Source organism: Eptatretus burgeri, chromosome 15, assembly GCF_056783735.1.
Source record: "Eptatretus burgeri isolate ZD-2024b chromosome 15, Ebu_testis_v1, whole genome shotgun sequence".
Lineage (NCBI taxonomy): Eukaryota > Metazoa > Chordata > Myxini > Myxiniformes > Myxinidae > Eptatretus > Eptatretus burgeri.
The window spans coordinates 13,051,313-13,123,401 of record NC_140975.1 but is presented as its reverse complement, the minus strand read 5'-3'; the positions used below and the strand labels follow the sequence as shown (position 1 = coordinate 13,123,401).

Below are 72,089 nucleotides of genomic sequence, written 5' to 3'. Positions count from 1 at the left end.
ACTCGCGCGTTTCCCCCCACCCGACACTCGCGCGTTTCCCCCCGACACTCGCGCGCGTTTCCCCCCACCCCGACACTCGCGCGTTTCCCCCCCACCCGACACTCGCGCGCGTTTCCCCCCACCCGACACTCGCGCGTTTCCCCCCCACCCGACACTCGCGCGTTTCCCCCCACCCGACACTCGCGCGCGTTTCCCCCCCCGACACTCGCGCGTTTCCCCCCACCCGACACTCGCGCGCGTTTCCCCCCCACCCGACACTCGCGCGTTTCCCCCCCGACACTCGCGCGTTTCCCCCGACACTCGCGCGCGTTTCCCCCCCGACACTCGCGCGCGTTTCCCCCGACACTCGCGCGCGTTTCCCCCCGACACTCGCGCGCGTTTCCCCCCGACACTCGCGCGCGTTTCCCCCCGACACTCGCGCGCGTTTCCCCCCCGACACTCGCGCGCGTTTCCCCCCGACACTCGCGCGCGTTTCCCCCCGACACTCGCGCGCGTTTCCCCCCCCGACACTCGCGCGTTTCCCCCCACCCGACACTCGCGCGTTTCCCCCACCCGACACTCGCGCGTTTCCCCCCACCCGACACTCGCGCGTTTCCCCCCCACCCGACACTCGCGCGTTTCCCCCCCCCACCCGACACTCGCGCGTTTCCCCCCCACCCGACACTCGCGCGTTTCCCCCCACCCGACACTCGCGCGTTTCCCCCCCACCCGACACTCGCGCGTTTCCCCCCACCCGACACTCGCGCGTTTCCCCCCACCCGACACTCGCGCGTTTCCCCCCCACCCGACACTCGCGCGTTTCCCCCCCCACCCGACACTCGCGCGTTTCCCCCCACCCGACACTCGCGCGTTTCCCCCACCCGACACTCGCGCGCGTTTCCCCCCCACCCGACACTCGCGCGTTTCCCCCCCACCCGACACTCGCGCGTTTCCCCCCACCCGACACTCGCGCGTTTCCCCCCCCACCCGACACTCGCGCGTTTCCCCCCCACCCGACACTCGCGCGTTTCCCCCCCCACCCGACACTCGCGCGTTTCCCCCACCCGACACTCGCGCGCGTTTCCCCCCGACACTCGCGCGTTTCCCCCACCCGACACTCGCGCGTTTCCCCCCACCCGACACTCGCGCGTTTCCCCCCACCCGACACTCGCGCGTTTCCCCCCACCCGACACTCGCGCGCGTTTCCCCCCCGACACTCGCGCGCGTTTCCCCCGACACTCGCGCGCGTTTCCCCCCGACACTCGCGCGCGTTTCCCCCCGACACTCGCGCGTTTCCCCCCGACACTCGCGCGCGTTTCCCCCGACACTCGCGCGCGTTTCCCCCGACACTCGCGCGTTTCCCCCCCGCCACTCGCGCGCGTTTCCCCCCCCGACACTCGCGCGCGTTTCCCCCCCCGACACTCGCGCGCGTTTCCCCCCACCCGACACTCGCGCGTTTCCCCCCACCCGACACTCGCGCGTTTCCCCCCACCCGACACTCGCGCGTTTCCCCCCACCCGACACTCGCGCGTTTCCCCCCCACCCGACACTCGCGCGTTTCCCCCCCACCCGACACTCGCGCGTTTCCCCCCCCACCCGACACTCGCGCGCGTTTCCCCCCCCACCCGACACTCGCGCGTTTCCCCCCCACCCGACACTCGCGCGTTTCCCCCCCACCCGACACTCGCGCGCGTTTCCCCCCGACACTCGCGCGCGTTTCCCCCCGACACTCGCGCGTTTCCCCCCACCCGACACTCGCGCGTTTCCCCCCACCCGACACTCGCGCGTTTCCCCCCACCCGACACTCGCGCGTTTCCCCCCCACCCGACACTCGCGCGTTTCCCCCCACCCGACACTCGCGCGTTTCCCCCCACCCGACACTCGCGCGTTTCCCCCCACCCGACACTCGCGCGTTTCCCCCCCCACCCGACACTCGCGCGTTTCCCCCCCCCACCCGACACTCGCGCGTTTCCCCCACCCGACACTCGCGCGTTTCCCCCGACACTCGCGCGCGTTTCCCCCGACACTCGCGCGTTTCCCCCCGACACTCGCGCGCGTTTCCCCCCACCCGACACTCGCGCGTTTCCCCCCCGACACTCGCGCGTTTCCCCCCCACCCGACACTCGCGCGTTTCCCCCCCCCACCCGACACTCGCGCGTTTCCCCCCCACCCGACACTCGCGCGTTTCCCCCACCCGACACTCGCGCGTTTCCCCCCGACACTCGCGCGCGTTTCCCCCCCCTCGTTCCCCCCGACACTCGCGCGTTTCCCCCCACCCGACACTCGCGCGTTTCCCCCCACCCGACACTCGCGCGTTTCCCCCCACCCGACACTCGCGCGTTTCCCCCCACCCGACACTCGCGCGTTTCCCCCCCACCCGACACTCGCGCGCGTTTCCCCCCCGACACTCGCGCGCGTTTCCCCCCGACACTCGCGCGTTTCCCCCGACACTCGCGCGTTTCCCCCCGACACTCGCGCGTTTCCCCCCACCCGACACTCGCGCGTTTCCCCCCCCACCCGACACTCGCGCGTTTCCCCCCCACCCGACACTCGCGCGTTTCCCCCCCACCCGACACTCGCGCGTTTCCCCCCGACACTCGCGCGCGTTTCCCCCCGACACTCGCGCGTTTCCCCCCCGACACTCGCGCGCGTTTCCCCCCCCCGACACTCGCGCGCGTTTCCCCCCACCCGACACTCGCGCGCGTTTCCCCCCCCACCCGACACTCGCGCGTTTCCCCCCGACACTCGCGCGTTTCCCCCACCCGACACTCGCGCGTTTCCCCCCACCCGACACTCGCGCGTTTCCCCCCCCACCCGACACTCGCGCGTTTCCCCCCCACCCCGACACTCGCGCGTTTCCCCCGACACTCGCGCGCGTTTCCCCCCGACACTCGCGCGTTTTCCCCCCCACCCGACACTCGCGCGTTTCCCCCACCCGACACTCGCGCGTTTCCCCCCACCCGACACTCGCGCGTTTCCCCCCACCCGACACTCGCGCGTTTCCCCCCACCCGACACTCGCGCGTTTCCCCCACCCGACACTCGCGCGTTTCCCCCCCACCCGACACTCGCGCGTTTCCCCCCCACCCGACACTCGCGCGTTTCCCCCCACCCGACACTCGCGCGTTTCCCCCCCCACCCGACACTCGCGCGTTTCCCCCCCACCCGACACTCGCGCGCGTTTCCCCCCCGACACTCGCGCGCGTTTCCCCCCGACACTCGCGCGCGTTTCCCCCGACACTCGCGCGCGTTTCCCCCCGACACTCGCGCGCGTTTCCCCCCGACACTCGCGCGTTTCCCCCCCACCCGACACTCGCGCGTTTCCCCCCCCCCCGACACTCGCGCGCGTTTCCCCCCACCCGACACTCGCGCGTTTCCCCCCCACCCGACACTCGCGCGTTTCCCCCCCACCCGACACTCGCGCGTTTCCCCCCACCCGACACTCGCGCGTTTCCCCCCCACCCGACACTCGCGCGTTTCCCCCCACCCGACACTCGCGCGTTTCCCCCCCACCCGACACTCGCGCGTTTCCCCCACCCGACACTCGCGCGTTTCCCCCCGACACTCGCGCGTTTCCCCCCACCCGACACTCGCGCGTTTCCCCCCCACCCGACACTCGCGCGTTTCCCCCCCACCCGACACTCGCGCGTTTCCCCCCACCCGACACTCGCGCGTTTTCCCCCCACCCGACACTCGCGCGTTTCCCCCCACCCGACACTCGCGCGTTTCCCCCCACCCGACACTCGCGCGTTTCCCCCCCCACCCGACACTCGCGCGTTTCCCCCCCCACCCGACACTCGCGCGTTTCCCCCCGACACTCGCGCGCGTTTCCCCCGACACTCGCGCGTTTTCCCCCCCACCCGACACTCGCGCGTTTCCCCCCCCCCGACACTCGCGCGTTTCCCCCCACCCGACACTCGCGCGTTTTCCCCCCCACCCGACACTCGCGCGTTTCCCCCACCCGACACTCGCGCGTTTCCCCCCCGACACTCGCGCGTTTCCCCCCCACCCGACACTCGCGCGTTTCCCCCACCCGACACTCGCGCGCGTTTCCCCCCGACACTCGCGCGTTTCCCCCCCACCCGACACTCGCGCGTTTCCCCCCACCCGACACTCGCGCGTTTCCCCCACCCGACACTCGCGCGCGTTTCCCCCCGACCCGACACTCGCGCGCGTTTCCCCCCCGACACTCGCGCGTTTCCCCCCGACACTCGCGCGTTTCCCCCCACCCGACACTCGCGCGCGTTTCCCCCCCACCCGACACTCGCGCGCGTTTCCCCCCACCCGACACTCGCGCGTTTCCCCCCCCCTTTCCCCCGACACTCGCGCGTTTCCCCCCCACCCGACACTCGCGCGCGTTTCCCCCCACCCGACACTCGCGCGTTTCCCCCCACCCGACACTCGCGCGCGTTTCCCCCCACCCGACACTCGCGCGCGTTTCCCCCCACCCGACACTCGCGCGTTTCCCCCACCCGACACTCGCGCGCGTTTCCCCCCCACCCGACACTCGCGCGTTTCCCCCCACCGACACTCGCGCGTTTCCCCCCCACCCGACACTCGCGCGTTTCCCCCCCACCCGACACTCGCGCGTTTCCCCCCCACCCGACACTCGCGCGTTTCCCCCCACCCGACACTCGCGCGTTTCCCCCCACCCGACACTCGCGCGTTTCCCCCCACCCGACACTCGCGCGTTTCCCCCCACCCGACACTCGCGCGTTTCCCCCCCACCCGACACTCGCGCGTTTCCCCCCACCCGACACTCGCGCGCGTTTCCCCCCACCCGACACTCGCGCGTTTCCCCCCCCACCCGACACTCGCGCGTTTCCCCCCCCGACACTCGCGCGTTTCCCCCCCACCCGACACTCGCGCGTTTCCCCCCCACCCGACACTCGCGCGTTTCCCCCCCACCCGACACTCGCGCGTTTCCCCCCACCCGACACTCGCGCGTTTCCCCCCACCCGACACTCGCGCGTTTCCCCCCCACCCGACACTCGCGCGTTTCCCCCCACCCGACACTCGCGCGTTTCCCCCCCCCCCCCCGACACTCGCGCGTTTCCCCCCCACCCGACACTCGCGCGTTTCCCCCCCACCCGACACTCGCGCGTTTCCCCCCACCCGACACTCGCGCGTTTCCCCCCCACCCGACACTCGCGCGTTTCCCCCCACCCGACACTCGCGCGTTTCCCCCCCCCACCCGACACTCGCGCGTTTCCCCCCCCACCCGACACTCGCGCGTTTCCCCCCCACCCGACACTCGCGCGTTTCCCCCCCCCCGACACTCGCGCGTTTCCCCCCCCCCCCGACACTCGCGCGTTTCCCCCCACCCGACACTCGCGCGTTTCCCCCCACCCGACACTCGCGCGTTTCCCCCCCACCCGACACTCGCGCGTTTCCCCCCACACCCGACACTCGCGCGTTTCCCCCCCCCACACTCGCGCGTTCCCCCCCACACTCGCGCGTTTCCCCCCCCCCGACACTCGCGCGTTTCCCCCCACCCGACACTCGCGCGTTTCCCCCACCCGACACTCGCGCGTTTCCCCCCCCACCCGACACTCGCGCGTTTCCCCCCACCCGACACTCGCGCGTTTCCCCCACCCGACACTCGCGCGTTTCCCCCCCACCCGACACTCGCGCGTTTCCCCCACCCGACACTCGCGCGTTTCCCCCCACCCGACACTCGCGCGTTTCCCCCCACCCGACACTCGCGCGTTTCCCCCACCCGACACTCGCGCGTTTCCCCCCACCCGACACTCGCGCGTTTCCCCCCACCCGACACTCGCGCGTTTCCCCCCCACCCGACACTCGCGCGTTTCCCCCCACCCGACACTCGCGCGTTTCCCCCACCCGACACTCGCGCGTTTCCCCCCACCCGACACTCGCGCGTTTCCCCCCACCCGACACTCGCGCGTTTCCCCCCCACCCGACACTCGCGCGTTTCCCCCCACCCGACACTCGCGCGTTTCCCCCCACCCGACACTCGCGCGTTTCCCCCCCACCCGACACTCGCGCGTTTCCCCCCCACCCGACACTCGCGCGTTTCCCCCCCACCCGACACTCGCGCGTTTCCCCCCACCCGACACTCGCGCGTTTCCCCCCACCCGACACTCGCGCGTTTCCCCCCACCCGACACTCGCGCGTTTCCCCCCCCACCCGACACTCGCGCGTTTCCCCCCCCCACCCGACACTCGCGCGTTTCCCCCCCACCCGACACTCGCGCGTTTCCCCCCCACCCGACACTCGCGCGTTTCCCCCCACCCGACACTCGCGCGTTTCCCCCCCCCACCCGACACTCGCGCGTTTTTCGCAGGTTGGGAAATCCCTGGAACCTATTTCCCATTGAAACAATGCCCCCACATTCGCTGTTTCAACATTCGCAGGATTTTCCCGGAACATATCAACCATAAATGTCGGGGTCTTGGTGTATTTCATTAATCAAAGGGAGCTCACATTGAAAAGAAGGTTGGTGACCCCTGCTATATGTAGTTTTTGGCCCCATCTCTCAATGGTAAAGAACCACTTGAAATTTTTTTGAAAATCTCGTATTTGGATCTTTACTAAACCCAAATCAATTCGTCCTTGTTACACCCCCAACTTGCCCACCAAGTTTTGTCTGAGTCTGACTTTTTGAGATGTCTTGTTCACAAATCCGGGTGAAAACATAACCTCCATCCACTTTTGGTGGCGGAGGGAAAAATATATTTTATAACTTTGTTGTTGCTGTCGTGATCCTCCCCTCCCCCTCCCCCCCAACTCAATTGATAACTTGCTCTCCAACCAAGTAATTGGATTATTGGCCTTCCAACCTTACTATTTGCATTATTCTACAACAGCAGGAACCCTTTTGAGTTTAGAATATAGCGTGACGGACACATACACGGACGGCCGCTTCTCCTTTGAGTAATAGATACATGGCTTACAAAGGTATAAATTGTCTGGTAGTGGTTTTATGTATTTATTTATTTATTTATTTATTGCTTTTCCATAATACCCACAGAGGCGTTTATTGGAGGGGGGTGTTTATTTTCTTTAAAACCCCTCCAAAGGAGGGAGGAAACACTTGTTGGAGGAAGTGGAGTATGCTTGGATGCAAACAGCTTGGAATTTTAACTTCTCCATCAGAGCACAGCCTCAGTTTCTCCCTGCAGGCTTCTTTTAACATGTGCTGTGGAATTAAGTACCTGTTTGTTTTTTGCAGCTTGAGGGAATTAAGCAGTAGATGATCTGTACAATAATCTCACACAACACTTTGTTGAGGGTTTTCTATCCAAAATGTCCTGGAAAGTATGATATGTTTTCAAAGTTATTTCATGTGCCGTTTACTTTGGAAGGCACAATCCAATGAATGTGGTGTTACTCTGCGATAATTTTATTTTATTCATTTTATGTTTATCGGGCCGTGCATCTTAGTGGCTCCACCGGATATCGAGAGATTCGTGTTCCTACAAGTGAAGGACAGACAGGAGCGAGTCCTGATAGAAGAAGCAACAGATGACCAAGAGTAAGGACTTGGCTTTACTTCTTGCTCATCCCCCACTGTTCTTGGCTTTACCCTAATCAAAGGACCCTCTGCGTTTATCTTTTATTTTCTGTTAAAATTTTTGTTTAATTTTCTCGTTGAACATACCCACCCACAGTTCTGTACTTTCTACCACCTTACTGACATGTTTTTGTTTTTGTTTTTGTGTTCCTTATTAAACTAGTTTTGTTTAAAAAATATCTAACTACACTTGGAATTGTGAATTGAACAAATTGTCCTGGAGTACAGATTGACATCACAATTCTCCCCACAGGGAGTACGTTATCGACCTGGAGGAAAACTCGAAGCACCTGATGCGGTACAAGGCAATTGCACCGCTCGTCTCCAATGGAGCAGTTCAACTTATTTGATTGTTTCACAGAGGCCTTGAATTTGTTCAAGAGTTTGAGGTTTAGTGTCCTGTTATTCTTGTGAGTGATATTTATTTTATTCACAGGCAAATTCTCCCACCCTCCCTCTGATTGATGCCGTATTGTGAAGAACCCACAGGACTTTGCCGAGGCTTTGAAATCTGCGGTTTTTCAAAATTATTATTATTATTCATGCCACATGAGTGGCTCTTTTACTTCTCTCCTTCAGATGTTTGTGGTGTCACCATGTGTTCCACCCACTGTAATCAAGTGAAAAGACCTGAGCAGGACAATGCATGGTCGAAATCTTTTGTGGGCTTTCTAAATGGACTAAACTTGTTCTTTTCAACAGACTTGGGACTAAGGTTGTAAAGTTGACAACAAGCATCACGTGGCCTCAATAGACTGTTGTTGAAAATTGAGGTGAAACGGTCTGTAAAGCCATTTCGGGATATCTTGGTGGAGTCGATCAATTAAAAGATGTTTGATACTGCAGCTGTTGAGAGCATACTTTTGTTGTGATGATGGCTGTGAATGTTTGACATCTCTTGTTCGTTTATAGAAATCAGGAAGACGACAATTGAGTTTAAAATATATTCTAACTGTACCAAATCACTCAAGTTGCCATTTAAAGTGCAAATTGTTTCCATCTATGTTTGCGTTCACTTGTGGAGACAATTGAACAAATCCTCAAGTCTACTATTTTGGCACGATTCCCTCGACTGCCATTAGTTTCCTTTTGCTTTAAATGCAGTAAGAGCACATTTAAAACGAAGATAAGTCTTCAAAAGCCAAAAATCTGATAAGATGAGATGGAAGCTGAAATCAAATCAAACAATTTTCAAAGGAAGCTCTTCCCGTTGATGCACGATGCTCAACCGTCGAGATGCATCGGAGAGTCTGACCTCCAATGACGAAGACTGGTTATTAAAATGTCAACTTTTACCTAATGGATGCACCTGTAAACACTATACTCAACTTACAGGCAGTATATACCAGCAGATACTGCATGTTTAGATAGAATAAGGTTCCAGATTCTAACAAAAACGTGCTCAAAACAAGAGATCCTGAAAACCTCTCCAAACGAAATCCACAAATAATTGTACACAAATGTGGAACTTAATGAGGTACTGTATTGCAAGGTAGGGGGTGATGGACAGGGAGGCTTGAACTAAATCAGCTCTTTGGATCATACGAATGAACATCAAAGCAATGTTTCCTTCTGAATGTTTTGAATAACAAATATAGTCAATGAAAAGGTAAAATAATTGCATATTTTCAACCTGGGAATGCTGGAAAAATACTGGTTACACTAAAAATTAAAGCACAAGTGCCTGCCACTGAACTCATCCCTCAGTTTTGGGGCTTGCCACGCCAAACTTTCTGGGAGAATTTTTTTGGGGTCTCAGCAGGTCTCCTAAGGTGGGTGGGAGGTTCCATAAATTTCTTAATCATGATTTTGAGTTTCCACCCGTACGAAACTGCTCTGTCTCTGTCTCTCTCCGTTTGTAAACTCATTGATGGTTTCGGCATTTGCAGCATGTGGAATCATTCGCGAGTTCTGTAATATCTCAATACATTGACTTCCGGTTCTGGGTTTGGAGCATAGGCCAGTCTCCTTGGGGGCTCCCTGCTGACGATCTCAAAGTTAAGTTTCCAGTCGTTATCTGTCCCGTTTTAACTGTTTATTTTCTCACCAACTTGTTACTGTGTGTTCCTAGTTCGGTTTTGTTTAAAAAATCGTGCTATTTTGGAAGATTTCGTCAAACTTATCTAACTGGGTGCTTGAGGCCTATCCTTGAGGCTTCAGGCCTCCCCTTTGTTCACCTCGGTGTACGATCGTGTTGATTTGTTTTTTCTCCCCATTATCTTCAATTTCTATCTTTCCCACTTTCTTAACATCCCCCATCCCAACTAATCACTATTTCTTCTGTAAAAAAAAAAACCGCTACCTTTCTCCAATTCTTCTTCTTCTTCTTCTTCTTCATCTCCTCTTCTTCCTCCTTCTTCCTCGATTTTTTTTTTTTCTACAACACTTCCATGACCCAATCTGTTAACTCTCAGACATTAATAATAACAAAAACGATCTCTTATACTTCCTCTTCCTCCTTCACACGTGTGGTACTCAGCATCTTCTTCTTCTTCTTCTTTCGGCTGCTCCCGTTAGGGGTCGCCACAGCGGATCATCCGTATGATCCGCATCGTGATTTGGCACATGTTTTACGCCGCATGCCCTTCCTGACGCAACCCTGGTCGCCTCTAACGACACAGAGATATGGTACACCTATTTTAACCGGGGTATACACCGGCCCAGTACACTGGTACTCATTTCGCCGACCTCGGAAGGATGACAGGCTGAGTCAACCCCCTGGTGTATTAATTCAGTGGCCCAACGGGGCTTGAACTCAGGACCTTTTGGATCCCAAGCCGCTGCCCTTACCACTGCGCCAACACCAGGCATAACGTGTGGTACTCAGAATCACAATCAGAATTTACTGTATCAGAATGCACTACTCTCCTGCTATTTAAACAGACTGCTCTCAATTCGACCTTTCCTTCATACCTTGCCAAAAAAATCCAACTGTTACAGCGTTTCTTCTCTCCATTCTCTGAATTCGCCTTTATTGCATTGCTCAAGAAATGTGTTGAATCGCATAACTGACCTAAAACTTTTTAAAACCCCAGTTTGCTATGAATGTTCGCTTTTCATCAACCATTCTTTTTTTCCAACTTCAGTGCCAACTGACTCCTCTCACCCCTCACACTCAAAGCAACCATCCCACTCTTCTCCCTCCAAGCCTCCCTCTCACCTCTCTCAAAAACTCCCCCTCACCTTTCTCCCACCATTCATCCCCCTCACTCATCCTTCCCAAACTTGCCCCCCTCCCATCCACAAAGCTGCCTCCTTCCACTGCCCTCTCACCTCCATCTCTTCACTCCACCTCCTCAAATCCTCAACTGCCTTCTTCCCCCTCTCTTGTCCCCCTCTCCCCCAGAACCACAGAGCCTTTTCTCCTCCTCATTCGGCCCCCTCCCTAGCTAGTCTGCAATCCCCCACGCTCTTTCAACAACACTCCTTACCTCCCCCCCCCTTGTCCCTTGTCCGACCCTCCCCCCCCCCCCCCCTGCACCCAAAGCCTCCTCCCCGACCTCTTAATTAAAAGTATGAACCTCAAATATCTGGGGCCTTCGCTCAAACCTTTCAGATCTTTACATACAGGTTGCCACTGACAAACCAGACATAATCTGCCAAACAGAAACTTTCCTCCCCCAAGACGTTTCTGACTCCCAAGTATCTCTCCCTGGTTACTCCCTACTCCAGTTTGACAGACCTGAGCCTCGCCCTGGTGGAGGAGTTGCTCTCTTCATCAAAGACTCTATTCCTCACTCTCCATGCACTGCCCTCACTCCCCCACACCCCCAGGAATACCTCTGGCTACGGCTTCCCCTCCACTCCCACCTCATGTTTATATGTGTACTGTACCGTCCACCTAACAGTGATGACTCCATCTACACCTCACTATCGGAAAACATGGACCAACTTTTATCTTCTCATCCGAACTCTCTCTTCCTCATATGTGGCGACTTCAATTGTCATCATGCCAGTTGGCTAGGTGTGGGTACCTCTCTCACCTGTCATGGCACCTCAGCAAAAGCTTTCTGTGACTCATTGAGACTGACTCAATCGGTCAACTTCCCTACCCAGATCTCAACCAATGGTACTCCATCTCTTCTGGATCTGATTTTGACAAATTTCCCTGACAATATCTGCTACTCTTCCTCCGCTCCATTGGGTTCTTCCGACCACGTCCTTGTCAAAGTGGGCATCTCTCTGGCTATTATCAGAGAACCACCTCACCGCAGTCGAGTCTGGCATTTCACTCAAGCCGACTGGCAGGATCTCCCAGCAGCCCTCAAACTTATAGACTGGTCTCCTATCTCTACTTTCTCCAACATCAACTCATCCTGGGAATTATTTCAAAGAAACTTGCTCTCCCTCATGCACAGATTTATCCCTTCTCGTCTTCAGTTGTCCTACCCTTCCTCCCGCCCTTGGTTCACTGAAGCCTGTGGTGAGGCAGTTGTCATGAAACAACTTGCCTTTGCCTCATGGAAAGCAAACCTAACTGAGGGCAATCTCAGTTCCTTCCATAAAGCTTGGAACAAGTGTGTATCTACCCTCAGGAGAGCCAGAAAACAACATCTTTCTCATCTCAAGTTTGAACTCTCAAACCTCTCTCCCTCCTCAAAATACTGGTGGCGTCTAATCAAATCTGTTTCTGGTGTATGTTCCCCCTCCATCCCCTCCCTTACCTCAAATGGCCGCTCTGTTGATACCGCTCGTGAAAACGCTGAATGCCAAAACTCGGTGTTTGCAGCTAAATCTTGTGTCCAAAACCCATCACTTTCTCTACCCACTTTACCCAGTCGCACCCAACTGTCCCTGGACTCTGTGTCCTTTTCTCCTGACAAGGTGGAGAGCTTGCTGTCAAACCTCGACTCAGATTCTGCAACAGGTCCAGACGGCATCAACCCATGTGTCCTCAAAGCCTGCTCTTCTGCTCTTGCTCACCCTCTCTCTGTTCTATTCACCCTCTCATTTGCTCAAGGCCATCTGCCATCTGCTTGGAAATCAGCAAACATCACTGCCCTGCACAAAAAAGGTGCAAAAACAGATCCCTGCAACTACAGACCAATCACCCTTCTCCCAATCATCAGCAAGGTTATGGAATCCATCATCACTTCAGACATCAAATCCTTCCTCTTCTCCAATGGCTTTATTTCTGATCATCAATTTGGTTTCAGATCAGGTCACTCGACCCTGGATAAGCTGCTTCTGCTCTCCCAACAATGGATGGAAGCCCTCAATGCCAGACAGGAAATCCGAGCTGAATCCCTGGATATATCACGTGCTTTTGACACAGTCTGGCACCCTGCCCTGCTCACCAAACTCTCTTCCTATGGTATCCAAGGCCATCTCCACTCATGGCTCGCAGACTTCCTCTCCTGTCGCAGTCAACGTGTGGCCTGAAATGGAGTTCTTTCATCCCCCCCCCCCCTTCCTGTCCAGGCTGGAGTTCCTCAAGGTAGCGTTCTGGGCCCTGTTCTTTTTCTGGTTTTCATCAATGATCTCTCCGACTCTCTGGAAAATCCTCTATCTCTTTGTTGATGACTCCACCCTCTGCCGTACCATCGGTCATCCCTCAGACCGGCAAGCAGCAGCTTCTTCGCTCACTGCTGATCTGGATAAAATCACAAACTGGTCCAACACGTGGAACATGTCTTTCAATCCGGATAAATCTCACACTCTCACTCTGTCTCTTCGAAAGGACCGTTTCGAAAAACCCCCCATCCACTTTCTCCACAATCCTCTGGAAGAAGTCCTTTCTTTCAAGCTTCTGGGTCTCACTATCTGCCATGACCTTTCCTGGGAAAGCCATATTTCAAACCTCGCCTCCAAAGCCAGTCGCCGACTGGGAATCCTCTGCCGTGCAAGGTCCTTCCTAGGCCTACCTGAGCTCCTGACCACTTACAAAGCTTTTGTCTGCAGCCTGATTGAGTACTGCTCCCCCCTCTGGGCTGGTGCTCCTGCCTCCCACCTTTCTCGGCTTCGCGCTGTAGAAACCAAGGCATTTCGGATCATTGGCATCTCCCGCAATGAGGCTGAGTCTTTGGGCCTCTCACTCAATCACCGCAGGTTGGTCGGTGGTCTTTGTCTTCTACCGTCTCCTCTCCAACCTCGCCCCCTGCTCTCTCTGCAATTTGTCCCCACCACATTTCCGCAGGGCGCTCAAGGTCCGCCAACAACCCCCTGGTAAAACTCCCAAAATCACGAATCACTGCTCACCTTCACTCTTTCATTCCTCTTTTTTTTCCTGCCTTTGGAATAAACTCCCTCACTCTATTCATTCCCATTCTTCCCTCCAAGCCTTCAAAACAGCTGTTTCACCACCACCTCTTATCATCCCCCATCCAAATCCTCGATCTTTTCTACCCCCGATAATCCACCCAAGCCCACCTCCTTCAAATTCCCTGCTTTCCTTCCTGAAAGTCCCTGTAATGTCCATCTTCTATTCCCCATGTTCTCCGTCTCATCCCTCTCCCTTCCACAGATCTCCTAATGTCTCTGTTCCCCACTGTTTTGTACTTCCCAGTTCTGCCCCTCTTGTCTCATGCCTCCCTTGCTGTGCGTTGTGTGTTAGCTCTCATACGAGCCTCGCCAAGGCATACAAAAAAAAATAAAAATTGTGGTTTGGAATTTCCACCTGAATGACACTGCCCTTTTCTCAATCTTTTGGTGAGAGGTTTCATAAATTTCTCAATACAATTATGAGATTGACTTTCCTCCTGTACGAAGCTGCTTTCTTTCCACCTGGAAAACATTTGCTGGTTTGGTAAACCATCATCATTGCAGCTTCATCATCATCATCATCATTCAAGGTGCATTGATTTTACACAGTACCACTCCTACAGTTTTGGGGCCAGTCCCACCATATTCCCTGTGTACTTTTGGGGTCCCTGCATGTCACACCTGGATTAAAAACGATGCCCTCGGAGCACAGGCCAGGGGCTCTTCATCTTGGAGGTCGCTCACACTTTAGCTTTATTTTCCTTTTTCCTTTTATTCATCATTTATCAGCTAACTGCCAAGCCTGGTGTTGGCTTTGTGGTTAGGGGGGCGGCTTGGGATCCTCGGGTCCCGAGTTCAAGCCCCGTTTTCCGCTGAATTAATATACACCAGGAGGTTGACTCAGCCTGTCATCCTTCCGAGGTCGGCAAAATGAGTACCAGTGTACTGGTAAGGGGGACACTGAATCAGCGACATAGCCGCATCCCAACCAATGATGCAACCGGCAGCCACAGGCTGCACTCGAAAAAGAGAGAGAGAGAGAGAGAGAGATAGAGAGAGAGAGAGAGAGAGAGAGAGAGAGAGAGAGAGAGAGAGAGAGAGAGAGAGAGAGAGAGATAGAGATAGAGATAGAGATAGAGATAGAGATAGAGATAGAGATAGAGATAGAGATAGAGATAGAGATAGAGATAGATATATATATATTACTGCCATGCTGGAAGTACTTTACCAACTTTAAGCTGGTGGCATTTCTGCCACAGTTGTGTACGTGATAATTGGATGGCCTCTGAACATGCAATGCATTCGGTAAATGTATTGTTGGGGACTCGGGGTTCGAGGCTTGCCACGAGGGGAAGCGCTCGCGTCCCTCTCGAACGACTGGTCCTGAGGCCAGCGGGCACAGAAAACTCCGCGCACCGGTAGGTTGCTAAACAACCAGGAATGCTGATTGGCTTGGCCAATCCGGACAGGGTTACACTACTTCGCACGATACCTTACCTGTGGATAGCTGCGTCAATTAGGGTCACGTTTCCTCAACACATACTCAGATTACTGACGAGCGATAGATACAGTGAGTGTGTGCTGGTTAATGAGAGCAAATTTGTTAGGGTATAATTACCCGGCTAAACTAATGTGCGGACCATGCTGGACCAATGAAGGAAAAGACAAAACGAGTTGGGTCCATTTATAACAAGCATGTTTATTTATTATTTATAAAGCGAGGGCAAGGAAGGGAATGTGGAACAATAAGTAAAGGTTTTAATACACAGCACTATGTACAGCAGGGGAAAGCAAGGATTCATGGGGTGTGGCAAAAGAAATGCAAGAGCTCTCTTTCATAATCCCCCAGTGGGTGCGATGCTTGAGAGCGGAACATGCAGAGCGATGGGTGTTCTATAGCACCCCCATTGGCACACGGATGCTTACCATGGCCTTGGCCCCACCCAGGCGAGGATTGGGCACCGGAAATGGCTTCAGTCGCTCTGCACGTTGGCATGCAATATAGCTCCGAGAATAACATGGGATGAAGTACTCGATCACGTGCCCCGACCATGAGCGTGCCTCCTCATCCCCGCTAGTCCCAAAAGGTGGCGGTGGTCTTTATTGGTCGTGTCAGCAGAGTGGTGAGCTTTTGGTGTGGTGGTGGTGGTGGTGGTCTTCAAGGTTGTGGTATCAATGGTGATTAGGCAAGGTTGGGTTGTGATCCGATGCTGGGGATTTTTAGGAAGGCGTGGTGGTTAGTAAAATGCTGTCATGTTGTGGTCCGAGTCTAGTGAAGGTTGAAGTGAAGTGTCCGTTTGATAATGGCGCGTGGTTTGAATGGGAAATGGCGTGCGTATGAAAATGAGCTACTCTATTGCTCTGGTGCATGCATGAAGGGAAGGCTCCTGTATGTTGCAAAGTAAACTAGAAGGGCACTCGGGAGAGCGCATACCTCCACCACGTAATGCCTGATCCACGAGAACATATCGGGCCCAATACATTTTTTGGAATATAATGCTTTCCAGAACGATATCGTTTTTGGCCCAATAAATGGTGAAGAATCACTTTATAAATTAAATAATTCCCGTATCCAGATCCGGATTCGGATCTTCACCAAAATCGGATCAATTCGTCCTTGCCACACACCCAGCCTGTCCACCAAGTTTCATCTGAATCCGTCCCAAACTTTTTTGAGTTATCATGCTCTCTATAGTTTTTGGTCCTATCTGTCAATGGTGAAGAATCACTTAAAAATCAGGTAACCCCGTGCCACACAGACACGGAGGACAGAACAACATAATGGCGTAACAACTTTTTTTTTCAACTTTTTCTTTCGTTTTCACGCTTATCCATCTCCTATTATTCTCGGTGTTATGTGTAACGAAAGTAGATGACAGTAACTGGCAACAAATACTGGGGAAGAGTACGTAAGCTTAAATAAAAATACTTAAATGGTCACTTAACATGTGGGAGGTCACAGAAATCATGCCCTCATAGTCAGGTATGCCTCGACCATCACCGGGTGGACTGCCCTCCGGTCTTGGGGATTATTCTGCCCCATGACAGTATTTATGCGAGCATTGTGATCACAATATGGTTCTAAGCATCCAAAATATAATCCTTGAAGTGTTTGGACTGCTAGCGCAAACGGTTGGAGCGTCTTGGTGTTCAGCCAGTTGGGACACCGTTGGATGATCCTCACAGGTGTCACGGATGGTCTCAATGGATTGGGAGCAATCAGGTCGATGGGTGTGAAGTTTCGGCGATGTACCAGAACCAGGATCTAGTACTTGGCTGATAGGGATTGGCAAGGATCCAGCACTGTTGGCGGGTGAAGACAACTCATAGGGGATGAATGGGGGATCTGGTGGTTTTGTTGCTGGTTGAAGGAAAATGTCGTCGGTATGCAATGAACCACCATGCACCTGATTGTGAGGGAGTGGAAGCGTATCCTTCCGGTAGTCTGGGACTTTGTAGCTTTCAGACTTTTTGACCCGATAATCTGCACTCCTCAATTGGGACCCCGCAAACTTACGTATGTTGTACCAGGGTCCATCTGTGGCAGAGACGAGGTAGCGGTTTCTTGCACATGACTTGTTGTGGTCGGAGTACAAATAGACCAAATCGCCGACTTCCACTGACACATTGGCTTCGAAAGACCCCAGGGATGCCTTAGACTTCTCACTATGGAGGTGGTTTATGGAGCGAAGGTGGTGTTGAGCTTGAATCATTTGTCGGTTCACACACACACACACACACACACACACACACACACACACACATACACACACACACACACACACACACACACACACACACACACACACACACAAGCATTTAAAGGCCATTTTCCCCGCTAAAGCAGGGGTTAGCCTTGCTGGCCCCATGACAATCTTCTCCACTTTACCCTGTTTTCTGCATCTCCCCTTCTTCATCCCCTTGCCCACATTTCCTCTTCCACCTCATTTAGCCAAGTTTTTCTCGGTCTTCCCCGTCCTCTACTTCCGACTACACTCATTTCCAACACTCCTCTCACCCAGTCACTTTCATCCTTCCTCAAAACATGACCCAACCATCTCAACCTGTTTCTCTTCACAAGAAGAAAGGTTCGAGAAAGGGATTTGCAGATTGGTGAACTGATCCCGCTGGCACCACATCTCTCGGGCTGAGAGGCCCCGTGCACGAATTTGTGAATTCATACTGGCGGTGGCCAGTGCGAGGGTTAGTGGGGTTACTGGTTCAGTGGTCCTTCCATCGGCTCCTGTCGTAGGAGTTCGTCTTCACATTAACGAACTGCCTTCTCGGCAATAGGATTTTTATTGGGATTTTTAATAAGACCAATTTCAACACATCCGATGGTGCTGAAGAAGCTCATCGTGGACCAGTTGTGTGAAGCTGGAGGCCGGATCGGTGCAGATGACAGCAGGAGGTCCATCCAATGGCCGGAGCTCTATGCATAAGTGGATCAAGTTATCGCGGAGAGTGATGTGTTGTTCGTTCTCCACAATACACGATGTAGTGTAGGAAGTGGTACATTCTCGCAATATAAGAATTAGCTGGTGATTGCGTTTGATGATATCTGCTGCAAAAGATACACCAACAGCACCGGGGGGGGGGTCTCCAGTGGACTGCTTGATAATGGTGTGGGGTGCGCTGCGCATTGCAGCACACAGGTGGCACCTCGAGGTTACTTGGTCAATTGCTCTGTCCAAGTCAAGAGCGTAAAAATAGCGGTGGATCACGGATCTGAGTTGATGGCGACTCAGATGATCCAGTTGAATGTGTAACGCTGTAAGTAAGCCATTGGCCACATGACGTGGGACAATGATGCACTCACATGCCGATGACAAGGTCTTGTCCCGACGGACTCCAACTAGACCATCATTGGAAACTGAAGAAAACCGGAGGTATCGCTTGACGTCCTTGATGTTGGTTGCTTTCTTTGATGGGCGTGTGCCCTGAACCAAGTGGGCATGAGTCCGCCTTAGGTCTGCGCACTCTGCCTGGACTGCCTTCCAAGCAGTTCTGTTGGTAAAGGGCAGTTTGGTACGGCCGGAAATGATGTCTTGGGCTGACACGTGCAGGACTACGGCCTCCTCCTCGCGTCTTATGAAGGTACAAATTTGACAGGAGGTATCGGTACAGTCTGGAGCATTGCGGCTGGCAAAATCAGATGGGGCGTTGGCAGATCCTGTGAGGTGCCGTACAGTCGCCTGATAATGGATGACGGTTGACAAGAATGTGGATATACGAGGGCTTGCTGAAAACTCACCACGACAGAGCTTCTCATAAGCTTGTACGCATGGCTTGCTATCGGTGACGATGGATGCATGATGTTTCGACTGAATAATGAAAGAACTGAAGTGTTTTACCGATGCAGTGATGGAAAGGGCCTCCACCTCACATGGCAACCAAGTAGGTTGGCGCCCGCGTAACTTTGCCCTAAAGAAACCCGCAAGGTGAGGTCTACCATTGCGCGTGATGTACAGAGTCCATCTGATACTGTGTTTTTTTACGGAACCATGTCACAATCCATAGCAGATCACGAGGACGAGGAAGAGCACCTTGGGCTCTCTGGAAGGCAGTAAGTAACTCATCAGTCCACACAACTCTGTCCAGTGATTGGCATCTGGCCACAACATCATCCAAGCGGGATAAGATAGTGGAGCAGTTGGGGATAACATGAGCGAGAACCTTATATGCCACGATAAAGGATCTCATCCCCCTGGTCTTCTCAGGAGCTGAACAAGTGGAGAGCATAGCCACAAGATGTGGGCTGGCCTGGATAGTACGAGACCAGATCCATCCGAAGATGGTGGTGCTCTTAGGACATATAACTGTTTTCGTAGCAGAGAGGCGGAGTCGGCATTTATACAGAGCATGGAAAACCATTCTCCAGTTTTGGAGGAGCTCGTCCACTGTGTCCCCACCGCAATAGAGGTTGTCAGCGAGTTTCGTGATGGTCCCCTTCTCTAAGAGATCACCAAGGACGCGGCACATGACTTCTTCGAGTGCTGTCTCTGATCCAGGCATTCCCATCGCAGATCTGGTATACACACGTATTCCACGGAAGGGTGTGGCTACACCGCAGTACTTCATGGACTGGCGGGATGATGGAATTTGGTAAAAGGCACTCGTAAGGTCAGTCGTAATTAAATACTTCCACTGAGAAATTTTGCGCAGGATGGAATGTACATTTAGCATAAGAGAGGGTTGGGGCTTACTGTACCGGCCCACATCAGCAAAGGCCGTGACTAAGCGAAACCCGCCACTGGGCTTCTTGATCAAGAATGAGGGATTCAGATATTCCACAGTAATCCCGATGTCCTCAGGGCGAGCAAAGACTCCAAGTTTTTCCAGGTCATCAAACTTGTATTGTAATTCACAAAGCTTGTCATGTACATATTGTGGTAGACGGCCTTTGCGTTGTGGAGACTGAACAGGGCCCATGTTAACAACAGCCTCAAAGGGGCCTGCAGCACCATTGTTGCCTTGGAACACTGGGTCAAACACTTCATCATACTCTTCAAGCAGGGCACAAAACTTTGATCGTTCGTCGGGAGCGAACATGTTGTCAGGGTCGAGGGTCACAGTCGTAGCATGTCCTGAGGGTGATGTGAGTGTGTGTTTTTCTTTGGGGGAGCTGGTCTCGGTATAACCACTTGGGTGTTCTTTGGTGTACTCGGGTATGTACACAGGGCGGATTTGGCAAAACTGCTCCTGACGTTTGAGAACTCGTGGTTCGTTGGTTAAATCGGGGATCTGAACCTTCTTGCTGATGCTACGGATGATACTGGGAGGAGGCCAGAACTCACTTGGTCGCAGTGACCTTGCACTTGGGGCATCTGTGCGAGGTTCGAGTGCGAACACTGAGTCACTACTCGATATGTCATTTGGGAGGACCATTTCGATAAACTCTCCGGGCCACAGAGTAGTTGTGTGGGGTGTGGCACGTAGTACATGAGCTCGGCGTACTGCATGGCGATCAAGGCTTCTTCCCTGAGACCCGTACACGTACGTGGTGCCATCACCCAGAATAACTTGGTGCTTCGCAGGGCGGATTGAGATGTCATGAGACTCCATGAAAGGTGTTCCCGCCAGTACCTCCACGACAAGATTTTTGATGACTAGGCCCTCAAACTGAAATTCTCTTCCATCAAATGTCAGTGTCAGTCTGGTCTCACCAACAATTTGAAGAGGGCACGATCCATCAGCCTGACGAGCGGACTGCGCACTCTTCTGAATCTTGGCTCCTAAATTTCTTAGTTGTCTCACGAATCGGGTTTCCCGTGGCACCGCTGTCAATGGTGACTCGGGTTGTGTGGTGGCCGTGGAAGGTGTCGAGATATGGAGAATGGTGAATCTGGACACGTAGGGTAGTGCCTGGTTCTGTAAAATCTGTTACTAACTACCTTGTCCCCATGGGCACATGTTATGCCTCCAGGCTCATCGTCTGACTCTTCAGTTATGTCAGCCACTTGGCGTGCTCTTGCAATGCAGCGACAATCTTGTTCAGGGAGGAAAGGACATTCACTGAGGAAATGACTGTAATCAGTACGACGTACTTGTTTGCAGAGGGGACAGGACTTCGTAAGGTTGTTGGAACGAGTCCCCAAAAGGACTTGATGGGGTTTTGACGATGGGAATGATGCTGGGCGGGAGGCTTGTAATGGAGACGTTACAGTACGCAATGACTTTACATCTTCAGCAGTGTGGAGCTCATCTAATAGTGAGTCAAGCTGAGGTGCGGGAGGCTAAGGTGCAGGACCTGAGCTCGGTTCCATAGCGTTGTTTGACGATTCCGGGGAGTCCACTGTGAATAAGACAAAGCTATGTGAGCACAACAAAGTTCTCCAGCGAGGAGGATAACTCCTCATCTTCAGTGATCACCTGGTTGTGGTGGGAGATTCCGCCATCTCGTCGAAGGAAGGTATCTTCTACAAACGCCATCAGACGTTGGTACAAGTCTTCATGGCGCTCCTCAGGGTTATGGCGTATCGCTGCAAAGTCAATGAAGTGTGCAACGGTCGACTGGAATCCAAAATGTCGAATCGACTGCCATATTATGTTGGCTACGGAAGTGGACTTTCGGACTATGGTGTTACGGGATATCACAGGGCAGTAGTTTGCAATCTGACCCAGCATAAGTTCCAGTACGGTAACTCTCTGTTGGGCAGTGCGACGCCGCTCAACGCGGACGCTCTCACCATCATCCAAAAGTCCACGAAGAGGGAACGCTCTGCTCTTCTTCTCCCAGGTGACTTCTCCCAGGCCCTCGGTGAGGAAGGGAGCAAAGTTGGGATCGAGCGATAAAATATAAAGGAGATTGTGTCTCCAACATTCAAATGAGTTTACCGTTTCACTCTTTCTGAGTGACCACTGCTTTGGTGCGCGGTGTGTGGTAGCCATTTTGGTGACGGGAACGTTGCACAGACGATGTTTATGACGTAGCAACAGAACGAGCTGGTTGGCCGCTCACCTTCTTGTGAGGTGCGATTGGGGTTCAAAGATGGCTCTCGAAACAGTGACGTTCTGCCGATCGCCAAATCTAGGATGAAGAGTGCGTGGAATCGTATGTCGACGCTGCCACCATGCCACAAAGGTTAACGGGATTCCCCAGCGGAGCACCACGACCAAAACACCAATCTTGATGAGGTTGAAATCAACTTTAATATCACTCATCACACAACGCGCCCGACTGGGCCATAGCCATACTCACCTGGAATGGCCCCTGCATGGTAACCCTGTGCCCACACAAACACGGAGGACAGAACCACACAATGGCGCAGGCCTGTGAGGAAAATTTTTTTTTAAAGTGACCTGTCAGCTGCCGCTCCAAGAGTCTGGACAAAAAGGTAAATATGATGAGAGGCCTCAGCGAGTGTGTTGGTTTGGATGGATACCCTCGAAGTAGCACAATGGCCTCCAAGCTGTCGAGCCTGGGTTCAAATCATGACCCAGCTACAAACTGTTACCCTGGTGTTTCACAGGCACATCATCTCTCCTTGCCTTCCTCCGCTGCTCTGTCTCATCAGCTCAAGCCTTAAGGGCGTCGAGGCCATATAAATACCACACCATGCTGCATGCATGTTCGTAGTTGTAGTAGTAGTGGTAGTAGTTGTTGTTAACTGCTTTGTAGCATACTTGCCTGCTGTGCTGCTTCAGCATTAACTTGCCTTTCACCAAGCCCAGGTCTGCTGTGTAGATTATACGCTCGGTATTATTATTATTGCTAAATTGTACGATTATTATGATTGGTGTTTATATCATCTATCTATAATTCCAGCAGTGTGTGTGTGTGTGTGTGTGTGTGTGTGTGTGTGTGTGTGTGTGTGTGTGTGTGTGTGTGTGTGTGTGTGTGTGTGTGTGTGTGTGTGTGTGTGTGTGTGTGTGTGTGTGTGTGTGTGTGTGTGTGTGTGTGTGTGTGTGTGTGTGTGTGTGTCCGCTGTTTCTCGACAACCACTGGCCCGATCTAATTGAAACTTGCCAAGTATGTTGCTGGGGCCCTGAGGATGTGCCTTTTCAAGGTTTGATATTAATCGGACAAGTGTTTCCCAAGTTATGGCCATTTATTTACCAAACCAATGACAGGACACGGTGATTTGACGTCACAATTTTTTCTTTTTTTTGCACGTATAGCCACGCACGTACGGGCACGCTCTAGTTAGTATTAATAAATGCTTTGTTGTGAGGGCATTGTTTTTGTATTTATTTTGTAATAAAACGTCATGCGATGGAAGGACCGATTTAGCTGTTCTATACACCTCAACATGACGTGCGTTTAGAAACACAGGAAGTCTTTCGGGTTCTTTGTAGTTAATTAGCTTCATCAACTCAAGAGATCATGACTAAATCTAAATATATTCTCATTTTTAACAGCTTCCAGGGCTCCCCTGCTGAGCCAGCTGGGGAAGCTTAGAGCTCTTCCATGCAGCCTTCCATTAGAAATCCCTGACTGTGCCGGAGCCTGTGGGGCGTTATTATTGACCTTTCGCCACAAGCGCCACAAACCCGAACTCCGCAACTGATTGCAATCGCTTCAGCCTTCATTGTGCTTGGCTGGTGGGAAAACAAAAAGTGAAGAAGAAGAAGAAGAAGAAGAAGAAGAAGAAGAAGAAGAAGAAGAAGAAGAACGTGACTTTCCTCTCCCAAGACGTGTCTGACTCCCAAGTATCTCTCCCTGGTTACTCCCTCTTACGGTATGACAGACCTGAGCCTCGTCCTGGTGGAGGTGTTGCTCTCTTCATCAAAGACTCTATTCCTCACTCTCCCTGCACTGCTCTCACTCCCCCACACCCCCAGGAATACCTCTGGCTTCGGCTTCCCCTCCACTCCCACCTCATGTTTATATGTGTACTGTACCGTCCACCGAACAGTGATGACTCCATCTACACCTCACTATCCGAAAACATGGACCATCTTCTATCTTCTCATCCAAACTCTCTCTTCCTCTTATGTGGCGACTTCAATTGTCATCACGCCAGTTGGCTAGGTGTGGGTACCTCTCTCACCTGCCATGGCACCTCAGCAAAAGCTTTCTGTGACTCATTGGGACTGACTCAATCGGTCAACTTCCCGACCCGGATCTCAACCAATGGTACTCCATCTCTTCTGGATCTGATTTTGACAAATTTCCCTGACAATATCTGCTGCTCTTCCTTCGCTCCAATTGGTTCTTCTGACCACGTCCTTGTTAAAGTGGACGTCTCTCTGGCTGTTATCAGAGAACGACCTCACTGCCGTCGAGTCTGGCATTTCACTCAAGCCGACTGGCAGGGTCTCCGAGCAGCCATCAAACTTACAGACTGGTCTCCTATCACTACTTTCTCAAACATCAACTCATCCTGGGAATTCTTTCAAAGAAACTTGCTCTCCCTCATGCACAGATTTATCCCCTCTCATGTTCAGTTGTCCTACCCTTCCTCCCGCCCTTGGTTTACTGAAGCTTGTGGCGAGGCAGTTGTCCTGAAACAACTTGCCTTTGCCTCATGGAAAGCAAACCCAACTGAGGGCAATCTCAGTTCTTTCCACAAAGCTTGGAACAAGTGTGTATCTACCCTCAGGAGAGCCAGAAAACAACATCTTTCTCATCTCAAGTCTGAACTCTCAAACCTCTCTCCCTCCTCAAAATCCTGGTGGCGTTTAATCAAATCTGTTTCTGGTGTATGTTCCCCCTCCATCCCCTCCCTTACCTCAAATGGCCGCACTGCTGATTCCACACGTGATAAAGCTGAATGTCTAAACTCGGTGTTTGCAGCTAAATCTTGTGTCCCAAACCCATCACTATCTCTACCCACTTTACCCAGTCGCACCCAACTGTCCCTGGACTCTGTATCCTTTTCTCCTGACAAGGTGGAGAGCTTGCTTTCAAACCTCGAGTCAGATTCTGCAACCGGTCCAGACGGCATCAGCCCACGTGTCCTCAAAGCCTGCTCTTCTGCTCTTGCTCACCCTCTCTCTGTTCTATTCACCCTCTCATTTTCCCAAGGTCATCTGCCATCTGCTTGGAAATCTGCTAACATCACTGCCCTGCATAAAAAAGGTGCAAAAACAGATCCCTATAACTACAGACCAATCAGCCTTCTCCCAATCATCAGCAAGGTTATGGAATCCATCATCGCTTCAGACATGAAATCCTTCCTCTTCTCCAATGGCTTGATTTCCAATCATCAATTTGGTTTCAGACCAGGTCACTCTACCCTAGATATGCTGCTACTGCTCTCCCATCAATGGATGGAGGTCCTCAATGCCAGACAGGAAATCCGAGCCGTATCCCTGGACATATCACGTGCTTTTGACACAGTCTGGCACCCTGCCCTACTCACCAAACTCTCTTCCCATGGTATTCAAGGCCATCTCCACTCATGGCTCGCAGACTTCCTCTCCTGTCGCAGTCAACGTGTGGCCCTAAATGGAGTTCTTTCATCCCCTCTTCCTGTGCAGGCTGGAGTTCCTCAAGGTAGCGTTCTGGGCCCTGTTCTTTTTCTGGTTTTCATCAATGATCTCTTGGACTCTCTGGAAAATCCTCTATTTCTCTTTGCCGATGACTCCACCCTCTGCCGTACCATCTGTCATCCCTCAGACCGGCAAGCAGCAGCTTCTTCGCTCACTGCAGATCTGGATAAAATCACAAACTGGTCCAACACGTGGAACATGTCTTTCAATCCAGACAAATCTCACACTCTCACTATGTCTCTTCGAAAGGACCGTTTACAAAACCCCCCATCCACTTTCTCAACAATCCTCTGGAAGAAGTCTTTTCTTTCAAGCTTCTGGGTCTCACTATCTGCCATGACCTTTCCTGGGAAAGTCACATTTCCAACCTTGCCTCAAAAGCCAGTCGCCGACTGGGAATCCTCCGTCGTGCAAAGTCCTTCCTCGGCCCTCTTGAGCTCCTGACCACTTACAAAGCTTTTGTCCGTAGCCTGATGGAGTACTGCTCTCCCCTCTGGGCTGGTGCTCCTGCCTCCCACCTTTCTCGACTTCACGCTGTCGAAACCAGGGCTTTTAAGATCATTGGCATCTCCCGCAATGAAGCTGAGTCTTTGGGCCTCTCACTCAATCACCGCAGGTTGGTCGGTGGTCTTTCTGTCTTCTACCGACTCCTCTCCAGCCTTGCCCCCCTGCTCTCTCTGTGATTTGTCCCAACCACATTTCCACAGGGCGCTCAAGGTCCGCCAACAACCCCCTTCTGGTAAAACTACCAAAATCACGAATCACTTCTCATCTTCACTCTTTCATTCCTCTTATTTCCCGCCTTTGGAATAAACTTCCTCACTCTATTCTTTACCATTCTTCCCTCCAGGCTTTCAAAACAGCTGTTCACCACCACCTCTTATCTTCCCCCATCCAAATCCTCGATCTTTTCTACCCCCGATAATCCACCCAAGCCCACTTCCTTCAATTCTCCTGCTTTCCTTCCTGAAAGTCCCTTTAATGTCCATCTTCCCCTCGCCATGTTCCCCGTCCCATCCCCATCCCTCTCCCTTCCACAGTTCACCTGTGTCTGTTCCCCAATGTTTTGTCCCTTCCACTCCCGCCCCTCTTGTCTCATGCCTCCTTGCTGTGAGTTGTGTGTTCGCTCTCATACGAGCCTCGACCAAGGTATACAAAAAAAAAAAAAAAAAAAAAAAAAAAAAAAAAGAAGAAGAAGAGGAGGAAGAGGAAGCAAAAAATGAGGAAGAAGAAGAACATTACGAAGAAGAAGAAGAAGAAGAAGAAGAAGAAGAAGAAGAAGAAGAAGAAGAAGAAGCATAATTTGTTGTTTTAAAGATCTGATTTATACTTTGCCGATCAATTGTGATGTCTTTATCGGCCTTGAAATTATGGTAAATTTGGCCATGTTTGGTAAATAAATTATGAAAACACTCAAGAACGAGAATAAAAGCTACTTTGTAAAGGCTCATGAACGCAGACGTTTCAAAGTATAATTTGTACCCATTTACCTCAGAAATGTATATCGATGCAATATCACAAATTTACCGCCAAGAAGAGGTTTCTCGCACCAAGTTCTCCTCAAGACTGCACGGGGTAAGTGTTCTCTGAATACCAAGCATGTAGTTATTTTAATATCTAGAACTTGAGATTTCATCATGAATTATGTCCATTTTATTGTGTAATTATTTCCCAGTTTGTTGTCATGACATCCCAGAGAGGTTGTTTTTAACTATGGATGGATCAGGATGTCTGTCCCATCCATAGAATGTAACACCTTCCTCGTATTAATTCCAACGGCAGAAGAAACCCAACTTCCCCTCAAATATCATCCAATAACATGTCTACCAACAACATACAAACTTCTGACAGGATTTATCACAGAAATGATGAACCACCACCTAATGTAATCGGTATTTCAATAGATTTGGCTTTTATTTGAAATTAGGAATTATTTTGTCAAGAGAAGGGGGGAATGGAGAAGGGGGGCCTTTACAGATGTAGTGTCCATGACCCTCGAGTGTCTAAATCCCGATAGCACGTTCCTCACGCGTCCCAAAATGGGTGGGCCTTTTCATAAAATTTCTCAAAACATTTTTTTTTCCCTGAGATTTCAAGCTCCCACCCATGTGTAGCACCGTTACCTCACTTGTCTATACGACCACCGAACACCGGAATTGAAAGGTCGTCACCCCGGATAACTCCGGAGTCGACGGATCACTTAAAGGACCGTGGTCACCAATATTTCGACGATGTGAGGTAGGGTCCACTTGTCTACTCCAATTTACCTAAGTACTCACGCCATCTAACTACTGGGGAAGCCAGACCCTAGGCCGGCTTTGTCCGAACCGAGTCGCTGTTACCGACTCGGGTCCGGCGTAACTGAGCGGAAATTACCAAAGCCGCGCCGGTCCAAATGACAATTTGCGGCACAAACGGCCTCACTTTTTCTCAAGCCCGCACCGTGCTGGGTCAATGATAGAAACGACAGGCAACGAGCTGGTACATTTAACACGGGGTTTTTTATTTATAATAGGGAGGGAGACACAGAGCAGAGTTATCACAAATATGTAGGTAATGTACAGTGAGCAAAAGCACTTATCAATTTCTACTTGTAGGATGGCGCCACCACAGACACATACACACAAAAAGAAAATGAACCCGGATAGTCTTTATTTCGACCCTCGCAGCCAAGGGGAAAGACAGGCTGGAGGTCAGAGTTCTGCTGGTACCTGGCCGCATCCGCACGGCTTGCCGACCTGCCCTTGTGGAGCTTGGGATTCTTGTGGAAGGGCTTGGGAAGATTGGACGCTCCAACCACCACGGTGGGACTCGAACCCACACGGACAACCTCGCACCAAGGAACCAAAACGAAGCGGAAGATGCCAGCCAGCACCAAGACGAAAAATGGCCAGCAGACCAGACCAGACGACACAGACGGATCGCACCGACCATTATTCAACCAATCCTGTGAGGTGGGAGGGATCCGTCCTGAGGTAACTCTGCCTCCCATTGGACGGGTGGCATGTCGGTGGCCCGCCCCCCGAAGAGGCTCTGTAGTTGTTTCTGGCCTTCTTGCTTCCCATTGGCTGGAGCGCCTCGGCTTTGCTCGCTCTTCGTCCATTGACTGGAGGAAACACTCCCTGCCCTTCTTCAGAGCGAAGCCTCGATCTGAGGCGATGGAGGCTCCGCCCACGCCTTCAGCCAAAAACACGTGGATAATGGAGTCGGTGCGTGAAGGTTTGGTTTGGTGGCAGAACGAAGCAGGATGTTGTTGGGGAATATAAAAACAACTAACTACAAAATAACTCGCAGAGCACACATGAAATTCCCGTGAGACACAGGGGATGGAAGTGTCTAACGGAAAGGATTCTAACTATACACATATACTTAACGAAATAACTAAACTTTGGGACTGCTGACTGTCTGTGTGCAAGAGGCTTCCAAATCCGTAACAGTACATCTTCCTGAAGGCACCATATTTATAGATCGGGGTCAAACTTAACCCATAAACGTCAACGGCACATTCACGAGCATTGAAATCCACTTCTAAGGTAACACTTTTACAATGCTTCTCCAGCCATTAATCGACAGGGTGTTTACAAAGTCCCGTTATCCGCTCCGCAGAACCTGACAAATTATAATATAATGAATACACAAACCTTTTATTGTCATAACAACCAAAATATTAACATTAGCATGAATACATACGAGGGCCAGTCAATAAGTAACCTTAAAATATTTTTCACAAATTGTTTATTGCATGTACGTGTGTTACAACTGTGTTATTTTTCAGCATAATCTCCATTGTGTTCAATGCATTTTTTTCCAGCACTTTATTAAGACCTGGATTCCTCCAGAAAAAAATATTTTGGCTGCTTGTGTAGGCAATCATGTACCACCTCTTGGACTTCTTTGACAGATCGAAAAGTGGTTCCACCAAGCGCCTCTTTAAGTGGCCCAAATATGTGGTAATCCGAAGGGGCGAGGTCTGGCAAGTAGGGTGGATAAGGAAGACACTCAAAATGCATGTCCTCGATTGTTGCAGCTGTAGCATGAGCAGTATGTGGCCGAGCATTGTCATGCTGCAGCAAAACAACGGTAGTGAGTCGACCACGACATTTTGACCTGATTGCTAGTTTCTGATGATTTTTATGGAGCTTTCAGTATGATGCACTTGAGACTGTGGTCTCTCTGGGCATGTAATGCTCTACAAGTGGGCCTTGGCTATCCCAGAAGAGCATCACTTTTCCAGCGGACGAGTGTGTGCGGAATTTTTTGGGCTTCGATGAAATTAAATGGCACCACTCTTTGCTTGCCCTCTTCGTTTCTGGCTGAAAGTAGTGGACCCAGCTTTCATCCCCAGTCACTGCGCGCTGTAAGAAAGCGTCACCTTCTGTTTTGTAACTTCGCAGAAGTTCTTCACATGCATCCACTCGCCGTTCTTTCAGTTTGGCTGTGAGTTGTCTCGGCACCCATCTTGCAGACAATTTGCGGAACCCAAGCACATTGTGAATGATATGGTGTACTGAACCATAGCTAATGTTCAATTTGGAGACCATTTCATCCAGCGTAATGCGATGGTTTTCCCTTAGCACGCGCTCAACTCTTGCACCTGGTGTTTTTCTGATGTGTCGGCTGTGTAGTCCGGCCCGAGCGAGCAGCGTCTGTCACACTGGACACTCCACTTTTAAACTTCCTTTCCCAGTTGTACACCTGCTGCAGTGATAAACATGCATCACCATACTGCATCTTCATTCTGCGATGGATTTCACTGGGATTCACACCCTCACTTCCCAAGAAACGGATGACAGAGCGTTGCTCCTCCCTGGTGCATGCTTCTAAAGGAGCCACCATCTTGTACTGCTCTACTGATGTCATACGCTCAAGGTTGCCAGATCAAAAATGGGCAAAACATCACTCTTACCCATTGATAGAACATATGTCATCTACAATGACACACATTACATTCTCGAATATATAATCACCATTTTATGGTTCCTTATTGACTGGCCCTCGTATATAGGAAATGCACCAGGGTAGATGATGATGGGGGGTGGGGGCAATTGGACTTTATAACCACCCTGTGCAGTACAGTGCTGTACATCTCTTTATGTGTGAAGTTAATTTATGATCTCTTGGTTTTCGTTCTCTTGGTCACTTGACTTGCGCAATTCCACGGGATTTCCGCAAACCTCACGGGATTGTGATTTGGAAGGGTGACCATGACAGGCCATTTTAAAATCGCTGTATCATGCCTAAGCCTTTGTAGCTGCACAAAAGAAAATATTAAATGATCCCCGATCACATTCCTTAGTGAGTATAGGGAAGTGTTTTAGTCCCCCACAAAAAATTGACCAGGTAACACTGGGCAATGCCGAATACCCCTGCTCGTATTAAGTAAGGGATTTAAAAATCCTCATTCGTGGCTCCCACCCATCCACCCAGATGTAAAACTTCAGTCATGTGATCCTCACCTCCCACCAAAGTGGATAAGTTCCGAGATAACTTGATTTCTCTGTGCTGCTTCTCCTGAAATCATAATTGTGCCAAAATGAACTCTCTTAACGACAGGCCAGTCCATCTTCTTCACATCATAAGCCAAGTAATGTAAGGGATCATTGCAGCAGATTTCTTTAATTAAACTTTACTCGAGATCTGATCTTTGATCATCACTTTTAGTTTCTGCCTGCATCATTCCAGCATAGACAAGTTACTTAGATTACCAAATCAACAACGGATTACCAAATCAGCAGGGCTGGCAGGATGGCCTAGAGATATGCACACTCGCCTCCAAGCTGTCTAAAGTCTGGGTTTGAATATTGACCCAGCTATAATCCCAGTGTTTCACAGGAAGGGTGATTCATCAATGTGTATGCCGCCTCTCGGATGGGCGTTAACTATCTCACAGTATCCTTCGCGGAGAGTAGACGAGCTATCTCTGGCACCATCAACAAATTCCTGCCCTAACCAGCAGAGGGGCATTACATCAGCAGCACAGCCACGCCCTCAGCCAATAATGCGTCCCCGCAGCCTTGTGCTGCACACGAACAGACGAACCAAATCAGTTTTTACTCATTAGGTTGAAGCCATCTCACTGAACATTTGATAGTCTAGCACTCTACCTTTCTTTCCAAGCTGTTTGTTATGTAGAATCGCTGTGCTCAGCCTTTGGAAAAGCTATGATCTCAGGAGCTCCTGGGTTTAACCATTTGCTTTGAATGTCTTGGATCATATCTCCAAGATGGCCACTAAAGTATGCCACCACCTATGAATTATTCATGGACAAAATCTTCATTCTTCACTTATGGTCACATGGAATATGGATCCCTTCTTGGAGCTGAGGCTGCCATTTCTCACCTTGATTTATTTTAGGCCATGCAGTCTAAAGCCCTCGATGTCAATGGCATCTCACAACAGGAGGCTGTCTCAAGGTTTGTTTGCTCACTGCAGGCGCATTGATGGCTTTGCGCTCTTTTACCATCTCTTTTGTTCCTTTTGCCCTGCTCACCTCTGCTTAATCCATGCACCCAGTGGTGACACATGTTCTACCAGAAATCCTTCCATTGTTGGACTGCTCAAGTCATAAGCTTAATACTCACCCTAATCAATTCTTCCCCTTCTTTTCACATTGGGAAATGCCTTCAGGAGTCTTGTCTCGTGAACTTTCCTCCAGGAGTTCACGTCAGCTACCTACCTCTGCCTCATGGCCTCTTACATTACTACCTCTGAGCTTTCTTCTGCACTGGCATAATGCTTTGAACCTCTTTTCATCTGCAACTCTTCTTGTGCTGTGTTACATCCATTTGTTCTTGTCCACATGTTTTTCCCTCAACACCTTTCATTCATTCATCCAGCAAGTCCTGATGTGATGTGACCGCAACAATGATCCTTTCCAAGTCACTCAGTCGAGCACCATTCTTCTCGTGTCTTCTTCGGACAGGCCTATGGGTTTTGAACAGCTGTCGGACAGGACAGCTGTTTGAAGGTTTCCTTCCAGCATATACATGGGTGCATGCTCTGGGACGCTTTCAGTCAGGTGGTGCGTGGGTGAAGAGGGTCGCAGCATCCTTTTCTGTTTGTTGATGGAGATGTCCATGTTATCACAGTTGGGTTCGAGCGATTAGAGTTTTGAGGCTTACGTGTTGTGGCTGGTAGTTCATCTCTGTCATGGTGATATGATCCTGCTGTGAAGGATTCATCGCAAGGCTTTCACATCAATGGCACTAATGCGGGTATTGATGGTTGCGGTCCAAGTCCACGTTTTTTTGGAACCATTGGCAAAGAGCCATGTTAGTGTGCTGTAGAGTCTATGCTTAAGGCATTTGTTGATTAGGACTTTCCAGACTGTGGAAAGTGATGCCAATGTGGATTGTGATGGCTGATTGTCTCTTAAATTCTCGTGTAGAGCTGCCTCATGACCAGATGCAAGAACCAAGATATTCAAATTGACTGTGTCCATAGAGAAATTGTCAATAATTGATAGGAGGAAGGCATCCTCTTCCTTGACATTACATCTTTGTCTTGGTCCAGCTGACTTATAGGTTGAGCATGGCTGAGTCCTTGTGGAAATGCTGGAGTGTAGAGACAAGGATATCAACTACCTCTACAAGATAACCAGAATATCTTGTCACCTCTTGTAAAAATTGTAACATTCCTTTTTATCATCTTGGCTGATAACACTGAAGGGTTCTACAAGTTACCCCAGATACATCTGCAGTACTCTTACTTTATTACAGATTTTACATAATATGACACAAGCCTTCAGTATCCAGTGGATAATGACTCCAGTGGATCCCCGTTTGTGCTTCATCTTTGTCATTGCAGAGAATCATTTTGCACCATGTTCTGTGGGACATTTTCCGGAGCATTTGTGGGATGATACGATTAAAAGCAAGTCTCACTGCCTGTTTAAGATCATCATTGGTTTTGTAGGGCTGCTGTGCAACAGTCTCTTTTATGAAGTCCCAAAGGTACTCTTGTTGGAATTGTTGCTGGAAGTTAACTTCCATTGTTGTTCCTTGTTTATAGACGATCGGAAGCAATCCGTTGTTTAACTCTGTTATTGCTTGTATCACCCATGGTGACATTCACTCGATCTGAAAAAAGGGAAAAAGGAAACAAATTAACACTCTGCACACAACGGCATTGTCACAATTTTTTTTTTTACAAGGGGTGACGAGACATTGTAGCCATCCTGTACGAACAGGACGACATGATCTGGTAAGTGGAGTTTGTGCTAAGATCTACTCCGCAGTCATGACAATCTTGTTGGAGGGCGTTGTTCATGACTTGGTTCTTTGCTGGAAAAGATAACAGTGGAGGAGAACATCTCCCTGGCAAACATCTCCATAAAACATGAATGTATCTGGCAGCTGTCCCCACATTGATAAGGGCTTACTTGTGCTTGGGTGAGGTTGATGTTGATTATTCCCACATAAGTACAACTTACTTGTGCTTGGTGAGGTTGGTTATCCACATGCTTCTTGAAAAAAACGGGCATGCTGGTACTGCGCGGTAGGTGCCGATCAACACAGGGACGCTAAATAAGTCGTTGTTCAAAATGTATGGCATCCACAAATACTATGCCTTGTAAAATTTACTGAGATTATCGATGGTGACATTCCTTATAATCTGAGATTAACCCGAAGGATGTAATTTTGATTGGCTGTCAGTATGATTTGAACCTGGTTGGATTACGAATTTTCGCAATGCCTGTGGGTAGATAGCACAAATCACTATTGTTCCTTGGTTCTTACAGTTTTTTTAATCGAACTAAGCTCTCTGACAGGATTACTCTGAGCCACAAATATGTCGTAAAAACGGTAATGTACAGTCTTTAATTTGATAATGGACCATTCGAGAGATTCACACGGTGATAGAACTAAAACCAATAATCTGTAGTGGCTCTCCATGAAATTCGGTGTTCCAAACTAATCAACGAGCGATGATGTACGCCACTATAATGAATATTTTATTCAATGAGAGGGGATGTAGACATGTAAGCAGGAAATTTAAAGTGCAATGCAAGAATGAAAAAGAGACAATGAATAATCAGAACATTTGAGCCAAATACATTGCATTTACCTTACGTAAGTTGGAGCCGTATCGGCATCTGATGAGTTTTACTGTAGTTGGTTTATAACGATATTAAGTCGCGATACAACATTCAAATTCATCATGAAACACAAAAAAACGATGCAACCCTTTCTTTCAAAAATATCGAAAAAATGTCTGTATAAGTATTTCAATTTAAGACAAACAAGAAAAAGAGCAATCAGAGATTGCAGACCCTCACCAGGGCTTCTTTTGTGTGGTGTATCTTGTATGGCGTTTGTGTACTAGTGTGTTTCATAATTAATGAGACATAATTAGAACTGCCACTTTATATCTGCTGGCAGTCATGACTGGGTACCAAGACGTCCCGCTTTGATGCAAACCCGCTTTGATCGGACACTTGACCCTGACCCATGACGTTTTCAAAAATTATTATTAATTATTCAATTGAATTCAGAATGGGATTAAAATAACTTCAATTCAAATCAAATGGAAGACCAAATAGGTACAGTCCTTCATTGGAGTTCTCAGAAGGAACCTGAACAAGCAAAAAGCAAAGATGAAGTCATCAGGAGGAACCTGGATAGGATTCGCATTTCAGCTGCAACTCCTCTACCCTCAAACCCATCCAGGCACAGCCAAGTGAGCCTTATTCAAAAAAAAAACCCATGTCAAAAACCTAAATAAATCTGGCTGCCAGATCATGCATCTGTTCAAGTTGAAATTTAAAACATGTATTCCCCATCACGACTGGATCATAAATCTGAAGTTTCACATCGATTCAGTAAGCGGTTCCAGGGAAAACATTATTTAATATTTTTGTTCAATCTAATATGGCTGCCAAACCATGTGACCTATCAACTATTCCTTAAACTTATGCACCCATGGCTTGGGGAACATTTGTTTGAAGTTTCCCCTCAATCTGTCCAGCCGTTCTGGAGAAGATTGTTTTTTTAATAGATTGTCGGGTAAATCCAATATGGCTGCCAAACCATGTGACCTATGACAGCATATATGTGAACTTTGTGTTCCTCATGCATAGGCAGTCGGTTATACGTGTAAAGTTTCAGCTCGATCTGTTCAACCACTTCAGAAAAGAAGATTTTTGAAGTTTTACAAAAAAAAAAAAAAAAACAATATGGCTGCCGAATCATGTGACTGATGATCTTCTTGTTGTTCTCCATTGACTTTTACCATTTAGCTGGGGTCGCCTCCATCCCAACGAGCAGCCTTCCTCCACATTAACTGATCCAGGGCCCATTCCTCCTTCATTCCACGGTGTTTCATGTCTTCTTTTACACAGTCCATCCATCTTTTCGCTTGTCTTCCCCTTTTCCTTTTCTCAGGTACATTCAATTCCATTGCTCTCCTTGATGGTTCCTCTTCCCTTTGCCGTTTCACATGTCCAAACCACCTCAACCTTGCCTCTCTCGCCTTTTCCTCGATCCCAACCACTCCTGCCATTTCCTTGATGCTCTTGTTCATTTTCTTTTCTCTTAGACTGATGCTCATAATCCACCTCAACATTCTCATCCCTGTTCTCATTAGTAGCCGCTCTTCCTTCTTCTTCAATGCCCATGTTTCAGCTCCATACAGGAGCACTGGTCTGATGACTGTCTTGTATTCCTTAATCCTCAGTTTCAATGGTAACTTCTTGACCTTCCCAGGTACACAAAGTCCTCAACTTGGCTCAAGGTTGCTCCCCCTGTATCCTTGATGTTGATTTTTCTCTTGGTCTTACTCTTCCCGATGGTCATTGATACTGTCTTTTTCACATTCATCTTCATTCCTTTTTGTTCCAGTCTTCTCTGCCAATTTTGAAGTTGGTTTTGCAGATCTTTCTCCGTTTTTGCCGTGATCGCCAAGTCGTCTGCAAACAGCATTTACCAGAGAAGGCCAGTTTGGCATTCTTGGCTGATGACGTCCAAGATGATGACAAGCAATAACAGACTTAGTGCTGACCCTTGATGAAGGCCAACCTCGACTTCAAAGCTCTCCGTCATTCCGTGTACTGTTTTGACCTTAGTTGTTGTTTGGTTGTAGGTGTTCCGGACGATGTTTGTCAAGTGTTCAGGTATTCCTTTCTTGCGTAAACTCCAGTAGACCAACTCCCAGGGGATTCTGTCGTATGCCTTTTCCAGGTCGACGAACACATGGTAGTTGCTTGTTCTTTTCCAGATGCTTCTCTTGCAGTTGTCTGAAGAAGAAAATAGCATCAGTAGTGCCTCATTTAGGTCGAAAGCCAAACTGCATTTGGTCGTTGTTCGTGACTTCTCTGATTTTCTTGTCCAGAATCCTTTCGGTGATCTTCAGCATCTGCTCCGTGAGTTTGATTCCCCTGTAGTTCCCACATTCGAGCACATCTCCTTTTTGTTTGTATATTGGAACCAGTACACTTTCTCTCCAGTCTTCTAGCATATTCCCCGTTATCCAGATGTTCTCGAGGATCCAGTGGGTCCAACGGACTCCATGGTATCCGAGTGCTTTGATCATTTTGATGGTTACTTCGGATGGTCCCACTGCTTTGTTCTTCTTCATTTTCCTGATGGCTTCACTGACTTCCTGCATTGTTACCATTTGGACTGGTCCTTCCAGTGGTGGTACTTCAATCAGCTCTTCCACTTCATTCCTCTCATTTAGCAGTGTTTCAAAGTATTGTTGTGGTTTCCGCCGCGTTCGACGTGCGGATGACCGTTCTAGCCAAATCGCGGTTGCGCGCCCACCGAAGGCCACAATCCGGTCGTGACTTTCCAGACCAACGCCAAAATCCAGTCATGGATGCCTTAACGCATCATAAACTTGCCAAATATTCTGTCCAAGCGCTACAGGGTTGATCGCCGAATTATCGATGTACCTAATTATTCGCGCAGACAGAAATACCGGGAGTCTATACCTCGACGGGACCTGCACGAAACCGATCCACTTAACTGGCTCATTCCGAGTACGAAGCCTAGTGGTTATATATCGCTAAGCCCCGTCGGACCAAATGATCACTTTTATCGGCCTTAAAAGCCAGTTAATATCCCGAGCGCACCATGGCAGTCAATACAGGAAGGGACGCAACGAGCAGGTTGACATTCAACAATGGGGGATTTATTTTCACACTCGGCACGTAAGCAGTCAATGGGGGAATGGGGACAAGATGCGAGCTAAAGCCTACAGCTGAGTTCTAGTCGGAATGTACAAGCACGTACTTACTCACAATTCTACTGAGAGACAAGGCACCACAGACTTCCATACAAAAACCCAAGAAAGAAAAGACACGGGCTCGTAAGCCTTTAATATTCCTCAGAGTCGGGATGACCGAAAGGCTCTGAGAGGCCGGGTAGGTTACCTCGCCGCCCTGGTGGCGACTCGATGGTCTTCGCCCGGCCTGTCACAGGACTCCTGCACCCCTCCAAACGGGTTTCGGGCCTACACTCGCACCAACAGCAAAACGACCTCCATTTTGTAAATTTAACTAGCCCACTAACTAACATTACTCTGACCCCGGGGTCCCTTGGGTGGGAATCACTCCTCCCCCCAATCACTCATCGCACCATTCACCCCATTCAAACCGGCCCGCTGGCCCTCACTCACTCAACATGTTTCCTTTCAATTCATTTTATCGCTCACATCACTGAACACTGCCATTCTGCTAACTAAATCCCCAAACTATCTCGTGCTTCCTCGTCGTCCCTTACCTACAGCACATCCTTTTAATCTACGTAGCTAAGCTACGTCCCCACTTCACATTCAAAGTCTGTCACTGTCTCCAGAAATCAATTTTTCATTTCTAAATCTATCCTAAAATCCCTCTAACTAATCCATTCCACAGGCCCCATGAGGACTTGTCCCTGCCCCATGAGGTCGGTCTATCTAAACTAACCCTTCCTGCTAACTAGTGCTTCCTGTGCCCTAAGCAAGGGGGTCTCCTACCCCTTGCCTGGGAATCCTGTTTACCCAAAGTGGCGAGGCTTGCTTTTCTCTCTCTTTTTTTTTATTTTTCTTTTCCTTGCGCACCAGCGCGTCAATTCGCAATCCGCGCTCTTTTCCCGTGCCGTCACGGCAGCTGCCCGCGCTTCGCGCACCTCGTCCCTTCCTCTTGGACGGTGACATCCGGCGGGGATTTCCCTTCTGCCGGATTCCAACCATGCGTGCAACCATAACGTCACCCTGCGCATCCCAAGCAAGCCTCGCGTTTCAAGGGGTTCCCCACGCGAGCCTGTGTGCTCTGCTCACCCGTAACCCGCGCCACGGAATCCCCGATGACGTCACTCGCACCCCGAACCCGCGCGATTTCTCGCGCAAGCCGGGCACGCGTCACGCATCGGGGAAAAGGCTTCGCGCGCTCTGCGAACAGAACGCGCGGCGCAGGCAACCAGAGCTTTACACACACGCTCGCCTGGAAAACCCGTCCGATCCAAATTCACAATCTCCAGCCTAACTTCTGTCCGTTCGCGGGGTCGGCTTGTATCCACCGCGGGCGTTTCCGGACTGGATTTCACTCGCGTCGGCACGCCCGTGGCGGCCTCGTGCGAAGCACACCACGGACCTCGCGCGCGATGCTGTGCGAATCCGGCACGGTTCTCGAAATAGCTACGGCCGCTACACGGCCCTTGTCTCTTGTCTGGTGCTGTCTTTGTCACAATTCCACGCACGCACTTCCACGTGCCATGACGCTTACACACCTCGCCATGACACTCGCGCAATGCGCGCATTTCAGCACACTCGCCGCACTCACACCTTTAACCACACACACCCGGACATTGGCGCTGGGGAATAGCGCCACCACGAAGGGTCCCGGGGTTTCTATACCCCCCCCCCCCCAAGCTCTGCGTGCACCTGTTCACACCATGAACCCCCTCTACCTCGTTGGCCCGACCGGACTCACCTCGTCGCGATCTGCCTGAAGGGGGAATATTTCCTCCCCTCGTTCCTGTAGGAGGCCATCCTGTTGCCCACATCGGGTCACCAAACACTCCCCAAGCTCACCCTCATTGTCCCTCGCTAACTCCATGTGTGTGTGCTCGTCAATTTCCTTGTCCAATTCACCCTCTATCTCCCATGTCTGTTTCCGTGACTATTTGTGTTTCTGTCACCTCTTTTGTTTCCTTCGTCTCCATTGTTATTTCTGCCATCGTCTCTATTATTATTTCGTCTACCTCCTGTGTTTCTATACATTTTATTTCTGTTGTCTCTTCGTGTCTCACCCTACACGTTTCAGACTCCTCATCAATTGTGCCGTTTCTTATCATGACCTCACCCGCCTCCATTGCGGTACCGACACCATGCACAATCTCCCGTGTCTCCTTCATCAGGGTTCGCCCTAATTGTTGTTTCATCCGACGAGTGATGTCAATCAAGTCCCGCACCACTATCGTTCCTCCCTGTGGCGATGTCACACATTCCATATCATTGTGCTGTTCTACTTCCTGGCTCCATTTTCCTTCCCATTTGAGTCGATATTCTTCTCTAAGCCTTTGTAGTTGTTCATTATTTTTCCAGAGTTTTTCCATCTCCATGGACTCCAACTTTGCTCTCTCCTTTAGTTGGTTAATTTCAAATTCATATTGTTTTTGTTTTCTACCCCACCGTCTCTCATGTTCTTCATTCTCCAATCTCATCGTTTCTTTCAATTGGCTGATTTCCTTTTCCTGTTTCATTCGTCGTTCTTCCACTATCTCCGCGTACTTCAACCTTGCTTTCTCCTTTAGTTGTTCTCGTCCTTTTTTTTTCCTCTCCCACTGTCTCCCATGTTTTTTCCTTCTCCAATCTCATCGTTTCGTTCAATTGGCTCATTTCCTTTTCCTGTTTCATTCGTCGTTCTTCCACTATCTCTGCGTACTTCAACCTTGCTTTCGCCTTGAGTTGTTCTTGTCCTTCTTTTTGTTTCCTCTCCCACTGTCTCTCTTGTTCTTCCTTCTCCAATCTCGTTGTTTCTTTCAATACTCTTTCTTGCATCTCATTCTTTAATCTTGCTTCCTCCTTTAGTTGTTCAATTTCAAATCCATGTTCTTTTTGTTTCCTCTCCCACTCTCTCTCTCTCATGTTCTTCATTCTCCAATCTCGTAGTTTCCTTCAATTTATTGACTTCCCTTTCCTGCTTCATTCGTTGTTCTTCCAACATCTCCGCGTACCCCAACCTTGCTTTGGCTTCTAACTGTTCGATCTGCACAGTGTGGTTCCTTAACGTTTCATTCTCCGTTCTCTTTCTTTCCTCTCTTAACATCCTCAGCTCGTTTTGTAATTCCGTCTCTTTGTTTTGGTGTTTCCGTAACTCAGAAGCTTTTTCCCCTAATTTCTTGCTTGTCTCCTCGCCTCTTTTGCATGCTTCCTCCATCATGTCGTCCATTCTCTTATCGTATTCCTTTAGTTTTTTTGAGATATTTCTCTCCTCTTTTTTATCTTCTGTTCTAAGCTTTCTCTTATCTGATTGCCTGATCTTACCTTTTCCTTCAGTTGTTGCAATTTCAAATCGTGTTTCCGTTTTTCCTTTTTCAGCTTTGTTTTCCATTCTTCTTCCAAGTTCTCTCTATCCTGGGAATTACTAATTTGCTATTCCTCTATTCTTTCGTTCAGTTCGCTCTTCTCTTGTTCCAACTCATGGGTACTCCACTCTACTTTCCTCATTTCTCCCTGTAGTTCTTCGAACTGTCTTGACTTTTCCAACAATTCTTCCTTCCTTTGCTCCAGAGATTTCTCTCCTCATTTTATCTTCTGTTCGAGGCTTTCTCTTATCTGATTGCCTGATCTTACCTTTTCCTTCAGTTGTTTCAATTCCAAATTTCCTTTTCTAGCTTTATTTTCCATTCTTCCTCCAAGTTCTTCCTATCCCAAGAATTAGTAATTTGCTCCTCCTCTATTCTTTTGTTCAATTCGCTCTTCTCATGTTCCAAATTATGGGTATACAACACTACTAAATTCTTTTTTCCACATAGTTCGTCGACTCTGTTGGCTAAGTCCTCTTTCAGCCACCAAATTCGTTCCCATACATCGGCTAATTGTTGTGGCCCCCCATACACATAATTTTTCTGAAGCTCGTCAGCGTGCCGTTGTGCCTTGTCCACTTCAATTTGTACGTCCTTTATATAATTTTCATAACGCCTCACCTGTTCCAAGGCATCCCCCAATTGTGCCTGAAGCTTGCCAATGTTCGCCTGCCTCGCCTGCCATGACCACGTGGTTTGAACCGATGGTTGGGAGCCCTCGCCTTGTGTTGTGCCGTTCGTTGCGCTATTAATAGCCCACTCCCACTTCGTGTCGCACCGAGATGGAGCCGCGCCGCTATTTTGTGACTCCGAATTTGGTTGCCAGTAAAATTCATGCACAGGCCGCTCCCACTGACGACAACTCGTGGGGAGGTTATAATAAAAAGAACCATCCCGGGCCATGGATTCTACATTAAAACCTATTCCTCCCTGTCCCTGCTCGCCTTGGCTGGACATGATGCGTGCCAGGAATAAAAAAAATTTCAACGCTCGTAATTTAATGGAACCGGAGGGTCGCTTCGCACACCCTTGATCCGGTTCCGTTAATTTCGTTTGGAGGAGGATGAGGCCGAATCCCGCTCCCGGACACCAGTGTTGTGGTTTTCCACCGCGTTCGGCGTGTGGATGACCGTTCTAGCCAAATCGCGGTCGCACGCCCACCGAAGGCCGCAATCCAGTCGTGACTTTCCGGACCAAGGCCGAAATTCAGTCACGGATGCCTTAACGCATCAGAAACTAGCCAATTATTCTGTCCTCGCGCTACAGGGTTGATCGCCGAATTATCGATGTACCTAATTATTCACGCGGACAGAAATACCGGCAGTCTATACCTCGATGGGACCTGTACGAAACTGAGCCGCTTAAGTGGCTCGTTCCGTGTGCGAAGCCGAGCAGTTATATATCGCCAAGTCCCATCAGACCAAATGATCACTTTTATCGGCCTTAAAAGCCAGTTAATATCCCGAGCGCACAATGACAGTCAATACAGGAAGGGGCGCAACGAGCAGGTTGACATTCAACAATGGGGGATTTATTTTCACACTCGGCACGTAAGCAGTCAATGGGGGAATGGGGACAAGACACGAGCAAAAGCCTACAGCCAAGTTCTATTCGGAATGTACAAGCACGTACTTACTCAAAATTCTACTTAGAGACAAGGCGCCACAGACTTCCATACAAAAACCCAAGAAAGAAAAGACACGGGCGTGTAAGCCTTTAATATTCCTCAGAGCCGGGATGACCGAAAGGCTCTGAGAGGCCGGGCAGGTTTCCTCGCCGCCCTGCTGGCGACTCGATGGTCTTTGCTTGGCGACCTTTGGCGTCTCGGTACCGTCTGGTGCGTCGCGAACGCGCCAGTCGCTTTGGCGGCTTGACAAGCAGCTTGTACGGCTGCTTGGTTGGCCTTGGTGGCCCGGCTTCGTCGCGGCCCCTTTTTGGCGAGCCTGGCCAGCGATGCTTCGGAGGAGCGAACGGGTGCCTTGCTCTTTCAGAGTTGATGCTCATCTAGACCCCGTTCACTCATCAGCGTCGCCCGACCGTATCAGGGCTGTCTGCCCAGACCCCCACGCTCCGATGCTGCCGCTTGCTCCGACGACTCCAAGCTCCTCCGGTGAATGACCCGTGAACGACGAACAACCACCTCCGCTCGCCAGCTTCACCACCAACTGCTCTCCGCGCGTTGCCAACGCGGCTTTTTATAGCCCGAGGGGAGAAGCCGCTGGAGGTTTCGCCACCTGAAATCGGCGCTTCCCCCTTTCACCTCTGAACCTTCACCCCAGGCTGGCTCCGCCCCTTTCACCTCTGATTGGCTGGCTTTTTCAAAGGCAAAGCCCGTTCTGATCCATTTATGCAAATCAGCCGTCTTCACGGCTGATTTGCACACGGAGGCTGGAGTGTGGTTCTCTCTGTCGCGCCACGAGTTCGTATCACGGCATTTTGCCGCTGTCGCTCAGGCGGGCATGATGGTGGCGCGATGTTGATGGCGCTGTGGTGGGGATGGTGTGGTTGTTGATTTGTTGGCGTTGTGGTGGAGGTGGCATGGTTTTTGAGTTGTTGGCGTTTGTGGTGGTGGCGGTGTGGTTGTTGAGTAGTTGGCGTTCTGGTGGAGGTGCCGTGGTTGTTGAGTTGCTGGCATTGTGGTTTGTGGCGGCGTGATTTTTGAGTTGTTGGCATTGTGGTGGTGGTGGCATGGCTGTAGATTTGTTGTTGAAGAGATGTTGTTTGAAATAAAAGATGGACCAGAATAACGGCTAACTCAAAGATGCACAGCACGGAACACGAATAAATCCCTTTTATTTGTACATCAGTGGGGAAATTTAACCTGGAACACACACTTATCGAAATAACTGATCTCTGGGGAACCTGAATGGTGTTATGTGAATTTCCACCACCATAACAGTATTCTTTCCACCGAGCTCTAACTATTTCTTCCTCAACCAAGATGTTCCCTTTCCTGTCTTTGATCACCTTCATAGTTGGGATGTCTCTTCTTTCTCTTTCCCGTTGTTTCGCTACCTTGTACACCCTTTTTCTCTCCCTCCGGTGTTTCCATTTCCTCATACCACTCCTTTGTGGCTTGCTCCTTTGCTTCTGCCACTGATCTCCAGACGTCATTCTTTGCTGCCTTGTAGCGGTCCCTCTTTTCCTGGTTTTCTCTATCCCTCTGCCACTCCTTGAAGGTGGCCTTCTTCATCTTGATGCTGTTCTGAACTTTGACTGACCACCACCAAGTTTCCTTTTTTTGTCTACCTTTCCCAGATGTTCTCCCACACACCTTTGCTGCTTCTTCGACCAGTACCCCCTTCAAGGTCTTCCAGAGGTCCTCCATGCCAGCATTGGTCATCTTGTCCCTGACTCTGTCCTGGTACTCCACTACCGAATCTTTCAGTTTCCAAATTCTGATCTTCCTTTCTCTCTGGTCCTGGCTTCTCTTTCTCGCCTTCCCCCTCTCAAACAAGTCCATCACTAGCATTTGGTGTTGATGAGCTACTACTTCCCCAGGTATACTTCGTGTCTTTCACTTGCTTTCGGTCTTTGCTACGTACCAATACATAGTCAATTTGTGTCCTGCCTACTCCACTTTTATATGTCACCAGATGTGCTTCCCTTTTCTGGAATTCAGTATTAACGAAGAAAAGTTTCAAACTCTCCGCCATTTCTAGCATCCTCTCCCCTTCCTCGTTTCTGGTTCCATATCCTTCAGAAGTACTTCCCATGTGACAATTAAGGTCTGCTCCCAGGATCATGGGTTCGTCCCCTGGGATGTTCGTGATCATGTCTTCCAGATGTTCTCGGAATTCCTCCTTGTCTTGTTCTGAGCATCCAACTTGGGGGGCATACCCAGAGATGATATTCAGGATACTCCTTCCCCATATGATCTTGACTCTCATCAATCTGTCTCACTCCCTGTTGACATCCACCACTTGCTGTTTGAGCTCCTCATTCAAGATAATACTGACTCCATTTCCTCCTTCTCTACCACCTGAGTAGAAGAGTTTATATCCTTCTCCAATCTCTCTTGTGCTCTGTCCCTTCCATTTTGTCTCCTGCACACATGCCATGGATACCCACCTCCTTTTCAGTGCCTCCGCCAATTCTCTGCTTCTCCCTGTCATGGTTCCGAGTGCTTTTAATCACGTGACTGATGATGTCATCAAGTTTTTCTTTTTCTTTTTCTGTGCACCATTTTATCCCAAGATGACCCTCAAAAATTTTCATACTGATCAGATGTAGCATTCTACATCTGCAATTATGACATCATAACAAAGGTACCTATGACGTCGTCAAAACATCACATTATTCCCCTTGAGGAGTACTTGCTGTGTGCCAAGTTTCAATTTTTTCCTTGGTGCGGTTTCAGAGATACAGAGGTCGAAAGTTTTTCCGTTTTTCCAACATGGATGCCACACCACACTATGATGTCATAATTATGATTAAACCAATCTATACAAGTACTCGCACGAAATTGTGAAAATTTCTTCTCAATCCGACAAGCAGTTGCGGAGAAAAACATGAAAGTTCTGTGCAGACAAACAAACAAAAACAGACAGGCACAGACAAATGGACCCAAATGCAATACCCTCTCCTTCGGCGAGGGTAACAATCACATTGCCATACTTTTGCTGGAGAATTCTCCCATTGTGCCATCTCGTTCACTCTTGCGATTGCGTTCCTGGGGATACTGATGTCCGAAACAAGATCGCTGATTTATGTGACTGGTCGAATAGAGCAGCCCCATGCCACACAGTATACCATAATTCCACCAAAATCGAGCGAAGTCTTCATACTAAATTGCACAATTTGATGTTTATCTATCCTTCTGTCTGTCTGTCTGAGCACAATACATTCAGTCATTACATATCCAATCTAAACCAAACATAGCAGATTAGACCACGATCTGCCTACTTTATTGTCTGAACGAGTGCGCTGACCAAACAGCTCTGAGGGCAGACAGCAGTATGCAATCCTCGGGTGCAATGGCTCCATACACACACACACACACACACACACACACACACACACACACACACACACACACACACACACACACACACACACACACACACACACACACCTCTCCTAACATTGCACTGACACACCACCACATTCCCTTCCTTTCCTTCCTTTCCCTTCCCTACCCTTTGGGATCAACACAAGCCCACCTGCTTGCATTGGGTAAGCAAGGGGCCACAGCCATGCCTCGCTCTTCTTTCTTTCTCTCCCTCTTCCTCACTACTTTCTTGGATGATTGTGTGGCACGCCTGTCTGTCCTTAGATAATGAAAAGTGTGTGAGGGGATCTTCTGTGCTCAGGTTCATTGTTTCTCTTTGTGTCTTTGATTTTCATATGTGCTTGTAAATAATTGTGATTGTAAATATGTGCTTGTGGATTATCCACCTGTAAATACATGCCTTCCAGGCTACGTTGGTAAACTGTTTTCAAACCTTCTCGATTGTTTATTTTCCTTCATTGGTTCGGCATAGCGGGTATTTGATAAATAAATGGGAAGTTGTACCCCACTGATTTACTTGGCTGGATAGCCAACGCCCACCTACTGTTCACTTAGCCACACATAATAGGTAAATACAGGTGGCATGTTGATAGCACGGTCCCTCATTTGAGGTAATTAGGTCACCAGATAAGATAACGAGATGCTGGGTGCAAGTATCCTGTTAGACCTGGTTGCCACAACTGGCGCCTATGGTACGGTTGCTGAGCAACCTGTCGGGTCATGGAGTTATCCGTGATCCGTCGGCTTCAGGTTCAGGGAGGTCAGGGAAGCAGATCCGAGAGACCCCCTCATGCCCCCCTCCCCCCTCTCCTGTTGACTCCAAAGCCGTAACAATACCTTCTTGTGTGTTTTGTATTTTTTGTAATAAAAGAAAGTCAGTCTATGCTTTTTTCTCTCTCTTTTTTCTCTCTCTTTTTCTCTCTCTTTTTCTCTCTCTTTTTCTCTCTCTCTCTCTCTGTCTCTCTCTCTCTCTCTCTCTCTCTCTCTCTCTCTCTCTCTCTCTCTCTCTCTCTCTCTCTCTCTCTCTCTGTCTCTGTCTCTGTCTCTGTCTCTCTCTCTCTCTCTCTCTCTCTCTCTCTCTCTCTCTCTCTCTCTCTCTCTCTCTCTCTCTGTGTCTCTCTCTCTCTCTCTCTCTCTCTCTCTCTCTCTCTCTTCCAGAGTTGGGGCCAGTCAGCAACTCGAGTCAGACTCGAGTAATTTTGTGACGGTTTAAATGTCATTTGACTTGGCTCATTTAAACTTCATCAACAATTGCAAATTATATCATGACAACTGAAGTTAATAAGTTGCACGTTTCCCCAATGTCCCACCCTTTTTCTGTTTTCACAGCGTCCCGCCCCTTTCTGATTACGTTTCATTTTAACGTACATAATAAATATACAAGTAAACTATTAAAATCTCCTTTCCAGTTCCACATTGAACGCTTTGGTTCTACATGTAAACATTTTTTTCTATCCGTGGTCAAGGCTCATGGAAGAGCTCGGAAGCAGAACAGATCAGGACACAACATAACAAAGGGAACAGCAGGAGAAAGGGGAAATGCTAACAGCAGGATGAATGGAGAAAATAGAAACGGACAAACAAGGGATGTAGGTAATGATGAGGGGTAAGGGAGAATGCAGTGGGTGTATAATATGGATACAAAAGCTTTTTGTGGAGGGTGGGGAGTGGTCTAAAGGGTGTAGAAAGAATCATGGTTTTTGATGGGGGGTGTGGGATGACTTCAGATGGTGGTGAACAGCTGCCTTGAAGACCTGGATGGAAGAATGAGATTGAATCGCAAGGCTCGCAAAATTTTGAGGTTGCCCTTTGGGCAGGTCAAACAAAAACTTTGTGTGCCATCAGTCACTTTTCAGTTGCCCAACTCAATTCAAATTTTAAATAATAGGACCGCTGATCCTGTAGCTTATTTGGGCCCTGGGCTAATGTTGTAACCCAAATTTGGTAGGATTCTGACTGGTGGGTCTGGAGAAGAAGATTTTTAAAGGAATGAATACGGTTTTCCCAAAAGTTGCCAAAGTCAGCCATTTTGACATACTTCCAGTAAGGTGATCCACATGAGTTCCACAATATAAATAACATCCCGACATGAGCCTAATGCTGCAACCCAGATTTGGTAGCATTCTGACTGATAGGTCTAGAAAATAAGATTTTGGAAGGAATTTGCGTGACCACCACTTTGGCACACTTCTGGTCATGTGATCAGCATGGCCTCCGCAATTTAACATTAGGACTGTGTCCTAATTTTGTAATCCAAATTTGGTAGGATTCTGACTGGTGGGTCTGGAGAAGAAGGTTTTGGAAGGAATTTGCACGATTTTCACAAAAATTGAATAAGTCGGCCATTTTTACACACTTCTGGTCACATGATCAGCATGACCTCCGCAATTTAACACCCTTACCCTGGCCTAATGTTGTAAACCAAATTTGGTAGGATTCTGACTTGTGGGTCTGGAGAAGAAGATTTTTGAAGAAATTTACTAAGTCAGACATTTTGACCTACTTAGTCATGTGACCAGAACGAGCTTTGCAATTCCTGTTACTCGTCACAAGAGGAACATTGCTGCCAAATTTCAGCCTGATCAGCCCAGCGGTTTGGCCAGAGAAGTCAAAAAAGGAGACGGACTTACAGACGGACTGACAGACGGATGGTGCACGATGACAATACCATTCCAGATAAGCTTAAAACCCAATTTTCGGTTTTTTTCTTCCTCTTCCCTCTATAAGGAGGTGAGGTCTGATGACACCATGCCTCTGCCCTGCCTTGACCACGACACTCCTCCACCTCCCTCTGACCTCAGCCAATTCTCTCCACTCTCCAATCACCCATACTTTGTGGATATCCCTCCTCACACAATCCTCCCATCTTAACCACGGTCTTCCTCTTTTCCTCCTTCCTTGCTCCCTCAACCTATCTGCTCTCTTTGCCATTCTCTCTTTCTCCATCCCCACCAAGTGCCCAGCCCATCTCAGCCAGCATTTCATCAATCTCCCCATCAAACTCATCCCTGTTCACTTTAGAAACAGGCTTTCCCATAGCTGTGTCTTGCAGATTTTCCTTAGCCTTCTTGGCAACAACACACTTAATTAACACGAGCTTGAGTTTGATCATGAGTTTTAACAGGACTCTTTCGAAAGGTATTGTGACGTGGAAGTGGGTGGGGAGCGGTATCAATAGCAAGACTGTGTAAGTGTAGTATGGTCCGTGTGTTTCGAATAGGTTAAATTACCATGTAGCATGGAACCTGTGAGAGCAAGTCATTTGTTACACCTGACAGAGGCAGCGTATGTAATTTATAAACAGGGTAGACATTAATTAAGTACCTCTTGTTTGTGGGCAGAGCTAGGTGAGGACTTCCCATCGCAGAGACACACGTCTTGTGTACAACTCGGCTGATTACGATCTCTCTGGTCAGTTTGTGCCAGCCATGGTGGTGTAGTTGGCTATGGAGCCCAGAAGAAAAGATGTACATTTATTTTTATTGGGGCTGCCCCTGTAGGTGGCACCCCAAAAGATGACCACACCCAAGGAGGAAGAAGAGAACCGAGTTCACCGGAAAGAACCAACAGAGGCTCGTGTGCAAGAAGGTCGAGCAAGTGGTCCATGGAGGAGTTCGTGAGGGAGACGTTCTTTTGTATTGGTACCTTTGGGATAGACCTGTGGTGATAATGCCTTTTAGTGTGCTGGTTATGTTAGTCTCCTGCATGTTGCTATGGGTCCAGCTACGACCATGCTCCTCTTTAAGATTACAAGTAAGAGCCTGCACTTGGGCACTTAGCTGGTCCATTTGGGTTTTAAGTCATTGCATGTCGGATGTAGCTGGTGCAGATACGTCACCGGCTTACTGGATGCAACCGGACCGATGTAGAAAGTGGGTGGGGTTGTGACATCGACAATCACGCCATCTATATCTGTGAGTTGCTCGATATTTACCGAATCGTTGGTTGAAACAAGGATACGCTGAGCATTGATTGGCAATCGTTAAAGAAAAAGCTGCCTGAGTATGTTAGCCTATAGGTTATTCACACCCAACAATTGTCACATCCTTCATAGCAGTTGTGAAGGCTTACAATCCCCCCAGCTCCTGAACTGCCTTGACCTTGTCAGCCAGTGGTTAAAGAATTTGATGCAGCATTTTTGCAATGAGGATGTGTGGCAAATGAGCTCTGCCTTGAGGGAGTCATATGGTCTTTCCGTGGGAGGCTCAATTAGAATGCTCCGCACCTATTCTGCTATCTCTGGCTAAACATAAGCCATGACATGCAAATTTTGTCTCCTCTGCTTTAATGCCTTTGGTTAGAAACTGTGCTTCAACTTCAGCGAACCATATGGTGGGGTCATTTGCCCAAAACAGAGTTTGCTTCAAGCTAACAGCTGCGATGGGAGGTGCGACGAAAGGAGGACTTCCATTTGACATGATGGAATATGTAATGAATCACTCACATTGCATCACATCACATTTGTCAGATCAGAATCACGTCTAGGTCACCGATTGTGATGATAATTCCTTTTTGTGTGCTGGTTATGATGACGATGTTTAAACCAGAACAAAATATATCTCACTCACATTTAAAATGTGATTACGTGTTGTAAATGAAGTCCGGTTGATTATAATTAATCCTCCATTGTCTCTCCTGTGGTTAGTGAAGAAGAAGGGTTTCTTGGGGTCGAGCTGCCGTAGCTATAAAATGGTGTCGCCGATAGCATGCAGTGGAGGAGATTCGTTCGTTTTGTCATGGTTGCTCACCAAAAAAACGAAATCCCCTTTGCTCAATTGTCTGGATGATGTTGAACAAAAGTCACTATTAAATGCTGATGTGCTGAGTGACTCGTGAATGAGAAAAGGCTTGTCTGGAAAATCGCGTGAGCTTCTAATTTGTCAGGATGACGAGCTCTCATGAAGCGAACCTTGCAGTGTCCTCTATGCTTATTGGCTCTCCAAAAGACTTCACTGAGTGGGTGCTCGTGTCCACACATTTACTTTATTTCAAATTTTAGCAAAAATGCAAAGAATGGTGTCAGGAATGGGATCAAATCCACATGGATTTTAACCCAGGATCTTAAGTCGAAGCTTTGACCATTTTACCAGTGGCAAAAATTTGATGGTATCTGGATGACACCAAGATGGTATCTTCATCAGTTGGAAAAATCATTTCTCCGAGCTCCTCAATTGAGATACCATCATCAATGATGAGGGAATTGATGAAACATCATGATTTCCCAGAAAATCAGAGCTTGAAATCAGAGCTTGATATAGCTCCAAGCTTTATTGAGGCGTCAAAAGCAATTCGACAATTACTAAATAATAAACAAGTTAATTAATCGCACAAACTATTCACGCAGTCTTGAGAAAAATGACATGTGAAGGGTATTTCAACGATCTTGCTTTGCATTTCCGAGTATAATCTATATTTTATTTGAGCATGATTTTGTCTAAATCTCGATATTCCCTAATGTTGAGAGCTCGGTCGGCACATTTGATTTGGTCGAGATGGCGTAAAATGGCATAATATTTTGTCCAAGTACTACTCCACTGGAAATTTTTGGAAGTTCCAAAAAGACAACATTGTTCAAGTATATAATTCAATTGAAATAAAAGAAAAACAATAAATCTTGGACAATGGATGTCAGTAGACAGATGTCAGGAGTGAACCAATTTTTAACCCCACTTTGCAATTCGCGCCTTGGGTAAATTACCCAGATCCGTTGGAATTCTGCATGGAATCTATAAATGTGGAGCACATCTGTTTTCTCATCAATTACACTGACTGTTTTTAAACATATGGAACAAGAGACTGTTCCACAAGATTTGAAAGATACAATGATTTTAACCACCTACAAGAAGAAAGGACACAAATGAAATTGCAAAAATAATCATGGTATATCGCTCTTGTCAAGATTTGGTTAAGCTGCCGTTTCGTATTCTCACCAACATATTTATCCCATTGGAAGAAGAATTCCTATGGGAATCCTCGTGTGGCTTTAGACCTCAATGTGGAACAGCTGCTTTATTTTTTTGTTGCCCAACACCTACAACAACAAAGCAGAGGACATAAAGAAGATTTGTACGTAGTTTTTGTGTATTTGGTTAAATCTTTAGATTCCATGAACCAAAATGCCTTGTGGAGGGTACTTCACCATTTCAGCTAACCCTCAAAATACATATCATTCCTTCCTCAAGGAAAAATACATACCATTTCTCAAGGAAAAATACATATCCATCTTCATAGAATTACATGAGAACATAGAGGGAAATTTCTACAATGGAAACCAATCCGAACCCTTTCCCAACAAGAATGACATTTAGTACAGATGTGTTTTAGCACCAACCTTGATTTTATCCCCCGCCACGTGGCGGAAGGGGGATATTGTTAATTTTTTGTTGACGGTTTTCTTACTCGAGTCACCTCGGATTAACAGACGGAATATAAATATAATATTGAATAGATGGCAAACTATTCAATTTGAGAAATCTACAAAAAAATGTTGCTGTATCACCATCAATAAAAAATAATAATCGTTCCTTTCATGCCATGAGATGCAAAGGGCTGCTGAGACAGTTTCATTGGCGAAGGAACAAAGTCCTGGACAGGTCACCACTCTGACACAGGATCCTCAAATGGCTTATTACTCCAGTAAGCTGTTACTCATTTTGCCAACCTCAGAAAGATGACAGTCTCAGTCAACCAACCTGGTGTTATTTCAATAGCTTGACAGGGCCCAAACTTATGATCATAAGATCTTAAGCCAGCCACCTTAACCGTTAGGCCAACTCTAGGCCATCACAACCAAAGCTGTATCAGTAACCAGGTATTCTGTCATGAAGTATTCAGATTTGTACTGTCACTGATCTGATATTTGAATACTTTTCATACTACAGTATCCCAGGGGGTAGTCCTGGTAGTAATTTGATATTTCATTAGGGATGATTGTAGAATATCTCCTTCCGATATGTGTGTAGCCACAGGAGATGTTTGAAACATTTGAAGCATTTCCCTGTAAAAGGAAATATAAATGCAATTGCTTCATACATGTTGGATGCAATCACTTTTTGTATTATTTTGGTCAGAAGTTGACAAATCTGTAATGCAATCAGCAAGCGTAAAATATTACCAAAATAGTATTGAAGAAATATGTACCTGAAGTATAATTCTATCCCAGCCAAGATATGCCATTTTATTTCAATTTAGCCAAGTGTACGCCACTTCAGCTACGAGTTGTTCAATTCATCCTGACTACCCCCACTTTACCCATGCCACACCAAATCCATGCATGTATATCTGGAGCATGGCTGTGCCCTGGGCGACAAACGCCCAACTCCGATTGTTTTTGATGTCATAATGTAGAAACACCACCTCACTTATCAATCATTCATGAACCATATGCTCTTACACAGAGCGTTGGAGCTGCCAATGCAGTTTCTTGGGCTAGAGTTCCAGGACAGGTCACCAATCCGACACAGGAAGTCAGAGGTCAGTGCAGGAATTTGTAATTTGGCTCAGGTACCGGTGATAGCTCACCTACTCTTTGCGAAGGAATCCATGGGATCTTTAACGTCTACCAACTAATGCTGGCAGATAGAATGCCCAGTTTTACATCCATCCCAAGGACGGCACACACATTGATGAATCATACTGCCTGTGAAACACGGGAATGACAGTTCATAGCTCAGCCATAAGTGAAACCCAGGCTAGACTGCTTCGAGACGAGTTGGCAAACCTCTAGGCCATCATCCCACCCACTTCAGTCTGCCAACTTTTAAATCTCTGTGCTGAGGAATTCCTCAGAAATTGGCCCTCAGACGATTGTCATTATTTCCGTTAATGAAACATCCACTGTCTTATTTTTCTCTATTTATGATAAGACAGAGTACAGCTTTCCAACTTTCAGGATTAGATGAGGGCATATTGATCTACCAACACAGCAAGTTTCAGCATTCTAGTTCCAGTAGATACGAACTTTTGGGCTCGTATTCAGCTCAAAATAGGCGTTCTCATGAATGAGTGGGGTACACATGTGTACCACATAAGTGGGGTACACCACTTATGGTAATTTGGGGAACTAGTGTTGTTTTCCGTTTTTTTCAGCAACACGGTATTCTAAAAGCCGCCTTTCAAGCGGTTGAAAAATAAAGAAATGAGAAAATATTACTGTTACTACATGGAATGTACGTACTCTCATGGACGATAACCTGAGAGAAGAAGTACACTCAGCTGGACTCTCGAGAACGAGGGAGATATGACATAGACAATACAGCCTGAAGTGAACCCAGATTTTCTGATGCCAGGCACTTAACTGAACACAGACAAGGATATTCTTTCTTGTGCAAAGGTAAACATGTGTCAGAATCCAGAATCGATGGAATCGGTTCAGCAATAGGAAACTCTTTCAAAAGCAAATTAAGTGAGTTTCCTGTCCACATCAATGAAAGAGATATTAATGACTTTAAAGGCTTCCCCTAAGGAATTCGCATGACTCTTTAATCATCAGTGCTTACACCCTAACAATTAACTCTGATAATGAAGTAATGGAGGCCTGCTATGCTTCTCTTAGTACAGTTGTTGCAAATGTTCCCACTGATGACAAAATCATTATTACCTCTGCCACCGAAGGTGAAGGAGATTATGTTTTCACCCCTTTCTGTCTGTTTGTTTGTTTGTTTGTGTGCAGGATATCTCAAAAAGTTGTTGACGGATTCGGATTAAATTTTGTGGATAGGTTGGGTGTATGACAAGGACGAACTGTTTAGATTTTGGTGAAGATCCGGATCCGGTTCCGACGACTTGAATTTTTAAAGTGATTCTTCACCATTGAGAGATAGTATAGGGCTAAAACGATATATAGACTTTCAAGCACGATATTTCAAGATATCGTGAAATATATGGCGAACAGGATGGCACGATATGGGATGCTATTTCAAAAATGTATTGGGCCAGATATGTTCTCATGGATCAGGCATTGCATGGTGGAAGTATGCCCTTATAGTTTTGGGTGATTTTACTGCCAAGGTTAGAAAACAGTGAGCCGCAGAGTAGTGTTAGAGGCAAAGAAGGAGAAGAAAAAGCAAATGGCAATAGTTTGCTTCTCAGTAAATGAACGGAGCATGTACTCATCATTACCCACACATTATATAGACAAAGGAATAAGTTCAAGACATCCTGGATGCTCCCTCGTTAAAAAATTGGCATCTCATTGACTACGTAATCATCACAGCCTGAGATCGTCAGGACATCATGATAACCAGGGCCATGCAAGCCGTGGATGACTGTTGGATGGATCACCGTTTGAGAAGATCCAAATTACAGATTCAGATTGGCCTCTAAATGTTGAAAACAAAAGGCATCAAGGAAGAAAACAAGTTCTGAAAAACCTGAAGATGAAAAATATATTTTACTTCGAAAAGCATCCATTGGAGAGAAACTGTGCAATATCCCAAATACAGCTGGCTGGATACAATAACAATGGCAGGCGTTTTAAAAAAAACTATACTTTGGAGGCTTGTGAAGAATCAGTTGGTTTATTGAAAAAGAAAAATCCATGTTGGTTGGATGAAAATGGGAAAGTAACAAAGCAACTAATCGGTTGTAAATGCGTTGCATTCACAATCTGGTGAACCAATATTAATTCCAAGTCAAAAGGAAAAGTATACCATGATGTTCTTTCAGACATCCAACGACAAATTTGTGACATCAATAATAAATGGTACACAAAGAACACCAAAGAGATTGAACAGGATGGTGATGACATGTTTAATTCCTTCAACAACGTCAAAGCTGTCTGGACCATCTTCAAACGTGGTAGCCTCAGTTTGATCACCTCACGGAAGTTTCCTTGTAACACACCAATATGGTATCCTCAACGAATGGAAAGATAATTTCTCAGAGCTCCTCAATCGAGATACCGTCGTCATTGATGAGGTAATCAACGAAACACCACAATTTCGCAAAAAAATCAGAGCTTTATATAGCTCCAAGCCTTATTGAGGTGTGAAAGGCAATTCAGCAATTAAGAAATAATAAACAAGAGAGTTCGTAGAACACATTACCCCCCGCAGTCTTGAGAAAAAGGACATGTGAAGTGTCTTTTCAACGATTTTGCTTTGCCTTTCCAAGCACGATCTATATTTCCTTTGAGCTTCGATTTTGGCTGAATCTTGATATTCCCAAACGTTGAGAGCTCAAGTCTCAAATCTGATTGGTCGAGATTGCATAAAATAGCGTACTATTTTTTTTCCAAGCACGTACTGTTAAATTGGAAATTTTAGAAGTACTAACAAGGCGACAGTGTTCACGTTTATAATTCAATTGTAATAAAATAAAAACAACACCATCAGGCACAATGACGTCTGAAGATAGACATATGGAGTTTACCAATTGCTTAACCCCACCTTGGGTTTCGCACACAGAGTAATCGCCCAGATCCGATGGAATTCCAAGCAAAATCTATGAATGAGGAGTATATCTGCTTTCTCGTAAATTTCCACGACTATTTTTATACACATGGAAGAAGACACTGTTCCACAAGATTTGAAAGATACAATAATCATAACCACCTACGGGAAGGAAAGAGACAAATCAAGTTGCGAAAACTATCGTGGTATATCACTCCTGCCGAAAGCAGATTGAGTTACCGTCTCGTATTCTCAACATCACACTTACCGATTGGCGGAAGAATTCCGATGGAAATCCCATTGTGGCTTTAGACCTAATCGTGGAACGGCTGATTCAGTTTTTATAGCCCAATAAATACAAGAAAAAACTTGAGATCATGAAGATTTGTACATAGTTTTTATTTACCTGGTTAAAGCTTTACACCCTGTTAATCTGAATACCTTGTGGAGGGTACTTCAACGTTTCGGCTACCCCTCAAAATACATATCATTCCTCAAGGAAAAATACATATTATTTCTCAGGGAAAAATACATATCCATCATAGAATTATATGAGAACATGGAGGGAAAATTTCTACAGAGGAAACCAATCCAAACACTTTCCTATCAGGAACGGCGTTAAGTAAGGTTGTGTTTTGCACCAACCTTGTTTTTAATTTTTATTCATGGTTTTCTTGCTCTAGTCATCTCTGATTAACAGATGCTATGTATAAACGATATTTAATAGATGGCAAACGATGCCATTTCTGAAATCTTCAATCATAATGGTTGCTGTATTACTTCCAGTGCTGTAGCAGTAACCAAGTATTTTGATTTGTACCTGTGATCTGATATTTCAATACTTTTCGACTGACAGTATCCCTGGGGATAGTCCTGGAGTAATTTGATGTTTCATTTTGGATGATTGCAGAATATCCACTTCTGACACTTACACCTGTGTACCCAAACCAGGTGTTTTAAATAATGGTAGCAGTTGCCTATAAAAGGAAATATAAATACAGTTGCTTTACATATGGTGGATCAAATGGAATCCCTTTTTGTTCTATATTTATCATGTCATCAGCATGCATAAAATATTACCAAAATAGTATTGTTAAGCAAAAAAAAAAGGGGGGGAGAAATGCATAATTTGCAAGTAGTAAATGTGGTATGGTACGCATGATTCACAGAGCGTTTACAGTATGTACTCTTGTTAACAGGGAAAATGTCAGAGTAAGTTGTCTTGTAAAATATGATGCCGAGGTGGTGGAGTATGTAATTGAGAGACAGTACACTCAGGGTAAGATTGTATTTGTAAATAACCTCTTGTTATTGGGTGGGGCCAGATAAGGACTGTTGGCAACAAGCCACAAGAGAGTACTTCAGGCTTCAAATGGACTGATTGCAAACTTCAAATGAACTGCTGATGCATCACAAGCCATGGTGGCATCGTCTGCTGTGGAGCCCTGAAGAACGTATAAACTGTTTATATTATTGGGGTCATCCCATGGGGTAGCGTGGCCTGGAGGATGGCACCTCCAACAAGTTGCAGGCAGGTAATGACGGGACCTGCTGCATGCAAAGGCGGTCCCAGAGTATGGAGGTCGGGCCAGAGGATAAGTCCTGCCGAAGCTTGGTGGAAAAATACTGGTAGTTCAGAGAATCCACAAGGGCTGGTTCCACAGAAGCACCCATGGCAGAGTTGCAGTGTGACCCATGAAAAAATAATATTGTTCTCTGTTTCTCTCGCTCTTCATCTCGCTGATTACCTTCGCAAACTTTGTTGTGAAGGTTATGTTTTGATCGCTGTGTATTTATTTATTTATTTGTGAATATGTGTGTTTGTTTGTTATTTGCATAACTCAAAAAGTATTGAACTGAATCACAGCAAATGTGGTGGGATGATTGGTTATTATCCGAGGACCATTTGATTAGATTTTGGGAGCGATCGGGTCAAAGGTCAAGGTCAAGGTCATGAAAAGGTCAAAATCGTCTTTTTACCATAGCACGGTCAATTTGTATCCAATTTGCATGCAACTAATGCCAAAATGTTCAGAATTCAATGCCCCATCTTGTGACATGTGACATGACATAATGACGTAATAACCCTTATTAGCGGTTGGGAGTCAAAGGTCAGGGGGGGTCACGACATTGCAAAATGTGCGGTTTTAGTGATAACATGGTCAATTCTTATCCGATTTGCATGAAACCAACACCAAAATGTTGACTGTTCTGTTCCCCACACTCTTATACCAATTACAAAATTAAGAGTACAAAGGTCAAGGTCGAGGTCATGAAAAGGTCAAAATCGTCATTTTGCCATACTGCCGTCGATTTTTATCCAATTTGCATGCAACCAATACCAAAATGTTGTGAATTCAATGCCCAATCTTGTGATATATGATATGATACAGGAAATTTAATGTTTTTAAGCCATCATAACACATATGAGATGGCAGATGTGGTATGGCATTAAATACCCTCACAATCAACGGTTTCTGGGGGGGGGGCAAAATGTAGCGTTGGCGAAGGTATGCGTTCTACTGAGTGCCCGTTCTAATTCTCTTTGTCTCGCTGGCTTTCTTCATCTCCAGCTTTCTTTTGTTGCCGGGACAGGGAGGACTGCTGTCTGGACACGTGGAAGCCACCTCACAATTCCTCGCTTCCACTGTATCGCTCCTGCACCCAGCCTTTTCTTGAGCTGCACCTTCATCCTGCATTCCATTCATCACACCAAAGGGAAGTCCTCACCTGTTTACCCATTGTTTCATAAGAGTGTGATCTGTGGCACCTGGTGGGGTTAGGGTTGTTCTTTATTCATTACTGTAAATAAGTGTGTATCCCTCATCCATCGTCGTGTCTGTTGACTCTCTTGGTTTGTCCCGTTTTGCACGTCCCGTCCACCTTTCTCCTCACACTCATAAATTTACCCTTATGAAGGTGAGAAACATCTGTCATCCTACTGCTTCCCTTGTGTGCGCCACCAAATTTGGTTAATTTGGTGTGTACAATTACCTTGGGGAATGGTAAAGTTGTCGATTAATTTCACTGAACGCAGTAGTTGGAGACCTTTAGGTCATTGGTGGAACAAAAGACCCTGTTGCATTTGGCTAGTGTTAATGGAGGTTTATCAGGAGTGTAGGCATTCTTGTGACACACTTCCTTGTGACAAGGAAAATGTAAAATTTGAGAGCAAATGTGAGAGCCATTGAGCATTGAAAGGTTTTACTTTTGAATTTGACCACACGGGGAAAAGTGGAAAAAATCGTGGGTGTCCACATAATGGCAAACAGTTTGGAACATGTCATCAGAGGCATTAGGTGAGCAGCATAGGATAGGAACCTCCCTGACTCCTGACGTCACTTGAAGTCCTTCTCCAATGGGTGTGAGTGTTGTTCAGGAGTCTGGTGTGACGGATTTGCACAGCTTTAGTGGAATTTATGGGAGACATAAAGGGAGAAATGAATCATTTGGGAGAATAAATGGGGGTTGAAATGAAAGAAAATACAGATGATTTGAGAACAGAAATGAGACACATGATGGGGGAAATGAAGAAAAAACAAAATGATGATTTGGGAGAACAAATGAGAGAAATGAACAAAAACAGCGAGATTTTAGAGGCACAGGCGTAGGCACAAATAATAAGTGGAATTGCAGGTACAGTATGTTTCAGAGGATTACAAAAAGGAAAAATTCCACAGGGACATTTGTAAATGGTCATGGCCTGGAAAGAGATTGCATCAGTGTGGATGTCGCTCTGCTTTGGTTGGAAGAGACCATCCTGCTTTGGTCTCTTCTGACTCTCTCTCTCTCTCTCTCTCTCTCTCTCTCTCTCTCTCTCTCTCTCTCTCTCTCTCTCTCTCTCTCTCTCTCTCTCTCTCTCTCTCTCTCTCTCTCTCTCTCTCTCTCTCTCTCTCTCTCTCTCTCTCTCTCTCTCTCTCTCTCTCTCTCTCTCTCTCTCTCTCTCTCTCTCTCTCTCTCTCTCTCTCTCTCTCTCTCTCTCTCTCTCTCTCTCTCTCTCTCTCTCTCTCTCTCTCTCTCTCTCTCTCTCTCTCTCTCTCTCTCTCTCTCTCTCTCTCTCTCTCTCTCTCTCTCTCTCTCTCTCTCTCTCTCTCTCTCTCTCTCTCTCTCTCTCTCTCTCTCTCTCTCTCTCTCTCTCTCTCTCTCTCTCTCTCTCTCTCTCTCTCTCTATAATTCTCTGAAGAGACTCTGCTTTGGTTGGAAGAGAAGAGAAGGTTGGAAGAAATAGAGGGTTTAGAGGGGGAGAAGTTAGGTCCTGTGGTGTGTGAAGTAACCTTCGTGGTTTGTGGTATGTACTCATGGGCGCAGTTAGACACTGCAGAGATCCTTCTAACATGCCGGGGGCAGGGACCGACAGGGTGCAATGCGGCACCAGCTCCGGTGTATGCACAAGCAGCCGAACCTGATCTGGTGAGCCAGGTGTTCCAGCTTGCCACTTGTGCAGTAATGGCAAGCCTGCTCAGGGTGGGAGCGAGGTCGAACCTCTGGTGACTAGGTACGCTGGTGAACATTGTTGTGCCCGTCGAGGTGTGTGAGTTGGTGTTGGCGAAAGTCGTACTGGAACCCGGGGTGTTCAAGGTGGACCCTGTCGGGGTCTACTCGGCACCTGTAGTTGGCGACTCGCTGCACATGGGGTGTGTGCTAGCATCAGGCCAACAAAGGAAGAGTTTTGGCAGTAGAGAAATTAAAATGAGGTAGACCAATGTGGGCCTGTGTCATTGGGAGCCCCAATTTGTTTTTGAATGTCTGTGTGAAAGCAAGAGTTGTGAGTCCTGAGCAGCTGGCAGGTGATGCAATGGAGAAAGGTTGAAAGAGCTTGACGTTCAAGGCCAGCAGCACCTGCAAGAGAGGGGTTGGCAAGCCCAGGACCAATGGGGCCACAGTACATAGTCAGAATTGGACCACATTTCTTAATTCAATTTAATTCAGTCATCGAGGGAGTTGGTCCCAGGGTGAGTTAATGGGGTTGGCGTCGTGCAAGATTACCCTGGTAAATTGGGTTGTGCCAGGCAGCTGGGGAGCTGCAGTGGCAGGATTTGGATGTGGGGTCTGACCACAAGTGTGCTACAACCCAGGCCCCAAAGGGAGTCTGGTGGTGTGGGGCGTCCCCTGTCCATAGGGCACCGTCTGAGCGAGTGTCTTTGGCTGGTAGGGCGGCGGACCCTCTAGGGGGTTGAGTCCTCTGGGGTCCGAGATGGTTCCTCCTGGGCACCTGTAATCATGCCACGTGAAGACCACGAGGGGGAGATGTTGCGGACTGTGCCTTGGTGGTGGCACCACTGAGGGCCATTAAGAGCCTGAGGAGGTGGCCGCCCAGGCATGTGGCCAAGCAGCCTCTCCCTGAGTGTCTGGAACAGCCAGCAGGAGGCTGGTCTATGATCACGGCTCTCAATCCAAGTGGATTGGGTACGAGTACTGCCTTCCGGACAACCACCGGAGTATCTGTGGAACATTATGGCGTTAAATTGGAATGACAGGGAAGGCCCGGAGAGGCACGCATAACCTTCCACAGACAGTCCAATGTAATTAATTGTCTCCATTTGGGAAGACAGCTCTGGATTTAATTGCCATGGGATACAGGAGTAGATTGGCTGCAGCAGGCAATGCTGGTATTGAATGGGATTGAATGGGTTGCTGGTATTGAATGGGCTGCTAGGCTGGCCAATGGTACTGGTAATAGGATTTGTCTTGAATTTACCTTTCCCCATTGCCTGACTCACCATGCTTTGCTTTTGGTGGCATGTCGGTGAGTTGGGGATTTAGCTTTCCCAAACGGTAAAGTTGAAGATTATTTACATTGAACGCAGTAGTTAGAGACTTTTAGCCGTTCATGAGTAAAATATCCAGAAAAGCAGACAGCCCATGTTGACGTAGGCTGTCTGACATGACAGTATTAAAGGAATATGTAGTTGTCGTATAATTCTAGCCCAGCCAAGGTACTCTCTCCTATTTCAATTTTGCCAAGTCGATGCCACTTCAGCTGCAAGTTGTTCACTCCACCCTACTAGTCTACCCGTGCCACACCAAAACCAGGAATGCATATCTGTAGCATGGCTGTACCCAGGATGATAAACCCACGACTCTGTGAAATAATGAAGGTCGGGAGACAGTGCCAATGTCTCATACAGAAAGCAATTCCATAGGTGTGTATGATATACATTTGACATTGTTTGAACACAAACATGGTTTCAGAGCCAAAGGTACACAGTTGTGGCCCCACCATGTCAACTTCAGGAAGCTGAGGAGGTGGTAGACCTGTCAAAACTACTGCAGGATTCCACAAGAAGTACTTTTAACCCAATGTTGCTTTAGTTCTTCGCTATCATAATGTAGGGAGAAGCATTAGTCCCATGAATGCAGGAACCAAACTCATTTTCTTGCCACCTCTCACAACATAGCTCACACCCTTATGGGAGTGTTTACATGTGTCTTCCTCTTTCTTTCGTATGAATGACATGGCTTCTGATTACATAATTTGCTGGGGGGCATGCCTGTGCCATTGATGTAGTGCACGTGTATGTCAGAGCAGAACTTAAAAAAAAACTTTTTCATGGTGTTGTCGACAGCACACCAACTCCTCATGTGGGACACTGTGGGATCTTTAACGTTCAGCAACTAATGCTTGTGGATGGCACACCCAGTTTAACCTCAATCCAATGGACGGTGCACACATTGGTGCCTTGTCCAACCGAGAAAACACCAGTATGACAAGCCCAAGTTAGATAACTCAGAGGTGTGTGTGTGTGTGTGTGTGTGTGTGTGTGTGTGTGTGTGTGTGTGTGTGTGTGTGTGTGTGTGTGTGTGTGTGTGTGTGTGTGTGTGTGTGTGTGTGTGTGTGTGTGTGTGTATGTGTGCGTGTGCGTTATTTTGGATTTGGATCTTCATCCACATCCTCCATCATCCTCAATCTTTCTCAAAGTCCTGTGTCAACAGAAAGGTAATGATGGTGGCAGGTGAAGGTGATCACCGGGAGCCTTTAGTTACTATTCTGCATGTATGTGGTGCAGGCAGGATGGTCACTTTGTGCTGGAAATTGAGGCAAGAGCACAATTCAGCAGCCACCTGCACGACTGAGCAGCCCTTTATAGGATCGGCTCTGCTCAACCTGCACGAGAGGGGGTAAGAAAAGGTGCCCTAAAAATAGTTTGCCTCACTCAAACCTAATGGGGGAAGCCTGGTGTTGGCTCAGTGGTTAGGGTGGTAGCTTTGGATCCAAGAGTCCTGAGTTCAAGCCTTGCTGAATTACTTCACCAGGGGGGTTGACTCAGCCTGGCATCCTTCCGAGGTCGGCAAAATGAGTACCAGTTTGCTGGGGATGATCGAGTCATTCGAGTATCCTGCGTCGGAGTGGCAACCCATCCAGGATTGTGCCCAATAGCCAAGGAAACTGCTTCGGCAGCACCAACGCTCTGTACAGAGTATGGTTCCAATGGATGGATGGAAACTGAATGGGAAACTGCTCTCTTAATGGTCACCTTCCAAGCGGTCGAAAAACACAGGAATCGCAAAAGCGACCTGCTACTATGTGGAACACACACGTATGGTCAATAACAACTTGAGACCCGAGAGTAGAAATGCACTCATTAGTAGAGAACTACGGAAAGATGACACACACATTACAGCGTTAAGTGACACCAGATATTTGGATGCCAGGCACTTAACTGAGCACGGACAAAAATATTCTTTCTTGCAGAAAGGTAAACATGTGTCAGAGCCCAGATAATCCGTTCAGTCTGATTCGCAATACGAAACTCTTTGATAAGCAAATTAAGTAAGTTTCCTGTTGGCATCAACAAAAGAATCTTCCCCTCAAGGTATTCACATGAGGCTTTCATCATAAGTGCTTATGCCCCACACTTAACCCTGATTATGAGGTAAAGGAAACCTTCTATGCATCTCTTAGTACAGTTCTAGTAAATGTTCCCACTGATGTAAAAATCATTATTTGGGGTGATTTCAGTACCAGGTTTGGAAAGCACAGTAATCTGCACAGCAGTGCAACAGGCAAAGAAGGAGGAGGAAAAGCAAATGACAATGGTTTGCTTCTTCTCGATAAATGTGTGGAGCACGTGGTTATCATTACCAACACATTATATAGACCAATGACTAAGTACAAGGGACCCTGGATGCTCCCTCTTTCAAAACATTGACATCTCCTTGGCTGCAAAATTGTTGGAGCCTGAGACCGTCAGGACATCATGATGACCAGGGCCATGGGAGGAATGGATGACTATTCAACAGATCACCATTTGAGAAGATCCAAATTACAGATGCAGGGTTGCCATAAACAATGAAAACAAAAGGTGTCAAGAAAAAAAATAACTTCTGAAAAACTTGAATATGAAGAAAATATTTTACTTCGAAGAGGTGCTTTTGGAATCTGTGATATATCCAAAATACAGCTGGATTGAGGCAGGAACAATGGCATGCGTTAAAAAACTAACCATATTTTGGAGGCTTGTGAAGAATCATTTGGTTTCATAAATAAGAAAAATCCATGTTGGTTGGATGAAAAGGAGAAAGTCATCAAGTCGCTAGTCTGTAGTAAACGTGTTACATTCACAGTCTGGCAACAATATCACCATATTTTCACGCAAATAACCCCGTGGGCTATGTTACAACATTGACGACTCCACAGGTATAGCTCAAGCAGAAGTGATGCTTTCTTTCTTCGATCCTCTCCTGGGTATACACACATCCGAGTCACTTGTCCATAAAAAGAACACTCCTATTCTGTTACACCCCTCTTTTTCGCGAAGAAGGTGATCAAAATATTGTCAACTGTAGAATCAGCATCCACAAGGCTTTCACAACATGTTCAGCAACTTATTGCCTTGCAGCGTCACCAGAAACAAATCATTAAATATTGTAGACTAGAGCGTCAACAATTGTGATTGCTCTCAACATCGCGGAAGTATATGGATCTAACGTCCTTAAAAAGTCAACACACAAAAACACACAAAATCTTTGTAGTTCCGAGGCTTAATGATCTCACGTCAACATCTACTATGCTACACTGCTGCCTCATGTTTGTTGTATTGTGCATGGTCAAGGGTGTGTAAAGTTCTCCCACAATTGAAGCTGGTTGTGGCATACCGGCACCATTGTGTATGTCCACACAAGTGGTATTGTTCATGTGAGCAGCAAGTTCCTGCTCATGCAGTCACAATGTCATCTTCAAGGGTCATAAGAACTGGTGGTGGCTCATTAGTTCTCAACAGATGATGTCTGTTCCTGTGTAAACCACTCACAATGCCATGGTCAATCCAGCATGATCTGGGATGCGAATCCACTTTGGTCACAATGGCTGGCTGCCAGGTGTTCTTCCTCCTGACGCGAACAGTGTCACCTGACTGGAGCTGAGGCAGCAGTCTTCCTGATGTGTCGTGTTCGACTCTGTTTCAGCTTCTGCTGCATCAGCTGTGCTCTGGGATCTACCATTGCTGGTTTGAGCAGCTGCTTAGTGACTGTTGTCTTGGATCTCAGAGTCCTGTTTATTAAGATCTGTGCTGGTGAGAATGACGTATCCATGACAAGAGTGTTGCAGTACTCCAGCAGTGACAAGTAGATGTCATCTGATTTCTTCGTCATCCTCTTGATGGTTGGGCCAAATTGTTCACTTTGGCCATTGGATTGGGTAAGTCCATGACTGGATGTCGACTGTTCGATTCCACAGTTCCGGGTGAACTGCCTGATCTTATCCGGGACATATTGTCGCTCATGAGCTCTACCGGAATGCCATGACACATGAAGACCTCTTTCGTCTTTTTGATAATAGTGGTGGCAGCCTTTTTCTCGATCTCCATTACCTCCGGGTACTTGCTGTAGTAATCAACCACCAGGAGATAGTCTTTGCCTTGATATGTCAGGATATTTTCTTCCACCTTCTGCCATGCTAGCTCAGGTATGGGGTGTGGTTTCAATAGCTTCTTGGGTTGTACATTCCTATGGCTAAGGTAAACTGCATAGTTAGCCACTGTCTGTTCAATGTCTGCAGCCATGTTGGGCCAAAACAGAGCACCTGTGGCCCTGACTTTCGTTTTCTCAGCTCTCATGCAACTCTCATGCAGCAGAACCAGAATCTCATTCTTGAGTGTGCTCGGGATTACGATGTGATACCCGATACATAGCAATCCGTCAGCTCTGTGTACCTCATCTTTGGCCAGTCAGAAGTCTTGGAGGATGCTTGGAGCACTGCGCTCCTTATTGGGTTATCCCATCATGGCTGTCTCGCTTATTATCTGGAGGTCACGTTCCTCAGCTGCTGAAGCTTGGATCTGCTCTTACCTCATTGCATTCACATGCACTAGGTAGTGAACGATGACTTCTATGTTATCTTCTATCTTGACATCTGCTTGGTCACCAGGTAAGTAGGCATGACCCAGCATGTCAGCCATCTTGGCTGGAAACTACTTCACATATAGTTCATAGCGCTGTCATCTCAAGAGCATTCGCTGCAGTCACCGATTCACAAAGTGCAGGGGTTTCTTGAAAATTGCCTCTCAAGGACTGTGATCTGTCTGCACATTCACTGGCTTCCCAATCACATACTGGTGCAACTTGTGGCATGTGCAGAAGATTGCAAGGGTTCTTTTTCGATCTGCACATCATTTTTTTCAGTGTCCGTCATGGACCTTGATGCATCATGAACTGGCTGTCCATCCTGGAGTATAAAACAATCAAGTCCACTTTGGCTTGCATCTGCCTGGACTGACACCGGCTGGTGTCTTGGAGGCATGATAGTATCTCAAAACTGCTTGAAATCTGGATTCATTGAGACATTGGTCGATTGTCTCACCCTCCTCCTGGTCCCGTTTCCAAAAATGGTCACGTTTCTCATGGACTGTGTTTTTCCTCGGCTTGCAGTAGTCCATGAATTTCCATAGCACCAACTCATAATCATTCACATCTTCATTCTCAGCAAAGGTGAATGTCTTGTGAATGGCCAGGAAGTCCAGCCCTGCCAATTCTAGCAAAATGGCTACTTGCACATTGGCATCTTACTTCTTGAGCTTGGCAGCCTTGAAGTAGTTTGAGAATCGTGCAGCCCACTTGTCCCATGCATCAGCAGCATTCATTACCTCAAAATTAATTGGTTTGAGAGGCTTCAGGACTTCCATTACAGCGTTTAGTTCAACTTTATGACACCGTAACAATGTCGCTGATTCCACAGGTATAGCTCAAGCGGAAGTGACTCTTTCTTTATTCGATCCTCCTGGGTATACACATGTCCAGAGTTGCATGTCTGCATACAGAACACTCACATTCTGTTGCAGTGTGTACGTTAAATTTGTTCCAAATGCAGGGTATACTCGTGTGCATGTTATACGGTATAGTATTTCACCATATAGCACATGACATAACCACAGAGGGCAAAGTTGAATGATCAAGGAGATACAAAAAGAGGCAGTTTTTTTTTTCAAGTGTAATCTTTAATTGCAGTTCTTTCGCATATTTTGCCGACACATGAATCAGCCTATCTAATTACAAAATGGTTTGAATTACTGGTAAGTCCTCATCTTCTGTGTTGCTGAAACAGCTGAAACAGTGCGGAGTCAGCAAGTGGTGGGTTTGTCACTCTCGTCCTCTTCTTCTCCAGAACTCAGGCTAGTTTTTCCTCAAATATTAGATCGAGTTGGGATGTGAATTGTTTTCATTTTCTCTTAACTTACACTGATAGCAGCCATTGTAAAAGTAGGGAACCCCTTATCCGGAAACCCAAATACGGTAAAGATCCAAAAAACGGCAGAATTTTGAAACCCTCTAGTCCTACAATTTTTAAGCCTTTCATTCTGAAAAGTTAATCACCCCACTGAAAAGTTAATCACCCCATTGAAAGGTTAATCACCCCATTGAAAAGTTAATCACCCTATAGGAAAGTTAATCACCCCATTGAAAAGTTAATGGCCCCATTGAAAAGTTAATCACCCCACTGAAAAGTTAATCCCCCCATTTAAAAGTTAATCGCCCCATTTAAAAGTTAATCGCCCCATTTAAAAGTTAATCGCCCAATTTAAAAGTTAATCACCCCATTGAAAGCTTAATCACCCCATTGAAGAGTTAATCACCCATTGAAAAGTTAATCACCCCACTGAAAAGTTAATCACCCCATTGAAAGGTTAATCACCCCATTGGAAAGTTAGTCTCCCCATCGAAAAGTTAATCGCCCCATTTAAAAGTTGATCGCCCCATTTAAAAGTTAATCACCCCATTGAAAGGTTAATCACCCCATTGGAAAGTTAATCACTCCATTGAAAAGTTAATCACCCCATTGAAAAGTTAATGGCCCCGTTGAAAAGTTAATCACTCAACTGAAAAGTTAATCACCCCATTGAAAAGTTAATCACTCAAGTGATAAGTTAATCACATCATTGAAAATTCAATCACTCGATTGAAAAGTTAACGCCCCTTTTGAAAGTTAATCACCCCAATGAAGAGTTAATCACTCAAGTGAAAAGTTTTATCAACCCCATTGAAAAGTTAATCACTCCATTGAAAAAGATCATCGGCGGGAAAAATGTATGGCCACGGAAGTGACGTTGCTCAATCACCAGAGACAAACCTATGAAGTGGCGTGTACTTCCGATTCGGCATCACCACATTGTGCTCCATATTTTTGTGCGTATCATTGTGTTTGTGCAATACTCCCTGTGTCACAATAATGTCTAAAAGGCCTTCAACATCTGAAAAAGCCAGTGGTGCATCAAAAAGGAAGAATTTATCACTCAGTGTCAAGCAAAAAGTGGAGTTCTTGCAGAAGCGTGATGTGGGTGTTTTGGTAAAACGCCTGACTGAGCTGTAGAAGTATGGTGTTGGTACATCGTGGTCTCTGATCTAAAGAAACAAAAGGAGCAGATATTACTGTATGGCAGGGACTGGTAATGGTATGAACGATTTTTTATAATGACATAATATTCAACAGCCTGCAGAGTATCTTTATATTTCCAATGGATGAGCAGGATAGTTTCCGGTCACATCCATACCGGAAAACATGCTGGTTGAAAACACATCAGCTCAGTAAACTTTATTTGTTACAGCAACCCTTTCTCAAGATATTCATTTTCATGTCAATTGGTAACTACCACGTTGTGTTTGAAAAAAGCCATTCATTCGTTATCCCTTGACGACAAAGCCAGGTCAGCTGCAGGAAATATGGAGATCGCATATGTATCTCCCAGTGATATGGAGAGAAAAACTAGCCTGTGGGGTACACCCGTGTGCAGGTTATACATGCCTGAAATTTTCCAGGAGAACTTTTTTCAACAGGTGCAGGGCATACCAGGGTCGAGTTATTTTCGTGAAAATACAGTTGTTCCAAGTCCTAAATAAATATCTACTGTGATCTCCCTTCAGAAGTCCAATTACGAATCGGTGACATCAAAATGTGATGGCACACAAAGAAAGCTGAAGAGATTGAAAAGGATGCAAATAGTCATGACATGTTTAATTTCTTCAATGATGTCAAAGCTATCTGGACCATCTTCTCACGTAGTAGCCTCAATTTGATCAACTGCTGGAAGATTCCTTCTCACAGATCAATATGAAATCCTCAACAGATAGAAAGATCATTTCTCCGTGTTTTTCAATCGAGATACCATCGTTAATGACGAGGTAATTGACGAAATACCACAATATCCCACAACATCAGAGCTTGATAGAGCTCCAAGGTTTAATGAGGTGTGAAAGGCTATTTGACAATTACAAGATATTAAACTGGAGAGTTCATCAAACACTGTACCCCATGCAGTCTTGAGAAAAAGGACATGTAAAGGGTCTTTTAAACTCTTTCCTTGTGTTTCCGAGCATGATCTATATTTCCTACGAGCCGCGATTTTGTCCGAATCTCAATATTCCCGAACAATGAGAGCTCAAGTGGCAAATTTGATTGATCGAGATTGCATAAAATAGCGTACTATTTTTTTTTCCAAGCACGTACTGTTAAATTGGAAATTTTAGAAGTACTAACAAGGCGACAGTGTTCATGTATATAATTCAATTGAAATAAAATAAAAACAACACAATCATGGATAATGACTTCTGTAGACAGATATAGGGAGTGAACCAATTGCTTAACCCCACTTTGTAATTCACGCCTGGGGTAATTCCCCAGATCTTATGGAATTCCGCATGAAATCTAGAAATGCGGAGGATGTCTGCTTTCTCGTTAATTACACCAACTATGTTTCAAATATATGAGATCAAGCGATTGTTCCACAATATTTCAAAGATGCAATGATCACAACCATCTCCCAGAAAAGAGACAAATCAAATTGTGAAAACTATCGTGGTACATATGTCACTCCTGCTGAGAGCAGGTAAGTTACCGTCTCATATTCTCACCGACAGAATTACCGATTGGCGGAAGAATTCTGAAGGAAATCCCATTGTGGCTGTAGACCGAATCGTGAACCGGTTGATTCAATTTTTATCACCCAATAAATACAAGAAAAAACATGAGAACATCATGGAGATTTGTACATAGTTTTTATTTGCCTGGTTCAGGCTTTCTACGCCATTCACCAGAATGCCTTGTGGAGGATACTTAAATGTTTCATCCAAATTTCAAAATACATATTCATCCTTGTGGAATTACATGACAAAATGGAGGAAAATGTAATATATTTAAAACCAATCCAAATACTTTTACATCAAGAACGGAATTAGGTAAGGATGTGTTTTAGCACCAACCTTGTTTTTACGTTTTATTTATGGTTTTCTGACTTGAGTCACCTCGGATTCACATCTGGTATATCTCTCTCTGCTTCTCTCTCTATCGATGTTTGTCTTTGTCTTTGTCTCTCTCTCTCTCTCTCTCTCTCTCTCTCTCTCTCTCTCTCTCTCTCTCTCTCTCTCTCTCTCTCTCTCTCTCTCTCTCTCTCTCTCTCTCTCTCTCTCTTGCTCTCTGTCTATGTCTCTCTGTCTCTCTCGCTCTCTCTCTCTCTCTTGAATACTTTTCATGTTACATTATCCCTGGGGATTAGCCTGGTGTTGGCTTAGTGGTTAGGGTGGCGGCTTGGGATCCTAGGGTCCTGAGTTGAAGCCCCGTTGGCCATTGAATTGAAATACATGAGGAGGTTGACTCAGCCTGTCATCCTTCTGAGGTCGGCAAAATGAGTACCAGTGTACTGGTAAGGGGGACACTGCATTAGTGGCATAGCTGCGTCCCAACCAATGATGTAACCAGCAGCCACAGGCTGCGAGAGAGAGAGAAAGAGAGAGAGAGAGAGAGAGAGAGAGAGAGAGAGAGAGAGAGAGAGAGAGAGAGAGAGAGAGAGAGAGAGAGAGAGAGAGAGAGAGATATATAGATATATAGATATATATATATATAGATATATATATATATATATATATATATATATATATATATATATATATATATATATATATATATATATATATATATATATATATATATATATATATATATATATATATATATATATATATATATATATATATATATATATATATATATATATATATATATATATATATATATATATATATATATATATATATATATATATA

General features: G+C 47.4%; 1 protein-coding gene and 1 long non-coding RNA gene across 3 annotated transcripts in view; both read left to right on the top strand.

Moving 5' to 3' along the window:
* Window positions 1-8,360, top strand: part of GINS4 (GINS complex subunit 4) — a 36,602-nt gene extending 28,242 nt beyond the window's left edge. For both annotated transcript variants that reach the window (XM_085855885.1, XM_085855886.1), the window contains exons 6-7: window positions 7,386-7,476; window positions 7,769-8,360. In XM_085855885.1, coding sequence (XP_085712011.1) covers window positions 7,386-7,476; window positions 7,769-7,865 — 188 coding nt within the window. In that variant the 3' untranslated portion in view covers window positions 7,866-8,360. The remainder of the gene's footprint in view (window positions 1-7,385; window positions 7,477-7,768) is intronic.
* An 18,569-nt stretch (window positions 8,361-26,929) lies between these two features.
* Window positions 26,930-60,290, top strand: LOC147011550 (uncharacterized). The gene is made up of 3 exons (XR_015051823.1): window positions 26,930-27,026; window positions 27,149-27,228; window positions 59,135-60,290. It is a non-coding gene; the product is annotated as an uncharacterized LOC147011550 (long non-coding RNA).
* Window positions 60,291-72,089: the final 11,799 nt, after the last annotated feature.